At 42.8% G+C, this 72,089-nt stretch overlaps 2 protein-coding genes across 7 annotated transcripts; both read right to left on the bottom strand.

Moving 5' to 3' along the window:
* Positions 1 to 415: 415 nt before the first annotated feature.
* Acsl3 (acyl-CoA synthetase long chain family member 3) lies at positions 416 to 57,235 on the bottom strand. 4 transcript variants are annotated; one of them, XM_028884094.2, is made up of 15 exons: positions 51,123 to 51,280; positions 27,957 to 28,374; positions 19,462 to 19,639; positions 17,099 to 17,208; positions 14,790 to 14,928; positions 14,293 to 14,443; positions 13,129 to 13,252; positions 12,456 to 12,527; positions 11,920 to 12,059; positions 9,692 to 9,864; positions 9,018 to 9,092; positions 7,127 to 7,318; positions 4,564 to 4,678; positions 2,423 to 2,580; positions 416 to 1,163 (listed from the first exon to the last, which is right to left on the bottom strand). In XM_028884094.2, exons 2-15 carry the CDS (start codon positions 28,332 to 28,334, stop codon positions 1,006 to 1,008), a joined length of 2,163 nt encoding a protein of 720 aa, XP_028739927.1. In that variant the 5' UTR covers positions 28,335 to 28,374; positions 51,123 to 51,280; the 3' UTR covers positions 416 to 1,005. The 4 variants fall into 4 exon arrangements, with proteins under 4 accessions (XP_028739927.1, XP_037066136.1, XP_037066135.1 ...); XM_037210241.1 differs by lacking the exon at positions 51,123 to 51,280 and adding an exon at positions 37,667 to 37,691; XM_037210240.1 differs by lacking the exon at positions 51,123 to 51,280 and adding an exon at positions 57,162 to 57,235 and having other exon boundaries at positions 433 to 1,163.
* On the bottom strand, positions 44,590 to 57,250 carry LOC114703304 (U3 small nucleolar RNA-associated protein 14 homolog B-like). 3 transcript variants are annotated; one of them, XM_028884092.2, is made up of 2 exons: positions 57,162 to 57,250; positions 44,590 to 49,182 (listed from the first exon to the last, which is right to left on the bottom strand). In XM_028884092.2, the coding sequence occupies exon 2, from the start codon at positions 49,119 to 49,121 to the stop codon at positions 46,755 to 46,757; it is 2,367 nt and encodes a 788-aa protein (XP_028739925.1). In that variant the 5' UTR covers positions 49,122 to 49,182; positions 57,162 to 57,250; the 3' UTR covers positions 44,590 to 46,754. The 3 variants fall into 3 exon arrangements, with proteins under 3 accessions (XP_028739925.1, XP_028739922.1, XP_028739924.1); XM_028884089.2 differs by lacking the exon at positions 57,162 to 57,250 and adding an exon at positions 51,123 to 51,210; XM_028884091.2 differs by lacking the exon at positions 57,162 to 57,250 and adding an exon at positions 50,184 to 50,269.
* Between the last annotated feature and the right edge of the window lie 14,839 nt (positions 57,251 to 72,089).

A 72,089-nucleotide genomic window follows, 5' to 3' on the forward strand; every position in this document is an offset into this window, starting at 1 on the left:
ACTCACTCTCTTGAACATGTGCACTACTGTAAAACAATTCATTACAAAATGAGAACTATCTAATGTTAGAAAGTTACTGTGGCTGACCTGGAACGTTCTATGGAGATCAGACTGCTCTTATACATATCCGCCTGCATCTGCCTCCAAGTGCTGGTTTAAAGGCGTATGCTGCCAGTGTCAGCACACACAGCTCCGTCCTTTCCTTGTGAGATTGCACTGTCATTCAGACTGTGCCCAGTCTAGTCGTGAGGCTGGGAAGCCACGTGACAAGCACTGACCGTGCTGACGTCAGGCCCTGAAGTATGCCGGCCTTGTCACTGAACTCCGTCGCTCTCCTGCTACTTCATTTCATGCAGCGCCAACCCAACTGTCTTCCCAGTAGACATAAGTAAAAATAAGCGTACAAAACCAATGGTGTCAGGCAGGTATTCACAAGGTCTCAATTTCTTAAAACATAAGTCTGAGTATATTTATTTCTCTCAAATGCATACAAGACAATAATTACACAGCAACAAATCTTTTGTTCAACAGTGACTTGATTCATAAGCATTTAAAATTTACATAATTTCACATTGATACCCTTTTATTTTTAAATACAATAAGTAAAAAAGCCCCCCAAATAACCAATTTTTATATTTCCTATTTATCCTTCTATACATCCAAACTTTAAAAAGTTACAAACTGAACAATTGTACAGAACATATAAATCATGTTTAAAAACTTGAGGTTTTAAAATCACTGCTTCCCCAGTATGATTCCGAAAAATTCTCCTATTGACAAACACAGTCGTGGATGCCGAAGCAAACTGGAGGAGGGGAAGAAACAGACAGACACAGGTTTGCTGTCTTAACATTTTACTAACCCTGTCCGTTAAAAATGGTGATGGAGTGAGAAGTAACAGCTGGGGGAGTATGAGGCCTGGAGTTCGCCTTGGCCAGAGACACACATTTCAAGTATTTTCCTATTTGATCTGAGCTCACTTTAGCAAACTGATGCCGGAACCAATTATTTTCTCCCATACATCCGCTCAATGTCTGCCTGGTAGTGTGTTTTAAGCTCTTTGCGTTTCAACTTGAAGGCATCCGTCACCAGACCAGTTTCAGGAGTCCATGGGTCAGGGCTCAAACGAATTTTCACTGGAATTTCAAACTTTTGCAGACTTGCTGAGATGATGAAAACAAAGGAAAATACAACAATAAGAATGCACACTCATTAGAAACACAGTCAACGCTCTCAGCAAACAGGACAGTTCTTCGAGGCATACCCACCAAAACAAGCAACCCACCAGTATCTGTCTCACTTCTGAGCTTCAAACGTACAAGTTTTTGACACATGAGAACTATAATAGCAAAAACCATTTCACAAATTAATTTATCCACAGGAGAATAAACTAAATAAATGATATAAGAATATGCAAGTGAGAAAGGGAGTGTGAGGAGAGGTGTGTTATTTTGTTATTCTTAGGGTGTGTTATTTTTGTTTATGTTGCATTTGTTTAACTCTGTGAAGCTGTGTTACTTTGCCTGTCTAAAACACCTGACTCTAATAAAGAACTGAATGGTCAATAGCAAGGCAGGAGAGAGGATATGCGGGGCTGGCAGGCAGAGAAAATAGAAGGAGAAATCTGGGAGGAAAAGAAGGAGCAAGATGTTAGGGGCTAGCCACCCAGCCACCATGGAGTAAGAGTGAAAGTAAGATTACAGAAGTAAGAAAATGAAAAATCCCAAAGGTAAAAGGTAGACAGGATAATTAAAGTTGAACTGAACTGTGAGCCAAAACAGACTCTCTTAAGTTGCTTTTTCCTCCTTTTTCCTGGGTATTTTATTACAGCAATAGAAAAGGAAGACACTAAGACACTGATAAATTCCATATTACATATTATAAAAGTGCCGTGCACACATATTAAAAGAAAATTAGAAACTTTTTTAAACTTATTTTTAAAAATAAGTTTAGGACCAGGCAGTGATGGCATACACCTTTAATCCCAGCACTTTTGGGAAGCAGAGGTAGAAAGGTCTTTGTGATTTCAAGGACAGCCTGGACTAGAGTGAGATGCAGGAGAGCCAGGGCTATACAGAGAAACCCTGTCTCAAAAAAACAAAAACAGCCGGGCGTTGGTGGCGCACGCCTTTAATCCCAGCACTCGGGAGGCAGAGGCAGGCGGATCTCTGTGAGTTCAAGGCCAGCCTGGGCTACCAAGTGAGTTCCAGGAAAGGCACAAAAGCTACACAGAGAAACCCTGTCTCGAAAAACAAAAAAAAAAAAACAAACAAAAATCAGTTTAGTAGAAGCAAATACTTCAATGTCCTGCAAAGAGGCCTGAAAAGGCTGCATTTCAGCCCTTATTACATAACAAGTTAAATAAATACATATTTTTTTTTCACATTTCAGTTCTAAGAAATCAGTTTACCAGAACACTCACCTGAAGTAGCAGCTTCAGAAAGCACTTTAAGGACCTCATTTTCCATCTCACTGCTATTACACAGCTCTTCCCAAGTCCCTTCAAATCCTTTCGTTCTAGCTAGCTCCGTGAGTTCCTTTTGATTTGGCACAACAAATCCAATTACGTAGGAATGGTAACTGAAACACAGAAAGGGTAACTTTAGTGCTCACTAATGTAACCCATTACCTTGGCGCTCTGTAGCCAGCGCGTTAATATTGGAAAAAACTACAAACAGACATTAAAAACTATCGTCACACTTCTCATGCAATGCCTCTCACTACTTAGTACATTTGAGGGCTCTGGCAGAGTTCACTACAAGTAAACTTCATAAATTCTAAGTGTGCCTAACTATTATAAGTAATGTAATGTACACATTTTTAAAGGAAAATTAAATCTCTTCCCAATTCTTTGAAATGATCAGTAAATTCTTGGAAACAAGATAAGAAAAGCAAAACCTGTAAATTACGTTTCTAAAAAAATGTAGCAATAAGTCAAAATCTTGTGATGAGCCAGGTATGGTGGCGCATGCCTTTTATCCACTCAGGAGGAAGAAGCAGGCAGCCTGGTCTACAGAGTGAGTTCACGACACCCAAGACTACTCAGAGAAACCCTGCCTTGACAAAGGGAAGGAAGGAATGAGGGGGGAGGGAGGGAGGGAGGGAAGGAAGAAGGAAAGGAAGAAGGGAGTCCTTCAAAGATGCTCATTTTCTTCTGATGAAGAATTTGTATTACCAAAGGAACTTGGTATACACAAAGACAGACATTGTTTTGAAAAACAGACAACAGTATAAAACAGTATGCTTGCTGGGCAGAAAGCCTGTGGACCCTGCCCCAGAGAGGCTAAGACAGAGGACTGCCATGAATTCAAAGCCAGCCTGAACCTGAAAAAATAACAGCATCATGAAGAGAGAAAACATTTGGAGTTTTTTGTTGTGTTTTTGTTTTTTTTTGTTTGTTTGTTTGTTTTTTCAGACAGGGTTTCTTTGTGTAATAGCTCTGGCTGTCCTGGAACTCACTTTGTAAAGCAGGCTGGCCTGGAATTCAGAGATTCACCTGCCTCTGCCTCCCTAGTATTGGGATTAAAGTGTGTGTCACCACTGCCAGGTTTGGAGTTATTCTTAAATAAATAAAACCCAGCTCTGAATGCTGAAGGAACAATGGCTGATTACAGTGCAGAGTCACTGATGAGCCCATGTGCTAACTGGTCAAGTCTAGACAAGTATTTTAAGAATCCACCATCTTGGAATGGGTGTGGTAGTGCATGCCATTAATTCCAACAGCACTTGGGAGGCAGAGGCAGGTAGGTCAAAGGTGGCCTAGACTACACAGTGAGTTCCAAGACAGTCAGGGCTATGTAGAGAGACCCTGTCCAAATCACAAAATCCACATCTCCAAAATCTGAAACATTTCTTGTCCCAGTTATTTATTTCAGAAGACAACTAACTACTCCACCAGAAGCTTAACTACTACTTGGGGTACACCCCGAGGTCTACTTCTAAGTTGATTTTCCTATGACACCCATAACTGTATCAACTGCTACAGACAGGTTTCTAGGCTTACCCACAGGTAAGGAACCATGATCACTGGAGAACTGTCACTTGATTACAATTCTTTGTAACTTTGCAATTGTCACGTCATTACAATTTCTGTAATTTCTGTAGTCAGGTCTACTCTCCATCACACTTCTCAACACAGCTCTGGGCTCCTAAACATAAACTTCCATTCCCTGCTGCCAATGCTACCATGGGCTGTGAGGCTGTGGTTAGCCACGGCCAGACGTCAGGAAGAAGGAAAGGCGGGCCTGCAGGAAGACACTGCTTATTCCCCTTGTCTCTGATTGGGTCTGCGAAGCTTCCCTGTGCAGGGAAGGCAGCAGGAAGAAGAATTTACTTTCCTAAACTCTGTCACTCAGGACACTTACAGAGAGATGGAAAGCAGCGCACAAACACAGAAGAAGAAGAGGAGAGCACCACAGGGAAGGAAGTGCCAGCTCACTAGCTGGGGGTCCATGAATCACAAGAGTTCCCAGAGTGATCTCACAAGCAGTTCATATGGGCTGCAAACTGCTCATGGCACACGCATCAACTCCTATACACTCTGCCCAGACTCCATGTGCTTACCTGTTTGCATACGCACAGATGTTATCTATTAATGGGAGGTTCTTCAAAGCTGCCTCTACTTTCCCAAGAGAAACATACTCTCCTGCCTGTAGTTTCACAAGGTCCTTTTTACGATCTGCACAGAACAAAGGCAGAAACATTGAGAACAATACGGAACACCTTAAGTGTAGATGCAACCAACCGTCTTATTAAATAAGAAACACAGAAACAATGTAAAAGAGAAAGTCGAGAGGTCAGAGCTCAGAGCTAAATCTCACCCTTCCTTCTGCTGTCCCAGCTTCGCGGAAAGAGACCTACTTCCTGTCGGTTTGTTTTTTTATAGTATGTCGTTCTGCCTTCTCATTGGTTGTAAACCCAAACACATGACTGCCTCGTCACTGTCTGAATGTACAGCCCCCTAGGTCTTAAAGGTATATGTCTCCAATGCTGACTGTATCCCTGAACACACAGAGATCTTATGGGATTAAAGGCGTGTGCCACCACCGCCACACTCTTGCTATGGCTCTAATAGCTCTGACCCTGAACACACAGAGATCTGATGGGATTAAAGGCGTGTGCCACCACCGCCACACTCTTGCTATGGCTCTAATAGCTCTGACCCTGAACACACAGAGATCTTATGGGATTAAAGGCGTGTGCCACCACCGCCACACTCTTGCTATGGCTCTAATAGCTCTGACCCCCAGACAACTTTATTAACATACAATCAAAATAATATTTCAGTACAATTAGATTACCACCACACTTAAGCACATAGAAATACTGTCATCGAGTTATTTAAAACTTCTCAACTAAGCATTGATGGTTGCCCTAAAGTTACATTACATTAATAAAATCAGACCCTAATTTTCTACAATTAAATAAATTCTTTAGTGGAAAAAGTTATACTTAAGGGACATCATCCTGAGGACTTCAATATATTCTACTGAGCCAATATGCTCCTGGCACTCGTTAGTACCCAGCAGGTAAAGCAGCCGTGCAAGGCAGTGGGCAAACTCATACTACCCAGAGAGAAAAATAACACAAAAACAGCATTCCACACAGCACAGCCAACCCGTGATTGGAAGGAATTCTTACAAGTGGGGCCTGAGTTTGACTGACAAGAGTAAGAAGTACCCAGGTGGAATAGCACTGGCAAGGGCCATGTCAGCGAATCATCACTAAAGCATAAAAGAGGAGGGAAAGAATTCAAAAGAGGCAGGGAGGCGAATGATGGTTGTGTAAAAACATATCTTGAACTCAACTTCTAGCAGCCATTCAAGGTTTCTGAGAACAATGAGGTTTCCCCACTGCATGGTGGAAGCAAAAGGGTTGGAGAGGTGCACAGAGGCAGAAAGGAAGTCCTCACAAGAGGGTGGCAGAAGGCACAGGCCCGGCCTGTAAGTGTGGAAAGACAGACAGAAAGATTTTGAGGCACATCTCTGTAAGTTGTACATGAACTAGGGATGCAGAGCTGATGGAAAGGAAGCCTCTGATACCCTTCTGGCCTTCAAGTTATGACCAGGTGTTGTGCAGAAATTTCCTACAAGATAAAGCATTCAATGAAACTTTCCATCCTGCAGGGAAGGGCCTCAAGACTCAGACGTTACAAAGGTAGGCTCTAGAACAGTTCTGAACTTGTGGGTTGCGACCACTGGGGGGAGGTCAAACAACCCTTTCACAGGGGTTGCATAAGACCATCAGAAAACAGATATTTACATTCTGATTCATAGCAGTAGCAAAACTGCAGTTATGAAGTAGCAATGGAATAATTTTATGGTTGGGGGTCACAACATGAGGAACTGTATCAAGGGTCACAGCATTAGGAAGGTTGAGAACCACTGCTCTGGGAAGTCCCTGATTTACTAGACTCCTCACTCCTGCTGCTTATTTAAGCAGTAAAGGCTACTAAGAGACACTCTCAGATAAGCCAAGTTGCCCAGAGGAGGCTTAGGCCAACTGAGTTGCCAAGAAGAGACCTCTTCAACTTGTCAATCTGCCAGCAAAGCCATGCAGGAAGCTCCTGAGTCCCAGCTGTTGTGAGCTCTCACTCATGCTAGGGTGGACCTCTGTTGATGCACCTGTTTTTGAGTCATTCCTGCTTTGGTAAGTAATCCATCACCCATTCACCCACACTCCTTCCTCTAAATCCAGTAAAACTCCCTAGTGCACTAACTTGGACTTTAGTGATATCAGTATCTACACAAACCATGTTACAAATCTGTGGCTAAATAGCTTTTACAACCTCATCCAGAATGTGTCAAGCTTTAGGAACACTTGGTCCCTCTTTAAAATGTTGTATTTGGAGGATGATATAAGAGCCCGCCCTATTATTACAGAGATAAGCTCCTTCACTGTTAAAGAGTCTCTCTAAACACGGGCACCTCTTTGTAAAGGCATCTGAGAAATACTCACTTTCAAGAAAGAATTCAGGGCCTGAGGATGGCTCAGCTTTTAAGATCATGTACTGCTCTGACAGAGGACATTCCCAGCACCCACATGGTGGCTCACAAGCATCTGTAAGGGGGGGGGGGTCCCAAAAAAAAAAAAAAAAAAAAAAAAAAAAAGGATGGACTAAACTCACCAATAATCTTCAGACAACCATCAGGGTCGAACTCTCCAATGTCTCCAGTGCAGAGCCACCGCTGTCCATTTTCATCTTCAAAGAAATCAGTATTTGTTTTTGCTTCATTTTTGTAGTACCCCATTGTCACATTTTGGCCACCAATAAGGATTTCACCTCTGGGATGTGGTTTATCAGTATTAAAATAGCCACCTAAATAAAACAGAGGTATTACAAAAAAATTCAAAACTATTAGTTTCAAAGTACACATCTTCTTTTAACCAATTAGAGTCCCAAGAACAATGAAGTAGACACTGTGGCTAAACCTTAACAATAAGCTAGAGACAAGCTCAGTTGTTCAATATTAAGTAACCATGCTCTTAAGCTACTATTCCAAGAAAAAAGTACATTCTAAATTTCAGCACTCTCCACCTACTATATAAAATAATTACAAAGTTTTAGCCAGGCAGTGGTGTCTTAAGCCTTTAATCCCAGCATTTCAGAGACAGACACAGGCAGATCTCTGTGAGTTCAAGGCCAGCCTGAGCTGCAGAGTGAATACCAGGACAAGCAGGGCTGTTACACAAAGAAATCCTGTCTCAAAAAAAAAAAAAAAGGAATGAAGGGGGAAAAAAAAATAATTACAAAGTTTATACTCCATCATGCTAGCAAAATGATAAAAGAATACAACAAATCCCTTCATAAAATCACACTATTATATACTTAGACGTTTGTTCTTTCAAATAATTTCAGAACAATTCTGAGCTTAAACTTCATTGAATATTTTTCTAAATTCTGCAAAAAAAGATGAGGAAATTTTATAAGAACCTTAGAATCTATAGAAAGGTGATGTCCCAATAAATCACAGATAATCTATATGCTTTGATATGACAAACATTTTACAGTGATTTTTATTTTAAATAGAATAAACAACAAACTTAAAAGAATTATAGTGCAATTTTTCCTTAAAAAAAACAAAAAAAAACAAAAAAAACTTTGAAGCCCACAGGGAAAAGGAAAAAGTAACAAAAATCCATATGAAATGTGGTTTTTTTCTTCTACAGAGTAAAATTATGACCACTCTTTTATATTCTTCTCCCTCCCGTCTCCCCTACCCGCCATGTGACTCTGTGTGTGCGCGCGCACGTGTGCATTATGTGTACATACATAAACTGCAGCATGTGTGTAAAGGTGAGAGAACAACTTAGTCAGTGAATTCTACTTTACAACCATGTGGGCTCTAAGGACTGAACTCGGGTCTGGAGCACCAGAGACAAGTGCTTTTTTACCTGATGAGTCATCTTGTTGGCTCTCCTGACTTAGTTACACTATTCACTTAGCACGGCTATCATTTTTACTTTATGTAATTTATGTAATAAAATGATAAGCAAGGACTAGGGAGACTGCTGAGTCAGTAGAGAGCTTACTGTGCAAGTAGAAGACCTGGGGTCAACTGCCTAAAATCCTATTTAAAAAGGCAGGCATGGTGCATAGGCTTGTCATCTCAGGCCTCAGGAGGCAGACAGATTCCTGGGGCTCACTGGCCGGCCAGTCTAGCCTAACCCACAGTCTCGGTTTCAGAAAATAAGGTAGACAAGGCTCCTGAAGAATGACACCCAAGACTGATATCTAGCCTCCACACACATGAACACACACACACACACACACACACACACACACGCACGCACGCACGCACGCACGTAAGCAAAATAATAGAATTTTCTTCAGAATCAGTTCTAAAGCTTGCAAATTAAGTACAACTACTAAGCTCTAGATAAAACACAGGTAATATAATCAACAGAATGAACACTTAGAATTTTACATTCTAAACTATGCAACAAAAGGAAATAGAGTGCATTTCTCATTTCCGTCTTACACAAGTTAATGTACTGTGACTAAAGGAAGCTGTTACCTTCCTCCCAGTTCTTCAATTTGATTTCACAGCAAACTAATGGTGCTCCCACTCGGCCGGTATTGTAGTCCCACACTAAGAAGAAAAAGTATTTGAAGGCTAGTTAATCAAGTCCTTCCTTTTCCTAAGTGATTTAAAATAACGATTTATCCTAAACCTTAGATAGCCGCCCCCATCCCCAAGAGCATGCTGGGTCCACCTGAAGCACTGAGGGTAGTGGAGTCCCCTCCACACTACTTACCACCTCACTGGGGTAAGCTCCAGCAATGTCTAGACCTGCCTCCAGTTTCTCTCTACACATATATAGTCCCATAAACAATTCTAAGTCTGAGCTGTGCTACCCAAATGACTAGAAAACAAAAACAAAACACTAGTCTATATAACTGCTGGGACAAAATAAATGTATACAAAACAATGTTTCTTGGAAAACTTCTTTCCCAGAATATTCAATATCATATGACAATATATAATACGAAAAGCTCTAGTAGATGAATATCTATCAATAATTACAGTACCCAGAGTTAATCACCATTCTATTATTTAAAACTTCGAAAGCTTGATTGTTCGTGCATTTTTACAAAACAATTCAAATCAAATTGGGGGGCGGCGGGAAGCTATGCTGTACTCCAGCCTCGGCTGGGCACACAGGGGACATCTCAGATGACAGCGCCTACCTTCTGTAATCGTTCCGGCCCCAGTTGATTCCGTGAGTCCATACCCTTGGCCAACAGGACAGCAGAAACAGATATTCATGAATCGCTGCGTCTTTGCAGAGAGTGGAGCACCACCACACAATAAAAGACGAATATTTCCACCCAGCAGCTTTCGAACATTCCGGAAAACAAAGCTAAAAATATCAATAGAAAACTCTAAGACGTTTTAAAGCAGAGTGGTAATCTAAATGTAAATGGGCTGCACAAGCTCAGATACTTGAACGTCTGGTTCCTAGGAGGATTAGCACCATTCCCAGGGGGCTCCTCCACCTACTGCCTTCAGATTAGGATGTGAGCTCTCGGCTACTGTCCCAGTGACCAGTGGGTGCCTGCCTGCCTGCTGCTGTGCTCCCTGCTAAGGTGGCCATGGACTACACCCTCTAAAACTGTAAGCAAGGCCCAATTACATGCTTTCTTTTATAAACTGCCTTGGCCATGTGCCTTTACATATACAGAAAAGTAACTAAGCCAACAGAATGAGATTTTCCAAATCTTTAATCTCTCTGTTTTGTTATATGGAGTTTTTGAGATTAAGTAATCAAAATGATACAGTCAATTAAAGATATTATCTTAAGCAATTCTGTCTTAAATATCAATGGTACAAGCAGCAAAGAAAATGTCATTTCCTCTCAGTTATTTTGCATGTACTAATCAAATATAAAACTGGCATATTTAATTGTTTATAGTAATAGATTTTTTAATGATCAGAGAATTTGTTATGATAAATGCATATATCGCATCTTCAAATAATTTATTAAAAGCAAGTTAATTCTCTGCTTGTATTTATTCATTAGAAATTTATGCTTTTTTTGTTTGTTTGTTTCGAGACAGGGTTTCTCTGTGTAGTTTTGGTGCATGTCCTGAATCTTGCTCTGTAGACCAGGCTGGCCTTAAACTCACAGAGATCCTCCTGGCTCTACCTCCCGAGTGCTGGGATTAAAGGTGTGCCCCACCACCATCCAGCTTATGCATATTTTCTATATAGCAATCTCTTTAAAACTCTAATACAAGCTTTGAAATGTTTATTATAGTTTTAAAAATATGACAAATTTTGAAAAGAAAGTATTTCAAATATCTATTTGATATGTTTCTGACACACTCAAGTAAGAGGCGAGGCTGGAGGCTGGGAATGTAGCTTAGTGGTGGTACTCCTTACCGAGAAGCACACCCTAGGATTAGGCTCCAAGGCTATGTTAACAATTTGAAAAGGATGTAGATATGTGGCAATCATTTTATTAGTTGAATTAAGCCAGGATTGGTGGCATACACCTTAAGACTGATGCTCTGCCAAGTGAACTATCCAGTCTCTTAAGCTGAGCACTCAGAAGGGAGATCCTATCTTCAAAAAGAAAAATAATGTATCAGATTTTCCATTTTCAACCTACATATCTTCCTAAAATAGATAATGTAAGGCATCGGAAAACTATCTTTATATTCCCAATCCAAAAAAAAAAAAAAAAAATTAAACATATAGGCAGGTGGTGGTGGCACACGCCTTTATTCCCAGCACTTGGGAGGCAACAGCAGGCAGATCTCCGTGAGTTCAAGGCCAGCCTGATCTACAGAGTAATTTCCACCAGGACAGCCAACCCTGTCTTGGAAAACAAACAAAAAACCTATTTTCACTTTATAATTTTCAAACTATTTAGTACTACTCTATTAACACTATAAAATATAGGTGAAGTGTATGGAAAAAAAATCTTTTAAAAATTATTGTTGATAATTTTCAGCAATATGCACATCCAAATACATTATAAAATAGTTTTGAAACTTATGTCTTTAAAAATATAAGTACAATATTAAACACAGAAAAATGATAACTGAAAAAGATTTTCCAGTTCTTATGCAGGATGGATTGTTACAGTCCCTTTGACTTTCCAAATGAATTTCTTGCCACACAGCCCAAAATGGGTTGCTACGGAGCCCAGGCTAGCCTTGGACTTTTTTTAAGATCGTGTGTGCCCACACATAGAGGCCAGAAGGTGGCGGTGTAGTCCATCCTTTCTGCGGTAATGCTGAATGACATCTGCAGCCCTCAGCCTTGGGCTCTAGATACTCCTCCCTCACTTCCCAAATTTCAGGTCTTGTGCCATCACACCCATGCTAAAGTAAACGTACTACTTATTTATGCCTCACTTCCCTGGGCTGTCTAAGTGAACTGGCGTTAACAGAGAAGTGGCTTTACTCACCGGTCACACAGTGGAGTACTACACCCTTTTGAAATCTGTTCCATCTTGTAATTATAGGCCAAAATAAACAAGTTTCGTTGAAAACTATTCATTTCATTCACTTTATTCATCACATTTTTGTAGATCCGATCCATGATTTCCTAGATGTATAAACAAGTTCATTAATTATATAAGCAATCTTCATATTTTAGGATTAATACTTCTAATTATCATATATATGATATAGGGCAGTTTTTGGGGTCCATGTGCCATGGTGCGTATGTAGAGGGGGTCAGAGGACAACTATACAGAGTTGAGTCTCCTCTTTCACCATTATGTGGGTTCTAGGAACTGAATTCAGGTCCTCAGATTTGTATAACAAGCACTTTACCCACTCAGGCACCTTACTGCCAAGATACTAAGTGATGTTCACGATACGGTCTATCAGAACTAACTAAAAACTCTAAGTAAACAGAGTCACAATTATCACTCCATGACCCGTGGCTGACAGACAGCACTTCTGGACCGCTCAGTACTGAACAACAGGCAGTTCTTACCGGGACAGCGGCCATCAGCGTTGGCTTCAACATGGATGTGTCCCCTTTGCTTCCTTTTTTTATTTTTGTAGACTACAAAACATAAAAAAATCACCTATATAAAGATCTTTCACTTTAGTCAGGCGGTAGTGGTGCAATCATTTAACCCCAGCACAAGAGAGGCAGAGGCAGGCAGATCTCTGTGAGTTTAAGGCCAGCATGATCTACAGAGCAAGTTCTAGGACAGCCAAGGCTACATAAAGAAATCTTGTCTTGAAACCAAAAACAACAACAAAATCTAACTTAAAAACTTGATGGCATTCTTAGCTCAAAAGCTAAGAATAAGATAAACTTATCCTTTCAATGTATTTATATTCTAAAAGGTCTATTTCAAAATAATTAACAAGGCCAGGCGGTGGTGGCGCATGTCTTTAATCCAAGCACTTGGGAGGCAGAGGTAAGTGGATCTGTGAGTTCGAGGCCAGCCTGGTCTACAGAGCAAGTTCCAAAATAGGCTCCCAAAGCTACACAGAGAAACCTTGTCTCGAAAAACCAATAATGATGATGATAATAATAATAATAATAATAATAATAATAATAATAATAATAATAATAAACAATATATTATAAACTGATAGGAAAAGAAATGTTAAAAATATGTTTTAGTATTTCAAACCACAAATACTTAATTTACCTGATCTGCTAAAGTCTGTGGTGAAGAGTAGCCAATTCGGCATCCATGAGAAAGACACACAAGCTCAGCACTTAATTCTAGAACATGGGCCAGGGGCAAATATCCAATGTATACATCTTCCTCTCTGAAAGAAAAGACAGATAAAAGCAACAGTGAAGGAGTTCTCCTGCACACAGCAGGCTTCCAGATACACAGAGGAACCGTTATGCACCCATCGAAGCTCCCTGCTGATAGGGTGCAGATAAGACAGACAAAAAAAAAAAAACTACAGTTCAATCCAAAAACACACAAGTAGGCACTTTCAGAATGTGGTCTCTTGCAGAAGCAGAGTGCTAAGGCAAAAGAAGGGCCTACTTAGTGGGTCTTTTCAACGGCAGGATGTCACCATAGGAGATGGCCTTTTGAGATGGTGGGCACCTTACTGTGACACTCACAGAACAGATGCCTGTTCCAGGAGATGGGTCCTTCGTATGCAAGACAATATGTGCATTCGCCCAGTTTTCAAGAAATGGCCCTGCATCTACAACGTGAAGAGCAACTAAGGAAAGTCCACAGGGAAAGTGCTGCTGCGTCCAGCTCTACTCCTGAACTCAGTCCCACAGCTAAGTGCATGTGTCTGAATGTCTGTCTGTCTGTCTGTGCATAAGGGCAAGAGAAGAGCAGAGCAGTGTCCCAGCTCAGGCATCAGGACAGATTTCATCTCTGAAGTACCGTCTCAACTCCTCTCACCCCGTCTGGTTCCCTCGGTCATTTCTCTGCCCACCCCACTCCCAGAATCCAGTCAGCTGACTATGAATACCTCTCTGCCCACCAGGACTGCACTTAACATATAAAAATGACTATGTACATCAGGAAGCAATCCTACCTGACTGAAACAATTTAAATTTAGGGTATTTAAAAAACTACAAAGTCAGTTGAACTTTGCATCGTTAAAATATCAACCACTGAACTATCATTTAAAATTACTTGATTGTAACTACTTTGAGAGGCTGGAGAGATGGCTCAGCAGTTAACAACTCAGGCTACCTCAGTCTGGTTCTCAGCACCTCTGCTGGGCACTCACAGCTCCAGCTTCATGGGCAGGGATGGGCAGACACATGCACACACGTACACTTTAAAATAAACCTTTTTACAAGTGTGACTTTTTGACCATGACATACATACCCCAGACTCGGAATCCTTCTCGCCATCCCAGTTATAGCAGCAATGATGTTGCTGTGGGAGATCATGACTCCCTTGGGAATCCCTGTGGACCCGCTTGTATACATGATTACTGCAATGTCTGAGGGCACTGGCTTGCTGTGAGCTTTGTTTTCTATATTGAAGAAAAGAAAAACATACGCTTCTGAGGAACTCAGCTACATCACCAATTTTCTTCTCACTCATTTATATAATTCAACCAAAATAAACAACAGTCAACACATAAGGAGGGATAACAATACTGGGACAAACATTTAAAGAACAGTAATGAGGAAATGCTGGCATTTTCCTTCAGTCTTTCTTTAAAGGCTAGATAAAAGTACTTGTAGAAGATCCCGTTTCTACAGTTGACAGTCTAGAAAGCTGATGTGTGATCTAAGTCCAGGATCAAACCTCTGGTTGGTTCTAGAGAACAAGGGGAGCAGAGAATGCACACACGGAATGATGAGCACACAACATACCCACGTTGGCCTTCACTCCGAGAGCCTGCACTGCAGCCATGGTGTGTACGATGACGCCCTTGGGGAACTCAGACCAGGTTGGAGGCTTCCCATCAACAGTGATGATATGCCGCAGACGTGGGACCAAAGAGACTATGTCCTGAAGAAACACCAACAGTCACCATCATGTGTTAACCAAGTTTGAGTGTCTAGTTCAAACGCATGACAGTAGCTACTACATGGAGTGACCAATTGACTTCCTGTCCCAAGAAAGTTAAGTGGCGGGACTGGGGAAGGAAGGGAGGGTGGGAGAGAAGGAAGAAGGGGTGAGTAGGTAGAAAGCATGGAAGGGAGGGTGCACTCACTATCCTGTAGTATTATGTATACTCTGTTCTTTGATAAAAATCCTTGTCAACAATGTTACTGCTCCACAAAATGAACATATAAACACAGAACACCTGAACTACATATAGGGAAGCCCATAGTCCCTCAAGAACATATGGGAGAAGGGAGAAAATCACTTGTATATTTACTAAAAAAGAAAAATGAAAGAATGCCTGAGACGGTAATGTTTTCAAGGGAAATTGCCTAGAAATTACAAGAATCCTTTGCCTATTATTTCATAAAAATGTCTCCCATTTTAGTACTTCAAATCTTCAAGCAAACCATTACCCAGTGACTCATAAATGAATTTAAAATATTCCACGGTATGGAGAGTGTTTTAGAGCACCCACATAGCATCCTGTAACTCTGGTTCCAGGGAATCCAACACCCGCTTCTGACTACCCTGTACACCTCTTCGCACCCCTCCCTCCAATCCTTTCTTCCTCTTTTATCTCTCTCCCTACTTCCCTCCCTCTTGTTTTTCCTTTCATCCTTCTTTCCTTTCTTTCAGGAGATAAAATCTCATGCCCCTTAGGTTGGCCTCAATCTTACTAAGCAGCTGAGGATGACTTTGAACTACTAATCTTCCGACTTCCATCTCCCCATGTTGAGATTTTGTGTGCACCTGTGGAAGCCTATGTACAATTCTGTGCTCTCCAAACCTTCCCCCACAGGGTGCTCTGGCCTGGAACATGACAAATATAAGCCTCGGGGATCCACCTATTCCACTCACACAGTGCTGGGATTGTGAGCAGATACCACCACACTCAGGTCCTCGTGCTTACAAATGCAAGCATTTCACTTGACCTACATGGTACATATACATGCATGTAGGCAAAACACCTATCCACATGAAATACAAAATGTTGAGGGACCAGCAAGATGGCTCAGGAGGTAAGTACACTTCAACAAACCCCACAAGGAATCTCACGGTGAATGGAGGCAGAGTTGACTCCTATAGGTTGTCTGTGGAGGACAAAAAGGCCTGTGCACACAGATAAGCACTGGAGGAGCCAGGAAAGCTCAACACACAGCTCACCTCTTCAATGGAATGAGGTGCGCAGCTGCTCTTCCTGGAACGCCAGGAATGATGCAGTTTTACAACCTGGCGATCCTTTGCTGTCTGAGGAGACAGGCTCTGCCTTATCTCCCAGACTTTATGTTTTTACTTGTCCAAGACCTTTCCCCTAAATCCTGAACATTGCTTTTAGACCATAAACCTACTCTCAGGAATGAGGCCACTTATACTTTACAACAGCCTTAGTGACTCCTATGTTAACTTAGGCCAGGCCAATCCCGACACCCATAAGCATTATGCTGAGTTCAAACAAGCTCCCTAGACCCTAAATCTTGGGCACTATCTCTGAATCAACAGTACCCATTCTTGTGAAAGAAGCCAGATGGACTTTGTAAGGAATCTCAACGTAAACATGTCTTAAATTGTTGTGCACTCGGGGCTGAGTTATCTGAATACATTTGTGCTGTGCTAAAGTAAAATGATCTGGGCCAGACTCTACAAGTCCTGGTCCAGCACTGGATACAATAAAATTGGGTTGAGCTGAATTTCATTCTTGTCTCTTCATGGATTGTTTTTTCCTGGCCTGCTGTAAAGGCTGCAGGGGAATCACCACAGTTGTCCTGACTTTTCACAGGTGTGCCATGACACATATGCATGCACATGAGCCCAGAAACACAAATTCAAAAACGACAGACATTCAAAACTATTACCTTACTTAAATACGCTATAAAACAAGCACAATGAAGTTGCTATCCTTTCGATAGACACTGGCATAGTACACAAATTTTAGCAACTTTCTAATTCTGGTCTAAATCCACTTTTATGTTGAAAAGAAAAGAACAGAATCTCACAAAGGTAACTGAGGACCAGTATGACTGGTCAAGGCAAAAGTCAAAGCGATTACACTAGAGTTAACTGTGGTCCTCACCTTCAGCTTTGTCTGCAAGAGTTCTTTACTAGTAATGATGTTGGTCACCTCTGTCTCGTTGAGTCCATGAACAATGGCCGGCCCTCCCAGGGTAGCATACAGTGTAACAACTGCGAGGAAAAGAACACAGGTCACACATTAAAAAAGGCACACTGCCCACATATCAGCACCTTTGGAAGTGCACGTGAAGCATAAAGGAGTGCCTCACGCACAGCCCATGAGGAGAAACTAGCATGGCTGTGAACATGACTACTGGACTACTCCCTACAGTATCCTACCTACTCCCCTTCCTCCAACCTTCCCAAGGTCTCCAGTACTTTAAGTGAAGAGTTAAGTGACCTATGGCCACTTGAGTCTAATCAGGTGGTTCTCAACCTTCCTAATGCTGTAACCCTTTTTAATACAGTTCCTCGTGTTGTGGTGACCCCCAACTATAACATTATTTTCATTGCTACTTCATAACTAATTTTGCCACTGTTATGAATCATAATGCAAAAATGTGTGTTTTCCAAAGGTCTTATGCAAACCATGAAAGGGCCATTCCATCCCCAACCCTCAAATGGGTCGAGACCCACAGGTTGAGACCCACTAGACAAGCCAGTAAGACAGCACATTGAATGTCAGATTTTAAGTATCACGTGTCAACAAATAACACGAGCCAGGAGTAGTGGTGACACCTAGCACTTGGGAGGAGAGACTGGAGGTCACCCTCCATTACACAGCACAGTGAGTTTGATCCAGCTACATGAAACCCTGGCTCAAAAAAACAAAAACTAAGGAATTCATACATGGTATAGCTTATTCTACAGTTGAAAAATCAAAAAAAAAAAAAAAAAAATTGGTGTTTTTGGTTTTGTTTTTTTTTTTTTTAAACTTTCCGTATGACTGCAAATAGAAGCAAAAGGACAAACAATAAAGAAGTGTAAACTCGAACCTTGGAAACACAAAGGCAGTCCCTAGTTTACAAAGTAGAAGTTGCCTGGGTGTTGCAGTGCACGTCTTTAATCCCAAGCAGGGTTCAAGGGTTCAAAGTCACCTGGTCTCCAGGCCAGCTAGGGGAACACAGTGACACCCTGTCTCAACTAAAGAAGAAAAGGGGGGACTGCGGGACAGGTGGCTCAGAGGTTAACTAAGAGCACTTGCTCTTCTTGCAGAAGACCCACGCTCAATTCCCAGCACCTACATGGTGGCTATCTCCAGTCCCAAGAGAATTCAGTGCTCTCTCTGACCTCCATGAGCAACATGTGCACCCATCACATAAAATAAAATAACTCTTAAGAAAAGCAAAGAAAAACAGAGGAATTCATAACAAGAAGTCTGCTGAAGCGTTGTTTTTGTTTCCTGTTCATTTACCATGACTTTGGCACCAAGACTTCCCAACTGACCTTCCAGGACTGCTTTGCAAGGGCTAGCCACCATGATCACCATGAAAATCTTCAGCAATACTAAGATTCTTCATCGTGTAACCTAGTGCTTGGAAGTCCACCACGTTACAACAAGAATGTATTCTAGAGGTTAACTGTAGCTACTAGCAGAAGTGGATTAACAAAATGGCAGTAGGTTCAAAAAGGTCCCTAAGGGATGGTAGCCAAGAATGGACCCTATAAGTTAGGTCTAGTTTTCCAAATGCAGAAATCCCCCTTAACATCTGACCAGCAGGGTGCTGTGGGATGGTCTGTATGTCAAATGGCTCTGATTGGTCAATAAATAAAACACTGACGGCCAGTGGCCAGGCAGGAAGTATAGGCGGGACTAACAGAGAGGAGAACTGAGAGAACAGGAAGGTGGAGGGAGACAATGCCAGCCGCTGCCATGACAAGCAACATGTGAAGATGCCAGTAAGCCACGTAGCAAGATATAGATTAATTTAAGCTATAAGAACAGTTAGCAAGAAGCCTGTCATGGCCATACAGTTTGTAAGCAATATAAGTCTCTGTGTTTACTTGGTTGGGTCTGAGTGGCTGTGGGACTGGCGGGTGACAGAGATTTGTCCTGACTGTGGGCAAGGCAGGAAAACTCTAGTTACAACAGGGTTTCTTCCCAAACTGATCCTTTTTTTCAAAATAGACAAATGAATGAATGAGTATCTGAGCCCTAACAAACACCCCTCCACTAAGTAGATAAAGGAAAAAAATGGTATCAGAATGTTAACCTCTCTCTTAAATATTATTTTAGGGCCAAGTGTGGTGGCAAAGACCTCTACTCCCAGCACTCAGCAGGCAAAAACAGGTGGATCTCTGAGTTTGAGGTCAGCCTGGTGACCTCACAATGAGTTCCAGAGCAGCCAAGGCTATGTAGAGACTGTCTCAAAAATAAAAGAACAAAAAAGAACCATTCTTTTAAAAAGTGTCATCCATACGTACGCTGGAAGTTATACATGAAACAGGCCTGTGCGGCAATCATCCACTCAGCCCTGGTCTCACAGAAGATGGCGATGTTGGTCTTCGGTTTCTGGCCCAACATCTGCAACCCATTTCCAAAGTCAAGGGCTCGAATGAAGACATCTTCATAGGAAAGCCAATTATAGTGCCCCAGAATAACCTGATAAAACAAAGTATAAAACACAAATATATTTTAATATGGCCAAAATACTATTTTATAGGAAGCAAATTTCAAGCTTTATATAGCCAGAAAGTTTTATGAATATAAAACATATTAGCTTCAAGTAAAGATGTATCTCTAAAATATAGCTTTGTAACATGGTCTACGACAACCCAAATCCCATGTTAGCGTTTAACTATGACAGAAGTGGGAGTTGGCTTTATTTCTGGTTTTCCAAATTATTCAGAATTGAGCTAAATCAGGATCTATATAGCTCAAGACCAGCAGAGTTATACAGTAAGGCACTATTTTATGCAGTGTGGCCTTATTTTAATGAACCAAAAAGACAAGCTAGTGTGGTGGCACATGCCTGAAATCTCGGCATTTCACAAGTGCACGGATCGAGGTCACCATGAGTTGGGGATTATATAAGATGGAGGCAGGGGAGAACCCTGAACATGTTTGAAGGAATCACAAAGGTCAATTCCCTAGGCAAATTTGTTTAGAGAAAAAATTGACTTATTCTCTACATGAGAATTTTTGGATTTCAAAAACAGATGGTATGTGATCGATAGCTAGAATGTTACCCGACTGCCCAAGTTCATAGAAATATTTATGGCCATTTAATTTGAATAATTATCCATCATGATAAAGTACAAAGTCTCTCTACAACTACGTGGAGACTGAGTTATATTATTCACAATCCCTCTGTTTAAGCCTCCAATACTTAACCAGCCCGTAGTATTTTATTTGGATTTGTCAGAAGTGCAGGTTACCCAAGCTTACGTTAATAATAAGCTTCTTTTAAAGCTGGTTAACACATTTCTGTCTTTAAGGATTTTCAACTTAAAGACAATCAGGATTTCCCCATTATATGTAAAAACTGAACAAAAAGCAAACTACAAATCTAAGCATGGCTGTGTTAATCTATGTCTCAAGCATCTTAAAAATCATCTGCACAGGGACTAGAGAGATAGCCCACAGACTGCTTTTCCAGAAGACCCTGGTGTGAGTCCCTGGACCCACATGGTGGCTCACAATCATCTGTAACTCCAGGTCCAGAGGATGCAATCAGCACCCACTTCTGGCCTCCACAGGCCCTGGCACACAGCAGTACATAGTCATACATGCAGGCAAAAACACTCATACACATAAAATTACAATTTAAAATCAAGGGGGCTGGAGAGATGGCTCAGAGGTTAAGAGCACTGACTGCTCTTCCAGGTCCTGAGTTCAATTCCCAGCAACCACATGGTGGCTCACAACCATCTGTAATGAGATCTGGTGCCCTCTTCTGGCCTGCAGACATACATGCAGACAGAACACTGTATACATAATAAATAAATATATCTTTAAAAAAAAAATTTTAAATCAAAACCATCTGAACACATTTATTTCTAAAAATGCAATGTTCCCTAAGAGGCTAGATCGATGAAGGAATAAATGGTGCCCTCTGGTGTTCTAGTCAGTATAGATCTAAGATTACACTTCTTTAACTGGAGCAGTCCCAAACTCTCACCTTGCTCTGCACCCCCAGGAGATGCTCAGCATGGGAGCTCCAATGACTTCAAAAGGAGCTCTGTGTGGGTGAGAAGATAGATGAGAATTTGGCTAAAATGTGTGGGAACCGGATTATAGTTACTAAGAACTATAAACTCCAAGATAAGAATGGGGCATCTGCCTAGATTCTAAACCTAAATGACCAGCTTTACCATTGTCTAAGAACACGGGAAAAAAAAATCACTTAATATACAACCCAAATATATAAACTCATGTGATGATGCCACCATCTCACAAAGAAATGAAATTCTAAAATTTAATCCAAGTGCCCATGTCTATAATCCCAGTACTCAGCTGGCTGAAAGGATTGCCTTGAATCTTAGGCCAGCCCAGGCTACATAATGAAAATTCAGGCCACAAAAGGGGGGGGGGAGGAAAAGGAAAAAAAAAAGAACTAGCCGGGCCTAGCTGGCACACACTTTTAATCCTAGCACCCAGGAGGCAGATGCAAGCAGATCTCTCTAAAGTCAAGACCAGCCTGGTCTACACTGTGTTCCGGAACAGTCAAGGCTACATAGCGAGACCCTGTCTCCAAGGAAGGAAGGAAGAAAGTAAAAAAGAAAATACAGCCAGGCACTGGTGGCACACGCCTATAATCCCAGCACTCGGGAGGCAGAAGCAGGTGGATCTCTGTGAGTTCGAGGCCAGAGAGAGTTCCAGGACAGGCTCCGAAGCTACAGAGAAACCCTGTCTCAAAAAAAAACAAAAAGAAAAAGAAAAAAGAAAATATAAGGGAAACCTGGGTTTCATTATTTAAAGCACTGAGTGTCCTAATTATCTTTCTCACAAATTTGTGGACACTGTCTACCCATCCATATCTGGCTCATCCTGCAGTTTCTAATCCTAACTGTCTCTATGGCTAACCCAAAACTAAACTCATTATTTTAACCCTCTGCCTACACCATTAAACACTGCTGCAGAAGAACATGAACCTCACTAAATGCAGGACCACAGATTTCATCAGCCCACAGTATAAAACACTTGCTCAGTTACTCATTTTCCCATCCTCTAATAACTGTAAGGTTTGTAAGGTTTTCCTCTCTTTAAATACCCTCCAACTGGAGAGAATCATCATCGCCCACTTCACTAAACCATCAGGAATTAAACAGACACTCTCAAACCTCCTACCACCAAACTGAATAACCCACATACACCGGTACTCACATTCTGCAGTCCACATGGTTGGATGTCCCTGAGAAAAGCCAGACTCCCAAGGACTGCTTCAAACAGCTCCTCAAATTCCCACCTCCACTACAGCCACCTGTTCGTACTTGTTCAACAAGGTATCTAACAGAGAGACCAAACTCGGCAAGTCCCAAACCAAAAGTTCTCTTACTGGCCCTCTTTCCACTACTCATCTCTCCATCATTTTTATGTGAGCAGAGGAAGCACACCATCCACCAACTGCTCCACACAGTAAGTTATTAGCCTTTACGTTCATCTTCAGTCTCATTTCTAAATCTATTCAGAGTCTATCAACCTATCTATAAAATACAGAGTCAACCAATACAGCCTGAAACCACACATTTCTTTCACGGCCATTATTGTCAGGCCAGGCCATCTTCTCCATAATTCACACCACCTTTTTTTTTTAATTAAGGAATTTATTCATTTTACATACCAACCACAGGTCCCCCTTTCTTGCCTCCTCCCGCCCTTCAGCCTTCCTCCCACAATTCACACCACTCTTATCCCCTACAAAACACAAACAAGGTCCCTTACTTCAGACTGCAGGCTTCTTCCTTTCTAGTAGCACTGAGGCCCAGAAGGACCGGAAAATCTTTAAGCCTCGGTGACCCTTGCAAACCCCCTTTCCAAACTCACATCCTAAAACCCAACCCCATCCTTTCTGTTCTTCAGAAATATCAGAATAGGGAAAGAGGCTACTCTCTGTAGGATCCTTAAATGATCCCCAAGCTCCTCACTCAATTGAGCTCACTCTTATCTGGGCCCCACTACTCTGTCTTCCTGCCCAGAAGGTTCTTTATCCAAGTTTGCTAGATCTTGTTCAGGTCTCATCTTAACTGCAACCTATTCTGGCAGGCATTCCTTAAATCACCCGTCTGCTTTTCTTTTCACACTATTGATGAGCTAAGACCCATGCCACCACGATTAACCAGTGTGTCTTCTCAGTGCTAAGACACTCACTCAGTGATAATTCTCTCAGTGTGTGGAATAGCTGGAGCCATAACCATGTTTGCTCTCATCCCCATTCAGTCCTGTTGCCATACATCTGCTACACAACGCAAACAGGCTCAGGACACCTGACAGTACAGTTCTCAGAGCCACTTTCTCGTGGTAACCTCATGTGAGCATTCTATCCTGGAGCTATAGATCCCCAGTCCTCATGGTAACCTTGGGGATCACTTTGTTCTTGCCCACTTGGCATTTTTAATCCTGTCAAAGAAGTGACACACAATATCACTGTGTATGTCATAATATCAACTGTCACTCAGAGAATACTACCTAAAAAAGTATAACTTCCTGGAATATAGAACCTTAGTGTTTTAAAGCTTTTCCAGGAACATAAAAAATACAATGCTTTTTGATAACTGTCTTATACCTCAAAAGAAAAATAATAAATGGTGACAGCATACAGAAGTTATTAAAATCAAAGCACACCAATATTTAACCATTCAGACCTCTGGCTAATGTGACAGTCTAATAGAAATCAAGATTTCAGATAGCTGATTCAAACCTCTTTTAAGAACGAGGTTGTTGGTTTTTCTCCTCATTTACTATCTAGAATAGAACTATTACAGAATTACACACTTCCTGTCTTCTTTAACAAAGTATACCTGGCTTTCTTTAACCTTCTCTTTCGTGTTTTGAGCTTGTGTGATTTGGGACACACAGTTAACAAACAGGAAGTAGGGACAGCAACCATGGAAGGGAGATCCACAGGAGAGTGAAGAAAGAACATAGACTAAGATCTCAGGCCAAGAAAGCTACTACTTTTCATATGAATTATGATGTAAATGTCCCCACAACTCAGAAAGTGCAGGAGGGTAGTGTGGATTATACTCATTGTTAATAATAAAGCTAATTGGTTGATGGCTAGGAAGGAAGAGATTGGAGAGCCAGACTAGAATTCTGGGAAGAGGAAGGGAGGAGTTGGGGCAGACACCAGGCAGCATCTGAGGAAGCAAGGAAGGTAAAAAAAAATGAGGTAACAAGCCACGAACCACGTGGCAAAGCACAGATAAGAAATACAAGTTAATTTAAATTAAGAACTAGCAAATAATAAGCCTTTGCCATCGGCCAAGCATGTGATAATTTTGGAAGTGAGTGTAGTGTGGGACAGAGAAAAGTGTCCGTTTACACGAGGGGGCCATGTTTACACAGGGTTCTACTACTATGTAGCCCTGGCTGGCCTGGGACCTGTGTCCATCCTCCTGCCTCTGTCTCCTTCCTGAGTGTTGTTGAATCATAGGCTTATCAGTAGTGTGAACCCAGCCGAAAGGGGAAAGCCGTTCTCCAATAATTTGGTTTAGATTTATTTGGGGTTGGGGAACCACCTGAGGATTGAACCTAGAGTCTTGAGTATAATAGGCAACTGTTCTACTACTAAGCTGTAACTTCAGCATTTTTTTTTTCTTTTTTGGTGCTTTGAGACAGGATATTGATATGTAGCCCAGGATGGTCTTGAATTCATAATCATCCTACCCTAGCCTTCAACTGCTAGGATTGCAAGCACATGGAAAGCCCGACTTTCCAAAAGTATAATAAACAAACATGATAAAAATGTGACTCTGAAGAAAAAAGACCACACAAAAGCCAGCACTGAGAAAAAACAAGAGGAAGCTATATCAACTAACAAAGTATGCCTACTTTCATGTTAACTGTCTGAAATCTTCTATGACCAGTATTAACTACATTCTCTCTAATGTGTTTAGAATATGTATAAAACATCAAAAGTGTCTCATACTTAACAAAATAACTAGTGAAACAGTTTGTGTCTGATGTTTTAGTTCTTCAAGATTTCAGGCACACTTGCGCCAGAAGGCGGCTCTGAAATCTAGCCATTCCCTGTTCTGTCTACAGGGCACTGGGCAATCCATTTGCTGCTGGGAAAGCTGCAACCAGATTCCACGTAGTTTCTGTGCTACAGTTTTGTAAAGCCCCATTGGACAACTAAGACAACAAATCAGTATTTCTGAAAAGGCTCGTCAGGCCTCAGAAACATGGCAGCTTCTACTCCATGTTCGTGCTCCCCGTTTCCCATCTTGATGAAGATGGTGGTCACTCTTTGTGGGGAGCATAAGACCCTAGGTTCCATCTCGGATGGGTGGAAGGACACATACATACATACACATACATACACACACACACAGAGCCAGTGGACTAATCTGAAATAAGGCTTGCATAACTTTACTTTAATCACATTATAGTCTATGCTGCCACTTCTCAAAGTAAGGACATTTTTAGATATTAATACACATAAGCTCCTCAGATTGAAGGTTATCTTTAAACGTGGTAACTATTCTAATGAAAACAAGTCACCAAAAATAGGTCTTCTGTCTGCTGTGGTAGCCAGAGCAATGCAATCAGTCCCAGCGCCCTACAAGTCCCAGGGAGGCAGGAGGATCAAAAGTTTGATACCAGCCTGGGCTGCATGAGACTCTAAAAATAAATAAAAGCCTTCTGCCTGCCCTCTGCTGTCTGTTCAGTAAGACTAACTAAGCTATGTCATCCAATACCCACCCTGCCGTGACAGATGCGGGTCCTGACACAACACAATGGGTGTGACAACCACCCGGAGCACGTGGGTGGGTGCAGGGTGAGCTTGTTTAAGTCCATCTCTAACTTGCAGCCCATCATCCCCACAGCTGCTGCACATCAAGAGAAACACCAATCTTGGCTAACTGACAACAAAGCACACTCTAATACAGACAACAGACGCTATGTTTCATTTATTATATATACAAAACCTAAAACTTAATTGTAGGTCCCCCAAACAGCTGATTCTAGACAAGAAAAATATAATGTCTTTGTCCGTCTATATATAGCCTTAGAAAAGACGGATAAACCACAAATGCAAATTTAACAGCAAGTACTAATAATAGGCATATCTTCTCACAAAGAATTAAAGGCACAGACAGGCCTTTAATCCCAGCACTCTGTGGAGGTAGGAGGTAGGCAGATCTCTGAGTTTGAGAGCAGCCTGGTCTGCACAGAGTTCCAAGACCTAGTTTATAAATAATAAATAAATAGGAAAATGACATAAGTAACTGTCTGGCTTTTTCCCCTTCTCTCACAATCTGTAGTTAGAGAGTATGCATTTGGGAGGCAAAAGCCTGAGTTCAAATCTCAGCTTTACACTCAGTAGCTTTAGGGTCCTTGGTTAGTTGGTTAGTAACTCATCCATGCTTCAATGTTCTGATCTTCCAAGTAGAGATAGCATCATGTAACCCATAAGGTTACTTCCAATTTTAAAAGAACTTGATACTAATTAAAACACCTTGGCTCATAAACACTAATTCCAGTCATTAAATAACTTTTATTTTTCTTTTTTTTTTTTGTTTTTTTTTTGTTTTTTTGTTTTGTTTTGTTTTTCGAGACAGGGTTTCTCTGTGTAGCTTTGTGCCTTTCCTGGAACTCACTTGGTAGCCCAGGCTGGCCTCGAACTCACAGAGATCTGCCTGCCTCTGCCTCCCGGGTGCTGGGATTAAAGGCATGCGCCACCACTGCCCGGCTAAATAACTTTTCTAATGCCACAAGACTAGTAAGTGGCAAAACCAAAATTCAAACTTGCAGTCTGGATCCAAAGCCCAGGCTCTTAACCACACTATTTCTATCTATAAAGACAGCTTGTTTCTAGTTCAAGCCAATGGCAGGCAAGATTCTCTGCAGTGGTTAAGAAAAATGTAAGCCATACAATTGCTATAACCAAAGTACCAAGATATTAACACCCACTGTAATTTCCATGAAAAATCAAAACAAGCCAGGCAGTGGTGGCACATGCCTTTAATCCCAGCACTCCGGAGGCAGAGCCAGGTGGATCTCTATGAGTTCGAGGCCAGCCTGGTCTACAGAGTGAGTTCCAGGAAAGGCGCAAAGCGATATATATATATATATCAAAACAAGTCATATGGTACCAAGCACCCTAGAATAGGGTTCCCCACCCCAAACTACCTAGCAGGTTTTGTTTTTGTTTGGTTGGTTTTTGGTTTTTCTTTTTAAAAAAAATAATTTATTTAAATTTATTTTATGTACACTGGTGTGAAAGTGTCAGATCCCCTGGAAGTGGAGTTACAGACAGTTGTGAGCTGCCATGTGGGTGCTGGGAACTGAACCCGGGTCCTCTGAAGGAACAGCCAGTGCTCTTAACTGCTAAGCCATCTCTCCAGCCCCGTTTTTTGGTTTCTGGAGACAGAGTTTCTCTGTGTAGCTTTGGAGCCTTTGCTAGAGCTCACTCTGCAGCCCTGCCTCTGCCTCCAGAGTGCTTGGATTAAAGGTGTGTGCCACCACCGCCCAGCTACTACCTACAAGTTTTATCCTAACCCGAGGAGATGTCAGGTTCAGGAGCCCCACACCAGGGCACATTCTCCATATTTGACCATTTTGAAAAATATGGTCAAATCAGTAAACGTGAAGACAGAGGACTGAAAGCAGTCTATGACCCTGGAGGGAGACTTTCTCCTACAACACCAGCAGGTTCCACCTGCAGGAGACTACACTTCCCACTAAGTGCACAAGGAGAGAAAGCTTGTGGGTACAGTATGGAGGGGATACAAGGCAGCAGAGATCATCTTACCTTTTTAAAAATTTTTCCATTTGGTTGAATTTCATCTTCCTCACTCAAAATTTCACGTGTTCCCAATAGCCTTTTGTCCTTAAACTTATCTTTTGCATATATAAAGACTTTATCAAGTGTATTGCAGCCAGGATACAATACTGAAGCCAAACTGTCCAAGCTGTTAGTAGATCTGTATGCAGAATCCGGTTTTGAATTGACAGGCTTTGCTTTAATTTTGTTTGATTTTTCTTGTCTTGACTCACACAAAAAGTAAAATGGAATGTATGTTAAAATAGTATAGAGTGATATTATAAAATGTATGAAATATAAAAGTATGGGATTGATGGTTTGTTTTAGCTTCATGGTAGATGGTTTTGAAGATGCGTGGTTATTCATAAGTGTTCAAAAAATAGAATTAACAGATTTCAACAAGAATCTGGAAGGAAGAAAAAGAAATAGGTTAGTTCAAAATCACTTTAGAAGAAAAACTCTTCAATATTAGCTAGGCAACTAGAGTTGTCTTTGGATCAGACTGAGTTAGTATACTGGCCCTCTGTTAATATCCTAAATTTAAGAAACTTTAGTCTATTAACATTTTTGACATACTGGGAAAAGTAGCCTTTCCAACCTAACCTTAAGTATCCACAAATACTTCAAGTAGTGAGGACAATGGGGAAGAGAAAACGAAACCACAAATTTGCCCACCTCATGTTCTTATGTTTCACTAGCATCAGCCACTGTAAATACGAACTGCATTTTCCCAGTGGGCCCTATCAGTACTCCATGTAGTAGCAAGGAACTGGACTGGCAGACATGTACTGAACTTTATTTTCCATGGTAGTTCTACATGTTGGTCAATTTTTGCAGATCAAATTATGAAGCGAGATGGTAAAGTATGTATGACCACTGTGTCTTTAGCACTCACCAATTTCCTGATCAACACTGGTGCAGCCATTATGGAAATCAGTATGGAGAATTCTCAAAAAGCTGAAAGATCTACCATATTACCCCAAAGGATTCAACATCCTACTCCACAGATACTTGCTCAGTATATCCACTGATGCTCTATTCACCATAATTAGAAAAAGAAAACAACCTAACTTCAACTGATGGGTAATATGTGATACATATTCACAAGGGAATTTTAAATTCAGCTGTAAAGAAAAATAAAATCATAAAATTTCAGGTAAATGGATGGAACTAGAAAATATACTGAGCAGATAAGCTAGATCCAGAAAGAAAAACATCACATGTTCTCTCTTAATTATGGATTTATAGATCTCTGAATCTTTAGACAGGAGTATATAACCTGGAGTAACCATAGAAACCAGAAATTAAAGAGACCAAAGAGGGGCATTTCTATGGCAGAGGGAAATAGTAGGACCCAAGGGCTATAAAGGGAGAAATGGGAAAAACTGGGATGGGACGGGATTACCTAGAAATGCAAAGGGAGGGAGAAAGGACAGACAAATCACACTAAGGATGCTTGAAAGCCATAGGGAAACATTTTAGGTTTACTTATAAATATACTTATAATATATGTAATATAGTATGTGTATACAAATATACACACACACACACACACACACATACTTTGAATGAAGTTATGCCACTTGAGGTGATAATGTCTTCCTCAAGAGCCGTATACTACCTAACAACAACCCCAGTGCCAGGCAGGGGAAACTTTCAAGTTGGTCAGGAGAGCTGGAAAGACTCCCAACAAGAAAGGCTAGTATGGTTGCCTTTGGTAATCTCCCATAACTTAGAGGCAAGACACTATTGCTACCACCACCACATACTTCAGACACAGGACTTAGATGAATCAAGCTGGAACTGACCTGGAAACCCCCTCACTGAGGACTAGCTCTCACAGCATCTAAGGGAGCTATGCAAGCTGCCAAGGAGAAAAGGAATCCGCAGTTCTACACAGCTGAGATGGCCTATGAACCCCAGGACCAGCATGGCAACCTTCTCAAGGGTAAAGGAGTGACACAAACTTGGGGATAACCACAGCTGTCTAACTGAACTTGAAGGAATTTGGGCCTAGCTGTAACCCTAGCCAACTACCTGTGGTTCGGGTTATGGACCCTGAAGGAGAACATACATACTACTGCCACTTTCCTAACCAGTATAATTTCTAACTGTATCCTAAATACTTAATTCTTGTACCCACAGATAAGTGTAGCTCTCTCTCTTCATCAAAGAAATTTCTTTTTGCTGCAAATGGACTTCATTACAGAAATCCACAACTGGTTAAAATGCTGAGAACTGACTATGCAGTACCCAACCCCAACTGATACAACTATAATACAAGCCCCGCACCTAAGGCTCAGGGAACATCATGGAAGAGTAGACAGAAAGACTGTAGGAGCCTCTGGACACCATCTGTGAGATGCCTTCTAGACATGACAGGAAAGCTGTCTTCAAAATATGGCAGCTTAAACAGGACCTGTACAATTTCAACAGCAACTGACACACCAGTGTAAACTATGAAAATCTCACAAGACCCTACCCCTGGATGAAGAACTGCAGAAAAAGTAATGGCTGCTGAGAATCAGTCTTCTCCAGGGATGAGGTCCTTGATAGATTATGCAATCCCAAATGCCCAGTTCTAAACAAGTATATATGTGAGAAACACTAAATGGTCTCAGCGGGCACTCTCCTTCCTCTCCCCCGCCCGCCCACCCCTCCCTCCCTCCCTCCCTCCCTCTCTCTCTCTCTAATTGAAGAGAACATGGATTTGAGTGGGGGAACACGGTAGGCATTTTAAGAAGAGGAAAGATGGAAATGATGTAAACATAATACTTGCATATAAATTCTCAAAACATTTATACTAAGATGGGAGGGAGGGAGTCAGCCAGCCTAACTTACAGAATAAGAAAGATATCTAAGCTAGGGCGGTGTGGTACACGCCTTTAATCCCAGCACTTGGGAGGCAGAGTCAGGCGGATCTCTGTGAGTTCCAGGCCAGCTTGGGCTGCAAAGTGAGTTCCAGGAAAGGCGCAAAGCTACACAGAGAGACCCTGTCTCAAAAAACAAAAAAACAAAAAAACAAAAAAAAAAGGAAGGAAGCTCTCCAAACCTGCAAACCTGCTATATACCACTAGTGGGCAGCCAGAACTCTCCATTGAGCCTGGACTAGTCGCCATTCCAGGCTAATTTGTTTTGTTGTTGACAATCATTACACAGTATTATGAAGACCGTCCAGAGAATATGGATTTTTGTCCTAAGGGGGGCAGAGACTGTATGGCACTAATAGCTTATATAGAGGTAAGCGGTAGCTGAAAACAAATGGTCTTGGTGTTTCCAGAACATCAGAGTCTGAAAGAACAAAAATACCCTACTAACTCCAAAAAAAACGGTATTATCTAATGTTGTGGTTTGAGTAGGAATGCCCCCAAGGGTTCATGTATTTGAATTCCTAGTCAGCAGGGACTAGAACTGTTTGAAAAGCTCAGAAAGACTACAAAGTGTGGCTTTGTAGTGGAGGTAGTATATCACTGAAGTCCAGTCTTAGTCTCTCTCTCTCCCTCTCCGCTTCTCTGTGGATCAGGATGTAGCCCTCAGCTACTACTGCCCTAGTTCCAGGAGTGCTGCCATGCTACTCACCATGATGAAAATGGATTAAACCACTGAAACTAGAAGCAAGGCCACAAGTAAGTAGCCTTGGTCATAGTGTCTCTCTTTCACAGCAATAGAACACTAAGACATCCAGCTACTCTCTTTTAAACTGAATTTTACATGTTTTTAGTTCATTAAGAAGCTGGGTCCTGCTAGGCGTGGTAGCGCTCGCCTTTAAACCCAGCACTGGAGAGGCAGAGGCAAACAAATCTTTGTGAGTTCAAGGCTAGCCTGGTCTACTAAGTGAGTTCCAGGACAGGCACCAAAACTACACAGAAAAACTCTGTCTTAAAAAAAAAAAAAAAAAAAAGCCAGGCGGTGGTGGCGCACACCTTTAATCCCAGCACTTGGGAGGCAGAAACAGGCGGATCTTTGTGAGCTCAAGGCCAGCCTGGTCTACAGAGCAAGATCCAGGAAAGGCGCAAAGCTACACAGAGAAACTCTGTCTCAAAAAACAAACAAAAAAAGGTGGGCACTTCACTACCTCTGAGGTTTTCCTCAGTCATTTGCATTCGACAAAACATATAGAGGAAAAAAAGCATATAGGAACGTACTTATTTAGATGTCACATGACCTGCTGAGTACTATTACTGGCAGTATTATTTTGATAACAGATTTAAAAAAAACTTAAGACTTGTTCCTTTGAGAACAATGGTTAACAAGGACTTGGTTTATAAATAAATGCTGGCTCCCATTTACTCATCATGGAAATATGGTATGTCACTACATCCTAAAGCTGTGAGGCTAAACAGACAATACCAAGTACCCCCCACAACTCCTCCTAGGAGCAAACAAGAAAAACAAGGGACAATCCCTACATCCACTGCAAACTGCAATGCATCTGCTGCAAGGACTTGATTTCCACCCATCAATCGACCATTCCAATAGTCTTACTTGACTGTAAGTACTTCTCACACCTTGCTCAGTCTGAAAACACTCAAGCCTATTCACCTTCACTCTTAAGCACTTCAACTATGAAGCCAAATACCAGGATTGACTCTCAACTCACTGTCACCTAAACTGTGTTTCTATCTCTCATTTACAGAAAGTGGAGAATTCTCATATCATGACGTCACTATGAGGATTAAGTCATTAACATACTTCAAGTCTGTTGCACGTTTCTCACGAGGTCATTTCAGCCAGGTTTTCATCACCACCAATTTGTTTGCCACCCTTAAGCTTTTAGGTTCGTACAGGAGAATGAAGTCATGTGTCTACCCATGATGTGCCTTATGACATGAAATAAATAGTAATGACAACAAGTCACTCACTCAAGTGAGAGCCAGCAACAGCCTCTGCAGCAGCAGCAGCACATCCTGAACAGCTGAGGCAAGGGTCCCAGCCAGCCCCACATGCCCGGAAAGCAGATGGCCCAGAGCCTTGATGCCCAAAGGTGCCTTTCGCCAGCCCATTCTCAGCGGCAAATCTGGTTTGCTTTTGAAAAAATATAATTCCTAAGTATCTTCAATAGAAATTAGTACTATTCTGCTTTGAGCTCTCTCCATGAGCTTCAGTAAGTGGGTCACTCTAACTCAAGGCAGTCCTCCTGCCTCAGCCTGCTGAGTGCTTGGATTACAGATCTGTACATTCATCAGTTTCTAGAGAATGCAAGTGACCATGCCTGGTTACAAAATTGAATATATACTCACACACTAGTAATCTTTCCCTGTCTAGCACTCCATGCTAAGTTAAACATCACTAGAGTTTCTAGCACACAACTATGAAAACAAGCACTGAGCGCCACTTTCTAACCTCACCACAGTGCCACACGTAGAAAATGCATTTGGATAAATTTCAACACCAACTCTGACCAGTTCTACTTACACAACCTCAACAATGTTCCTATAAGAAGCTTCCTTAAACCAAAAAAAAAAAAAAAAAAAAAGGACTTAAAGCCGGGCACTCGGGAGGCAGAGGCAGGCGGATCTCTGTGAGTTCGAGGCCAGCCTGGTCTCTAAAGCGAGTTCCAGGAAAGGCGCAAAGCTACACAGAGAAACCCTGTCTCTGAAACCCCCCGCCTCCCCAAAAAAAGCTTCCTTAGGGCCCAGAGGAAGATACAGAAGTGTAACATGAACTGCTAACCGGTCTTATTAATAGAAAACCCAGAGCCAGATGTTGGGGTGAAAGCTGAAAGATCAGAGAAGCAGAGCAAGCCAGCCACTCGTTCTTACCTCTATGAAATCCTCAGTCCAAAGAGGGTGAGTTCCTGTTTCCTCACGCCTTATATACCTTTCTGTGTCCTGCCATTCTGATTCCTGGGATTAAAGGCGTGTGTCACCACTGCCTGGCTCTGTTTCTCTCCTGTAGCCCAGTGTGGCCCTGAACTCACTACATCCACATGACCTCTGCCTCCGAGGAATAGGATTAAAGGTGTGTGCCACCACTGCCTGAGCTCTGTGTCTAATTTAGAGGCTGGTTCTAGCCTCTTATCCCCGGTAAGCTTTATTGGGGTATACATACAGTAGAACCCCTAAAGTGCTGTGGTCCACTCTGCTGTCTTAGCTTCTTCACTGAGTGCTACACACACACACAATTGATAAACAAAATAGTACTTATATTCTGTACTGGATTCTGAATTGCCTTGTTTCAACTGCTTACCCCAGGAAAATCTATTCCTACTCTTCTTTCTAATTCACTTTTCTAAACCATAATCCACACTTCATATTATATCCAAAGGAAGTGGTCTGAAGTTGTCTTAATTCAAAGATGCAATTTTATATGGGGATTTGTTTATATGAGGATTTGTTGGATTAAAGGAAGGGAATGGTATGTCCAACCATCTCTGTCAAGTGTAAAAGCAGAGTGACTGGAGCTGGGTACTCATATCTCACTGACAGCAATTGTGTTGATCAGTAATGTGCCAACCAGCCAATAACTGAATGCCCTGTGAATTCAGACAATAATGACTAGAATTATGTACGCTTTGTATACTATTTTGTATACAAAATCCTCAGTCTAAAGAAAGCGAGTTCCTATTTCCTCACCTGTCCTACCATATTACTTCCTGGGGTTAAAGACGTGTGCCCCCAGGCAGTAGTGGTGGCACACGCCTTTAATCCCAGCGCTCAGGAGGCAGAGGCAGGCAGATCTCTGAGTTCAAGGCCAGAGTGGTCTACAGAGCGAGATCCAGGACAGACACCAAAACTACACAGAGAAACCCTGTCTCGAAAAACCAAAAAATAAAAAAATAAAATAAAAAAAAATTAAAAAGGCATGTGTCACCACTGCCTGGTTCTGTTTCTCTCATGTAACCCAGTGAAGCCTTGAACTCACAGAGATCCACATGGATCTCTGCCTCCTGGGTGATAGGATAAATGACTGTACTCAATCATTTTCTGCAAGTGAGAGCCAGATACATAACATATATACACATACATGCATATAATACATACAACCCCGAACATTAGCTGCTAGATTACATGACATCCAACTGCTTGTGTCTTAACAATTCTCAATCCAGAGAATACATTCAGTATTCCATGAACCCATAGCCATTAAAGTGTCAATTTTTTTGATGAAGGCTGTTTTAAGTAGATAAATAACAATTTCTGAACTTTAATTTTCTTTCCTAAAGAAATAAATAAAAAACCTGGAGCATGCCTTTTATCCCAGCACTCAGGAGGCACAGAGGCAGAAAGATCTGAGTTCAAGGCCAGCCTGGACTACAGAATAAATTCCAGAATGGCCAGGGCTACACAGAGACCCTGTCTCAAAAGAAGAAAGGAAGGGAGGGAGGGGGATAAAGGAAGGAGACAGGGAAAAAAAAAAAAAAAAAAAAAAAAAAAAAAGATGCATTAAAAAAAATCCAAAGATCAGAGACAAAAAAAATACAAACACTCCAAAGTACAAAATGCTCTCGAAATACATGAATAAGTAAGGTCAGCCTGTCCTACAGAAGACAGCTCGTTGGGTATGTTCAGTTTTTAAATATATAAGAGGAAAGCCGGGCAGGGGCAGCACACGCCTTTAATCCCAGCACTCAGGAGGCTGAGCCAGGAGGATCTCTGAGTTCAAGGCCAGCCTGGTCTACAGAGTGAGATCCAGGACAGGCACCAAAACTACACAGAGAAACCCTGTGTCAGAGAAAAAAAAAAAAAAAAAAAGGAATAAAGCATCTAACTGCTATTCTTGATATGATTTTAAATGCTTGTTTGTTGTGAGTAAAAGCTGCAATAGCTCAAATTTTGGGGGGATTGTTGTCTTTATGTGAAGGTTTTTGAGACAGGGTCTCATATATTCCCAAACTAGACTCAGAGGTCCAAGAGGTCCAAGGTCATCCTTGTTTACAAGCCAGGCTGTGCTTACACTCATCCATACAGAGAAACACAGGCACTTACACCACAGAGAAACAAACACACACACACACACACACACACACACACACACACACACCACACGCACACGCACACGCACGCACGCACGCTGGCGGTGGTGGCACACGCCTTTAATCCCAGCACTGGGAGGCAGACAGGCTGGATCTCTGTGAGTTCAAGGCCAGCCTGGTCCACAAAGTGAGTTCCAGGACAGACTTGAAAACTACAGAGAAACCCTGTCTTGAAAAACCAAAAAACAGGGGGTTGGGGATTTAGCTCAGTGGTAGAGCGCTTGCCTAACAAGTGCAAGGCCCTGGGTTGGGGGGGGGGGTAATACACACACTAAAAAATAAAAAATAAAAATTAAAGATCTCTTCAGGTCCAGTATTGTGGCACATGCCCATAATCCCAGCACTCAGGAAGCCACAGGAGAGCCAGGTGCACATTCCAGCCGCAGCCTACACTACAGAGCAAACTCTTGTCTCAAAAAGGAAGCAGCAGCAACAGCTGGGTCACTGTGTAAATTGTAATGGTCATAAAACTAGAATGACGTGGAACCAGGTTTGCAGATTGAACCCCGCTGTGGCCTCAGATTTCAAGCTCATCTGTATCCATCGACCACTCTAATCTCCTTCTACTTACACTTGGACTACTCTGGTCTACATCCCAGACCTTATCTCAGCCCCAGCAGTCACTCCCTCCCCCATATCTCCCATCCCAGCATATTGGTTTTGTTTCCATGCCTAGAAAATAATATACAAACTCAACAGCTTTACTGTGTAAGTGTCTAAAAGCCTCAGGCTTCAATGCTCATGTCATGGTTACTTTGAATGAATGATGAATACAAATTCTACAACAGTCTCCCAATATACAATGTTATATGATATAGTTAAAAAAAAAAAAGACTTAGGGAAATACTAACGGTGACCACATAAAAAATAAATATTCCACGTATTATTGTCACTATCAGTAAGACAATTTCATCTGTTTACATTAAAATTACCTACACTTCAGACTCTGGTTATAGTAGCTCAGTGACTGAGTTCTTACTCAAATGCACGAGACTATTTCAGAATGACAAAAGAAAAAAGAAAAGAAAAAAGAAATCAACCAGGCGGTGATGGCACATGCCTTTAATCCCAGCACTCGGAGACAGAGCCAGGCGGATCTCTGTGAGTTCAAGGCCAGCCTGGGCTACAGAGTAAGCTCCAGGAAAGGCGCAAAGCTACGCAGAGAAACCCTGTCTCGAAAAACCAAAAAAAAAAAGAAAGAAAGAAAGAAAGAAAGAAAGAAAGAAAGAAAGAAAGAAAGAAAGAAAAGAAAGAAAGAAAGAAAGAAAGAAGAAAGAAAGAAGAAAGAAAGAAAGAAAGAAAGAAAGAAAGAAAGAAAGAAAGAAAGAAAGAAAGAAAGAAAGAAAGAAAGAAAGAAAGAAAGAAAGAAAGAAAAAAGACATCAAAAACACCTCTAGGAACCAGGTATGATGACTGTGGCAAGAGGGACCAACCTGGGTTACATGGTGAGATCCTGTTTTGATGTGCGTGTACATGTAATGCTAGATTAATTCACCCTGGATCGTTCTGGTTTTCTGTTAAACTAAAACTTCCTGCTTCATTTTAGAAGAAACTTGGCCACACTCTCCTGCCTCAAACAATGGAAACCCAGCCCAGCGATCAAGTCCACAGGAACAAGAGGACTTTCTAGTCTTATGTTTAGTTTTATGGTAACAAAGCCAGCATTGTGGTAATACAGTCTGAATAAAAGCAAACTGTGTAAAATAAAAAATAAATAATAAACCTTGTGCTTGAAAGGAAGATTTCAAGCCAGGAAGTGGTGGCACACAGATCTCCAAGTTCCAGGCCAGCCTAGTCGACGGAGTTCCAGGACAGCCAGAACTGCTATGACAGAGAAACCCTGTCTCAGAGAAAAAAGGAAAAGAAAAAAGGAAATTTCATAATTTAGCCAAAAAATAAACATCCTTCGAAACATTAATACAGATAATTAAAATTTGCTGTATGCAAAGCTAGGGTGCGAACTGGGGAGAGAAAGAGGAAGAAAGGAAGCTGGCCCACATGTCCTATGCCTATAAAATCATTTTAGAACCAAGATAATTTTTAAAGGACAATAGGTAGCTGTGTAGTGAATACTCATAATTAAAACAACAAATGTCAATACAAACATTTCTCACTAAAAAAAAAAAAAAACACCTTAGGAAAATAGCAAGTATGTTTTTCTTTTTAACTCGATACTTGAAAGATCAGATCTACATAATAAGCCCAGAGCATTAGACAGGCCTGCCCATCTGGGCTGTCACCTGTTTAACCTTTCAAATTCTAAGAAAAACTACAAACCTGACCTTCAGGAAAAGAAAACTCTACACAGGCCTGACATGTACACTGATACCTGTTTAGGCTGTTAAGCACTTTCCTTAGACGTGAGAAATGTTTAGGCCAAGCTGGGGGTTGGAAAAGTGGGGGAGTGGTGCAGGCCTTTAATCCCAGCAGGCAGAGGAAGATGGATCTCCGTGAGTTCGAGGCCAGTCTGGTCTACAAAGTGAGTTCCAGGACAGCCAGAGCTACACAGAGGAAACCTGTCTCAAAAAACAAAACCAAATAAATAAATTTTATATATGTGTGTGTGTGTGTGTGTGTGTGTGTGTGTGTGTGTGTGTGTATAAAATACACATACACACCAGAGATGGCTTAGTGGGTAAAAGTACTTGCTACTAAGTACCTGTCAACTCAAGCTCTAACTCGGGACTTGCAGGGCAGAGGGAAGAACCAACCCTGATAAACTGCCCTGTGACTTCCACAAGAGGGCGATGGCATACACGACCTCACGAGTATGCACACGCACACACGCACACACACACACAAGACTTTAATGTTTGTTATTTTTTTAATTATTTAGTAAGAGAATTGCTTAAACACAAATTTTCAAAACCGTATTTTACTCGTAAGCAGCCCAATTCTAGCAGTCTACTCCATCATTCCCTGATGTCATCAGTTCCTGCATTTCCTTTGACCTCTCCAGGTCCTCTCCAGTATCTCAGGCCTTCCTGGCCTGACTCAGTTCATCTCTGTAGCCCAAGTGCTCCCTTCTCAAATTCCCAACTCCCTACGTGTGATCGTTCCACCGACATGGTACCGCTGGTGCCTCTCTAGTCTGTACTCGTCCCTCTTCTGCATCCTTCAGTGGATTCCTCCCTAACCCTTTCCTGGGTCTCTTCCACCCACTTCTACTGCCAGAACATCCTGGAGGGTAGACCTCATAACTTAACATCAGCACTTTAACACCACTGGGTCATTTTTATTCACTCCATTCCCTTCAAAGAGCTATCTTCTCTACTCGTTTAGTTCCAATTTGAAACAAAAAGAAAATATTTTAGCCATAAAGTAATCATTAGCTAATGTTGACACATCTGCTGAGGACTAGACATGCTACTCTGTGGTGAGTGCACACCTGAGCCCTTGTGAGGTCCAGCACTGGAGAGGGCTGCTGAAGGCTCCCTCTCACACACAAATGGACAGGGTACAGTCATTGATACTGAGAATTTACAAATCCTACTTTTCTCCTCTCCGACACATGAATCCCAGTGCTGCTGTGGACATCGCTCTGTATGCTGTAAATGTGTTGCTCTGATTGATTAAGTGCTGATTAGTCAGTAGCCAGGCAGAAAGTATAGGAGGGACAAGCAGAGAATTCTGGGAACAGGAAGGCTGAGTCAGGAGACGCTGCCAGCAGCTGCCATAAGAAGCAAGATGTAAAGGTACTGATAAGCCACAAGCCCCGTGACAAGGTATAGATTTATAGAAATGGGTTAATTTAAGATGTAAGATCTAGCTAGTGCAAGGCGTTTACCCACCAACACCACTGTTCCCCAGAGTTTTCTTGAGTGCGAGCAACAGAAGTATTAGATAGAAGGATTTAGATTATGGAGATAAACAGAAAATAAAGGATAGCCTCGAGAGAGCCCTGTCTCTGCCCCAGGGTATTTATAGAGATGCCAAGGGGTGGAGCAAAAGACCTCCCCAAGCACAGCCAAGTGAGCATCTCAGATACCTGCACTCAGGCCCCATGGTCATCATCCTCTCTATGCGGACCTGCTGGGTAAAGGCACGAGGAACCTGAAAACGGGCTCCCACAAGCTAGCAAGAAGCCTGAGCCATTAGGCCATACAGTTCATAATTAATATAAGCCTCTGTATGTTTATTTGGGTCTGAGCAGCTGTGAGCCCAGGCAGGAAGAAGATTTTAAAACAGAGCTAAAAACAGCTTCCTAGTTCTCTAAGTTAGCAGCAGCCTGCAGGCTTGAGCTACTCTATGGCGTGTTCATGGTATGCAGGCTTGACCTACAGCATGGCGGGAATGTGTGGTGGAATTAGGCTTGGCTAGTACAGACCCCCCCCCCAAAAAAAAAAAAAGGTTTCTGGGCTACACACTGCTTTGATAGAAACAGAGACCCACTGCTCCTGAGAGTTGATGGTATACATGGCTCCCAGACCCAGAGCTGGTGGTAAACATAGTTCCGCCATGTTGACAAGCTGAGGTGGGCAGAGAATGCTGCAGTTCAAAGCAATAGATTCACAATAAGACAGATTCAGATGGGATAAACCTCTAAACGGTTTACAGTGTGTGTAAAAATGTACATAGGCTTGGAAGAGAGAAAAAAAGTAATATATGCAGTTATATAAACAAATAGTTTAAAAAAATAAAGTCTTTAAAGAGAATGTAAAATATTTAAAAGCCACATAAAAATGGATATCAAACAGAGAATCTGGATTGTGTTGTCTTTGGGAGTTTTAACTGCAGAAAGACATTTGATTTGTAAAGGCTGTTCAGTTAAACCAGTATATATATGGTATTTTAACTTCAAAATTCAGATCTAAGGATATGTTGCTTTGGAAAGGAGGCTCTGCTTTTGTTTCCACAGATTTGTTCCAGATTAAGATACAACAGGTTTGACCAGCCAAGACTGCCTGAAAGGTCTCTGATGACACCATGGCCCAGATGATCCAACATCCAGAACCGTTTCAAGGCAACTGGCTCAGACAATAGAGCCTCACCGACTACTCCATAATCCAAAAATTTTCTGTGTCCCCATAAGAATATAGTGCCCTCATCCAGCAGGAAGTAGTATGAGAAGCCACACCCAAATTCCCAAATATACCAAGCTGGCTTTGGAGATAGAATTGGCTCACTCCTTCTCTAAATCCAAGCATATTGGTAAAACAAAAGGTTGAGATATTCTTCTGTCCCATATCAAGAGCCCTCTGGTGTGGGACAGAGGAAAACCATTATTTTTATTTAAAACAGGTTGATTATAAATACGATCTTTCTAAAGAAAAAAAGGAGATAGCATAGATATGACAGGATAAAAGGGTAGGTTAATGAACCTTTTAAAGAGCAACTTGTTTAGAAATGTTTTACATTGCTATGGATTTTAGTTTATTGATACAAGTTTAAACTTAATTTTGTTATACTATATATATATGTATTTCTACTCTCGTTTGAGGTATGTTTATGTAACTCATTTAGATTATAATGGATAATTAAAAATACAGATACTTATAGTCAATTTTTCTAGGTATACATAGATATAATCCAACTAGGTAGGTAATCTTCAAACACTTCAAAGACCTACAGAATATGACATTTAAAAATTTAGACTTTCTGGACAGTGAGACATGTCTGCTCCTGGCAGCACCGATTTACTTCAGAGAAGATGGACCTCAAAGACACTCTATATGGAGTCTATCTTCTTCTTGGCAAAAATAAACATTTGGGCAAAAAACTGTTCTTGCCTGGACTGCTTGACAAATGATGTATTGCCTGGACATGCAGGACCCATAGGAAGCTGACCACTGAACTTTGCTTGGCAAAATGGTCCTTCAGAGGCTCCTGCTTTGCAGAGGAAACTACAGGACACAGAGAGAAGTGACAGACTCTAGGCCTGTGGGCTGAAGACAGATGCCCAACTTTACAAAGGAACTTTTGATGACTGTCCAGGCTTCCAGCTGTCTCTGTTTTTAGTTTTACTTTTTTGTTTTTGTCACTTTATGAACTTATTTCCAAAAGAGTAAAAACAAGAAACATCAAAGAAAACACAGTAAGGAATCTTATGTCTTTGCTTCCGAAAAATAGGTTAGAAATTTCAAAGAAAGCAAGGGGATAAAAAAATCTGGTTACCTGGATTCTCTATCAACTCACTAAACAACCAGTAAATAGTTAAAGGGTTTATGTTGTCACCTGAGTAGTACTGTTCTTCAAATCTTTCAGTAGACTACAGATAATGGTTAAGTATGGTGACTATTTAAATCAGGACATCTAGTTTAACCAAATACTCAAGAGGCCAAGTTGTTTGTGGAGGGTTACATAATAGAGACCCTGTCTCAAAAAAAAAAGTCTTTCTTCTGGCTTTGGGTACTCAAATGCAAGCACCAATAAAACTAAGTCACCCTCATGATGAGGTCACAAGAATGAAGCACCACCACTTGGAAGCAAGTTTGCGATTTTTATTAAGAGCACTCAAGTTTTTCATATCCTTTACCCAGTATTTTCACTTCTAGAAATCTTTAAGAAAACATTTCAAGCTTTCCATTAGTCATTTGTAACAGGCATTCAAAAAGAAATAAGCAAACACACAATAACTGGGAATGTCAAACACACTATGACATGTACATTCACTAGATTATTATATAGCCACTAAAAATATTTCAAACATCTATTAACATGGTAATTGCTTGTGACATAATGACAAGGAAAAGTAGGCTGAATACTAAATATACACAATATAGTATCACTTGTTAAAAAACACCAAAATATCAGCAGTGGCTATATTTGAGATGCAAAATTAGTACTGACTGTTAGTTAACATTTCATCTTTATGCTTTTACATATTTTGTTTTTAATATAGAACATATATTGTTATAACCAAGGAAAATCCTAAAGAAATACATACATAATGATTTCTACACATTCACACAGGAACAAATTTTATATACTAAAAATCACAACATTAAGCCAATTTACGACTTTTTTTAAACAAACTAAATAGAACCTGGAAAATCTAACACTAACTTGAAATATTTCTGTTCTAAACATACAACTTGAAATGTGGCTCATAATGATCCCAGCATTTAAGAGGCAGAGGCAAGAGGATCTCTGTGAGCTCTAGGGCAGTCTGGTCGATATAGCAAGTTCCAGGACAGTCAGGGTTACATAGAGAAACCCTGAAATAAGGAAGGAAAAAGGGAGGGAGAGACTGAAGCAGAAGAATAGCTATTAAGTTCAAATCCAGCCTGGTCTTCATAACGAGTTTTAGTCCAACCAGGGCTACATAGTGGGACCTTACTCAAAACAAACAACTCCAGCCAGGAATGGTAGGCACAAGCAGGCAGATTTTGAGACTGAGTTTGAAGACAGGTTGAATACATTTAAAAATTAAAAAAAAAAAAAAAAAAGAGCAAAGCATACATAAAAATTCTATAGAATTTTTAATTTTATGTAGTCTGGCTGAAAGTTTCCCAATGGCCTCAATAAGTGAGTAATCACAAAACTAACACAATAAATTATAATTAGGCATAATAGTTAAGCTTTTATAGATACTTTGACTTTAAAAAAAAAAAGACTGGTAAATTCTAACATTTCTAATCATATAATATGAACCACAGGAAGAAAAATGTTAGCTCCTTCCATGTCTTTTTTTTTCCCCCAGAGCTGAGGACCAAACCCAGGGCCTTACGCTTGCTAGGCAAGCACTCTACCACTGAGCTAAATCCCCAACCCCTCCTTCCATGTCTTGTAGTAACCTTTTTGTAGTGAGATCAAAGGAGTAAACTGACTTGAGACAGACATTGCTGGTCAGTTGGCGCAGAACAATCTCCACGTTCCCTAACTTTCCCAGCCTACTCTCAGTTCATAGCCTTTGAGACTATTTTTACTTTTTTCTCTTATCTGATGCCTTATACTTCAGGCCCAGTTTTATCTTAGAGAGTCTCCACAAAATACTCACCCTCTGGGGGCCTTGGGTACTATTCCCAGTGCCAAGTCTCCACCTCATTCCAAGTGCTTCAAGTCTCTGGCCTAGTATACTGCCCACTCTGCCCTACCTCCCCACTACTATCCCTCCCTTTCCTACTAGATTTGGGCAACACCACTTCATCCAAGTTTTCCACTCTCACCACCTTCTACATTTTGCCTTAGCAGTACCTATTATGCTATATAATTAAATGATTGCTTATAAAACTGTTTAATGTCCATCTTCTCTATGCATGAAGGAACAATGTCTCTTACTCATTATTCCATCCCTAGTGGCCACCATTACAGAACCTGGTAAAACACAAATCACATGGATGAGTGGGTGGGTGGATGAACGAATGGATAGATAGGCAGGCAGGCATGGAAAAACAAACACATGGGTGGATTAGAGATGTTGAATAATGAGTTACTGGGCACAGTGATACATGCCTATAAGCCTGGCTACTCAGGAAGCTTAGGCTGTAAGATTCTAAATTCAAGGACTACCTGAACTATATAATGAGCTCAATCCTGGCCTGGGTAACTTAATGAGACCCTGTCTTAAAAATAAAGGAGCCGGGCAGTAGTGAACCATAAACTTTAATCCCAGCACTTGGGAGGCAGAGGCAGGCGGATCTCTGCGAGTTTGAGGCCAGCCTGGTTTACAGAGTGAGTTCCAGGACAGTCACTACTGTTACACAGAGAAACCTTGTCTCGAAAAACCAAAAACAGAAAAAAGGGGGAGGGGGGCTCCCTGGGGGGGGTGGAATATAGTTCTAAATGTAGGGAGGCAGCTGCAGATATAGCTCATCAACAGAGCTCATAAATAGCACACATAAGGCCATGAGTTCAATCCCAGTATCATAGAAAAAGATGATTAATCCCGGAGGTTTCCTGGGGAGGCAGGAGAGCTCAAGGCCAGCCTGCCAGCCTGGGTTACACATCAATGTCAAAGCCAGTCTAAGATGCAGATTAAGACCCTCTCCAAAAAAGAAAAAGAAAACTGAGGATGTAGCTCAGTGGTAGAGCACTTGCCTAGACTGGCTGAGGCCAAGGTTTGAGGCCCAATTAGTGAGAGAAGAAAAAACAAAATTTAGTAATTTAGATGACAACTTTTCCTATAATCCTTTTATTTTTATATATATATAATTATAAAACATAATAAATATATATAATATATAAAATAAATATATAAATACCCTACAGAGCACTGCCTTATTGAAGTGACTCAAATTAAAGAAGTAAAAAGCAGGGACCCAAAAGAGTTTGATTTGTGGATCCCAAGAACAAGATCCCCATCAACAGAAAACTAATTCAGTATTTTAAAAATGAATAGTTACAATGGGCTGAGTACCTCAAAGCCCTTCATCCATTGATCTGCTCTCCACGACCCCCACTCTGAACACTATCCCTTTCTAGCCTCACCTGTCCCATGGATCTGGTCCCAAAGACTCACAGATGGATTCTTTGCAGCCATGTTCTTGACGGAAAAAGCCTTGAGCACCAAGTACCAAAACATGACCACCCCCTCAAGAGTCTCTATTCCTATCCTCAAGGAGACAGCTGTAGTTAACCCTGGTCAATGTCACACATTTTGGGACCTAATTTAGCTGAAGCCTCTCCAGACAATGAATGCCTAGTGGAGGCTAACTAGAGGAAGTTATTTCATGTGTCTTACTGAGTGGTTCTTGCCAGTCTATAAAGCTCTAAACCCAGCTTTGCCACTCCCTCACTGCCCACTCTAGCCATCACTTACTAAAAGATCCCTCTCTAACGATGAGATCCTTACCTGGAACTATGTAGACCCTCCCGGCCTTGAACTTGCAGCTATCCATTTCTGCTTCTGCCTGCTCCCAAGTGCTGGGATTGAAAGGACTATCCCATTATGCTCAGCTTCACTTCACACTTATCACTCCACCTTTCATCTTTCCAAAAATAAATAAATGGAAAGCTAAATCCTCCCAGGTCCAAAACCCTCTCAAAACTTCAAAGCATGTAGTAAAATTCCCTTTGCCCTTTATTCTCCAGATCTCTTGCCAAGTGATTGTTCTACTTCCTATCATCCACCCTCCTGCCCATGCTCACTCTAACTTCTACAGCTGAGGTCTTTAACTCTCATCCCCATGCACACTGCCAGCTTGGCACCCACATTCCTTTAACATAAAGGTCACCACATCTATCCCCTATACAAATCCTACTTGCTCTGCATTGCCTAAGAGAAAAGAAATAAAATGTAATCCCAAATTCCTCTGCAAAACATTTAAGGCCCTCCACAACTGACTTTTCAATCCTCCCAATTCTGTTACACTTTATTCTTAAATAAACTCTAGTCACCTCTATCTATTCTCATTGTGTTCTCCAAATCTCTAAATGTGTTAATTTTTGTCTATTAACTTCCTAAAATACTTTTGGGGTTGTTTTGTTTTGTAAGCCAAGTTCTCACTCAAGTAAATAATTCTTCTGCCTCAGCCTCTCAGAATGCTGGATTACATGTATAAGCCACATTAGAAGCTATTAACTTAATATCTAAACTAACTGAGCACTCTTTGCTGCTCATACTTCCTCTCCCTTATCCCAGCCTGAATTTCTCTGTCCACTCATTGATCCCTCTTTAATCCTAGGATAGGTACTAGACATAGGTACTCTAACTTATGGTAGTCATTTTCCTATGAATGAATTTCTGTCTTTATCATATCTCAGAATGGGATGGAAGCTCTTTACTAGACAAAATGTCTTATTTCTACAATGTGGTTTAACTACAAAGTGTTCTGTCGATTTAGGAAATACCCCTGAAGCACTATGAAGCAACCAAGAGAAACACTCAAGGTCCCTAGTCCCAGGGACAAAGATGCTAGTCCCCCAGCAGCTCAATCTGAAGAGCTTTTCTTCAGCTGTTTTTGCTGCCTTTTGGAGAGCTGCTTCCGATTGCTCTGTAGGACAGAAAGGTCGGACCTTGAGGAAGAGCAGTAGCCCACATTTTCTGCTTTTAGGGGCTTGATAATATGGCCTAGTTTGGTGCTAACCTTGGGAACTGTCAGCTTTTGAAAGGCCCTCTGGGTGTTCCATGTGCACCCAATAGGGTTCTGGATGGTCCTTTCAAATTGCTGGTGATGGGTGAATGGGTGCGGAACAGCCCGCACCTGATGAGCTGCTGCATGGATGTTGCGCTTCTCATTGATAATCACATTTGGTAAATTCTTGTCTTTTCTTGGAGCACTTTCAGGAGCTTTAATGAGAAAACGGCGTCTTTTCTTGGCACTGGGCTTCAGACCTATACCAACCCACTCACCCCATCCAGGCAATGTCAGGTCCACATCCTTTGGTTTACTTGCCTCTACAGCTTCCCTTTTCTCTTTTAAGAATTCTCTGATGACATCATCCCCAGCAAAAGCTTCCTTTATTATCTGCTTGTGGTCTGTCTCCACTTCATCTTCCAACTCCTCTATTGTGGGCACTGCCAAAGACTTCACAGAAGGTCTAGTAGTTAGGAGATTCTGTAGATCAATCATTGGTTCCTTTTTTCTCTTCTTTCTGGAGGCATCAGGTATACTGGGTGGGTTCCTCTCCTTCCCCTCTCCTTTTACCATAGGTCTGGGAAGCCCCTTTTTTGGATAATGTCCCTCTTTGCTCAACTCTCCTTGTTCTTCCAGAACAGGTGCTCTCTCTAGCCTTTGAAGCATCGGGCTCTCCTCCGGAGCAAGTTCCTCTCTCTGGGTCTGGAGAACAGTTCCCACTGAACTCCCTTTTTGCTGCTCAGATTGATGGTTTTCCTTGTGGAGTTTCTGAAGCAATACCCTCGATTCAGATAATACCTCCTGGCCATCAGAGTCTTCCGTCTCCTGGCCACCCACTGGCTTAGCACTATTGGGCTCAACTCTTTCTTGAAAGACTTTTTCCTTCACCAGAAGCTCTTTGGCCACTGGTTTCTCATCTCTCTCACTTTCAGAAGACCCATCAGCCACCAGTTCGGGCAGCTGTCCAGGGTCGGTCTTGATCTCACCCCTTGTTGCATGGCTGTTGCAACTCCTGAGCATCCAGGGATTTCGACCAGCTGCATCCATCTGTAGGTCGTTCATTCCATCAGAGGCAGGGATTACTCCCTCTTCGGTGCATTCCTCCTCCTCCTCCTCCTCCCTCTCCGAAACTACCTGGAGTTTCTGTGTCAGTTCTCTGTTCTTCGCCAATTGTTCCTGCATAGCTTTGCGAGCCTCCAGGTCATATCTGGCCCTAATTGCCTTTGACCTGGCCCATTTCCCACCGCCCTGGTGCTTAAGGCTCATGCGCTCCATCATTCTGGCCTCTTCCATTTTTCCCAGTTCTTGCAATGCAGCACTTGGGCAGTCCTTCCATAGCTGCTCAAACTCTTTTAAGGCTTTCTTGGTCTTGCCTTTCTTTATAAATTTGTGATACTTCTTACTTTTGATTTTCTTCTCTCTTCGAGCTCGGGCCTCATAGTAGGACTGCAGAGCCCGCGTCCTCTGGAGCTCTGCTCGGTGTATTTTCGCTTCTTCCAGGCTCATGGCTTTAAGGGAGGCTTTTTCCATGGGAGTCAACAAAGGGTCTGTCACTGGCTGCTTGTTCTTGTGAAGGAGGTTGAAAACTTCTTGCTCCAGGGGAGTTCTTGTTTTCCAGTCAGTGAATACATGTTCAATGGGAGCAACAGCTGGCGGCTCCTTCTCCATAGGAAAAACCAGCTGTTCTGCTTGCCGGTTCTTCAGAACAACGGGATCCCACTTGGAGAGCATCTGTGAGGTTTTGCTGAATGCTGCTTCCCTGAGGATCTGGTCAGCCTCTTTTTTGTCAAGGGGTACCGCAAGAGTCTTTGACCTGGCCCTGAGCAGTTGCTTTTTCACAGCAGCCAACGAAGATAATGCTGTAGCAGACTCCAGCAAATCTGAAAGAACCAGCTTTTCACCTGACCCTTCAGAAGTGACATTGAACTCGGACACCTTCAGACTAGCCTCCGATCTCTCTGCCAATTTCCAACTCTTCTTTCCGCCAAGGGAACTGACTGCTTCCAGAAGCTTTTGACATTTTCTCTCTCCATCACTGCCCCCCTCATCTTCACTTGTACTCGATGGGTAGTGGTCTGGCAACTCCACTAGTTCGTCCTGGTGGCTCAAAGTCAGAAGCTCTGCCACCTTCTTGGTCACGTTCATGGTAGCAGCCTGCTTTCTCTTAGCAGGCTGTGAGCTCTTGAAGAAGCGTCCGGTCTGACTCCTCTTTGGCTCCATCTATTTACTGCCCACTGTCTCTGATACAGATGTGTTCTGAGAATCTTAGTTACTGAGATGTCTAAAGAAGAAAAGACCCATATAAATACCCCAGCAATTTCCATGTAGTCAACATAAAATTTACAGGCCAGCCAGGATGGTGACATACAAGGACAGCCTAGGCTACATACGACTCAGTCTCTCCAGGCGGCGGCAGCGCAGCAGCAGCAGCGCATGCCTTTGATCCCAGCACTCGGGAGTTCGAGGCCAGCCTGGTCTACAAAATGAGTTCCAGGACAGCCAGGACTGTTATATAGAGAAACCTTGTCTCTATATAACCAAACTTTGTCTCAAGAAAAGAAAAAAAAAAAAAGACTCAGTCTCTGTGTCTGTCTCTCTCATGAGTGTGTGTGTGTGTGTGTGTGTGTGTGTGTGTGTATATACATGGACACCTAAAAATTATGGCATAGATAAGAAAAATCTCAAGCCAAGGAAAAGGAAAGGGGAAGTGAAGATTAAGAGCCATGATGGAAAAAGACTTTATGGCAAGAGAAGATCAGATGGAAAACGACGTCCAATGGGAAGGCCAAAGGTTGTGGACAAAGCTCCACCTCCAGTCCTAGTGGCACCATGGCAACCAACTCAAGACGAGCTTCTCAAGACACTTCCTGAACAGAACAAGTGAAAAGACCACCCCGCCTTCTTCACTTGCTATACCCAGAATTCATCCAACTTTAGTTCATCTGACAATTACTCTGAGTGGATTCACTGAATGAAATGCATGCAGGATCTTAACTGGATCTGTCTCTCAAACCTCTGCTCCACGCCTCCCCCAAAGGATGTACTCTCCTCTCCTTAGTCCTCAACAGCTGACCCTCAATGTTGGCTGACAATGCGCTCTTCCAAACCCCACTGCCCCTCAACATCTACTATGAGCACCTTCCTTAAACTTCTGTCTACTTCCAACCCACCTCAAGGCTCACTTCATTTCCTTAGCTGACCCTTCCCTGGCTACTCTGACCAAACAGGAAGAGCTCCCTGTCCACATTCTTCTCACTCGGCCTTTACCATGCCTTATATTACCTTCATGGAGCTTGCAAAAACTTAAGGAACACTTCCAATCAATCCCCTTTAAAATGTAGACTTTGGGCTGGAGAGATGGCTCAGTGGTTAAGGGCACTGGCTGCTCTTCCAAAGGTCCTGCGTTCAATTCCCAGCAACCACATGGTGGCTCACAGCCATCTGTAATGAGATCCGGTGCCCTCTTCTGGCCTGCAGGCATACATGCAGACAGAACACTGTATACATAATAAATAAATAAATCTTAAAAAAAAAAAAATGTAGACTTTATATAAGTTTGTTAACCTGCCAGATTCAGAATGCTTGTTACTATGTAATTAAAAAAAAAAAAAAAAAAAAAAAAAAAAAAGGAGACAGGAGAAGAAGAAAGGAAAAAGCAAATTACAAACAGGAGAAAGGCAGAGGTAAAGGAAGCAGCAAGCACTCAGCTGTGTCTCCTCAACTACTGTTTTCTTCCCCGACCCGCATAACCCTGTGAAGTAAGAATTTAAACTGTCATATTACAAAAACTGAAAGGGGGCTGGAGAGATGGCTCAGAGGTTAAGAGCACTGGCTGCTCTTCCAGAGGTCCTGAGGTCAATTCCCAGCAACCACATGGTGGCTCACAACCGTCCATAATGAGATCTGGTGCCTTCTTCTGGCCTGCAGGCAAACATGCAGAATACTATATATAATAAATGAATGAATCTTTAAAAAAAAAAACTGAAATGGAAAGCTAAGAGACACGGTATTACATGTCTGTAATCCTAGCACCTGGGAGACTGAGACAGATTTTAAGGTCAAGGCTGATAGTATGGGGTTTCATTTAGAAGAAAATAAAAGCAAGCAAACAAACAAACAAAAAACCCTGCCCCCACCCTACCAAAAACAAAACAAAACAAACACTTCTTTAGAAAGAAAACAAAAGTCTGAGAAAGAAGTGACTAGTTCCAATTTACATACCAAGTTTTATATACAGGGATGGCAATGGTGCCTTCTCCACTCAGCAACTCAAAGTTGATGATATGGCATTCAGAAGCTGAGGCAGAAGGATCTCACATTCAAGGCCAACCTGAGCCTCACAGCAAGTTCAAGGTCACCTTGGAGTTACCAGTGAGACCCTGTTTCAAAATAAAAAGAGAGAAATGCCACCTGAATTATTATCAGTCATATGACATAAGCCTTATAATTAATCAAAGTAGATGCCTGTTACCTGAGGAAATGAGAACGTCACAATGTCAGCCTGCTTGCAATGTGTTACACACAGAAATTTAATTTTCCCAAGAAAATTAAAGCACAAGTCCAAAATAACTAATGCTAAATAAAAGAGAACAAAATCATGGGGTCAGTGAGACAGCTCAGCCAATAAGGCTTGCCTGCCACCTAAGCCTGGGGAACTGAGTTCGCTGTCTAGAACCCACACAAAGGCAGGAGAGAATCAACGCCAAAGCTGTCCTCTGACCTTCACGTGTGTATTGTGGCATGCACACAGGCACGCATAATCATGTATACACACGCCGTTTGTTTTCTGGTCTTTTAGGGGAGCTTGCCACCCACCTCCCAAGTAAATCACACATGGAGGCTTGTTCTTAATTATGAATGTCTGGCCTTAGTTTGGCTTAGTTTCTAGCCAACTTTTCTTAACTTTAAATTATCCCATCTACGTTTTGCTCTGGGCTTTTCCTGTTCGCTTCTGTAAATCTTACTCTTACTCCATGGCTTGCTGTGTAGCTGGGTGGCTGGCCCCTGGAGTCCTCCTTCTTCTCTTGCTCCTCCATCTCCTTCTCCCAGATTTCTCCCTCTACTTATTCATTCTCTCTCTCTCTCTCTCTCTCTCTCTCTCTCTCTCTCTCCTCTCTCTCTCTCTCTCTCTCTGCCTGCAGCCTATTTATTTCTCTCTCCTGCCTCACCATTGGCCATTCAGCTCTTTATTAGACCATCAGGTGTTTTAGACAGGCACAGTAACACAGCTTCACAGGGTTAAACAAATGCAACAAAAACAAAAGTAACACATCTTAAAATAATATTCTACAACATACACATGTTATTAACTTTTTAAATAATAGAACAACTAGTCAATATTCCTCAACTTATGCTTTTCTGCTTACATACAATATCTCAAACTCCACTAAAATAAGACACTTCCTTATGGTGTGACTGTGATACAAAAGCTAATGCTACTTCAAGAGAGAAGGCAAAGCTAGGTGGCGTTGGCACACACCTTTAATCCCAGCACTGGGGAGGCAGAGGCAGGTGGATCTCTGTTCAAGGCCAGCCTGGTCTACAGAGCGAGATCCATGACAGCCAAGACTACACAGAGAAACTATCTCAAAACACCAAAAAGGCGACAGAGCTGAGCAGTAAACTGAATTCTCTAAAAACAAATAAAATTGGTTCATATTTATTGTCAACAATACCGCAGACACACTTAAATTCTCATTCTCACAATAGTCAACAATAGGTTCGATTATCATCACCATTCAGTAAAGAAACCAAGACCCAGAAAAGTTAACTAAGCTGTCAGGACAGTCATCCAGTAAGTGAAAGGATTCAAACCCAAGCATCCACAATTCCAGACTCATGCTTCTGTCCACCAAACCACCACTGGGGAAGAAAGGAGTACTACGCTTTACAGGGAAATTCTTTCGAGAAGCAAGTACTAATGCCAAGAATTGGCAGAATGACTAGTACTTATAAAGAAGAAACATTCAAGGGAAACGGTTTCTCTTGTTTGTTTGTTTGGTTTGTTTGTTGGTTTTTCCAAACAGGGTTTCTCTATAGCTTTGGAGTGTGTCCTGGAACGCACCCTGTAGACCAGGCTGGCCTGGAAATCTCAGAGATCCCCCTGCCTCTGCCTCCTGAGTGCTAGGATTAAAGGTGTGTGCACAACTACCGCCAGCAGAAACAGGTTGTTTCTTTGTGAATTTTTCCTACAGTCTTTTGTGAAATAATTAAGATATGCACAAATGGAAAAATACTAAGAACATTTTGAAAACTAGAAACAAAGAAAGTAAAGCTAGACTGATTAAAATAAAAATTACCAAAAAGAGAGCCTTAAAGGAAAAGTATTTACTAGAGTTTTTGTACTCTTGATTATACGGACAAAGGTACCAATTCTTCCCATGCCCCGGCAACTTACTCAAATAAGGTAACCATCTATAATCCAACAGCACCCTCTCCACCAAGCCTCCCTTTAAAGTATAAGATCAAAACCTCTATTAACAGGCCAAGCAGTGGTGGTGCATTCCTTTAATACACGTAGGAGACAGAGGCAGGAAGATCTCCAAGTTTGGGGCTAGCCTGGGTCTACATAGTGAGCTCCAGAAAAGCCAGGGCTACACAGAAAAACCCTGTCTCAAGGGTTAAAATAAAACTGTTAGTAGTGGGGCATGGTGGTGCATGCTTTTAATCCCAGCTCTTCAGAGGCAGAGGCAGGAGGATCTCTGTGCACTGGAGCAAGACCAGCCTGGAAGACAGCCAGGACTACATAGAGAGACGCTGTCCAACAAACCACCTGTCTCAAAACAGAAGGGGAAAAAAAAAAAAAAACCTCTGGGAAACACTTACTATCTACTTGTCTGGTTTCCTCACCTATGGCTTGACCCATCCTGCCACAGTGGCAAGGGTCACCAAGAACTTCTCATAGGAGAGAAGACTCCTCAGTACTGACTGCCTCCCTGCAGTGGTAAATTACTTCTGGCAATGTTCTCACAGCACGGAGATGGTTAATCTGGATTAATAAATACCTAGATGATTAGTAAAGCATTCCTCTGGTTAGGGAGAGGGTCTAGAAGGCATTTCCAGAGATAATCAAATCACAGAGCTCTAGCCTAACTGACCCACTAACTCTTGATGGATTCATAGCACATGACTAGGAGGTGTCTTTGAAGGACATGCATCATTGGGGGGACACCCTTGGGGGTTTATCTTCCCCTAGAACCTTCCTCTATCCCCCTTTCTCTATTCCCTGGCCACCTTGATATGAAATGCTCTTTCAACAAGCCCTCTCCTCCCACTAAAACACCATGACATCTTGGAAACTATGAGCCAAAAGCAATCTTTCCTGCCTTCTTTGAGCAGATATTTTTTTGTCACAGTAACACACAGTACCGCCACTCTTGCTAGCTCTTTTGCAAACTGCCTCTTCTGGTCAGTACTAACACAAGCCTCTTTCTGCTCTTCTGGAGCTCCACAGGCAGCCCGACATGCACATGGCTTCAGAAACTATCACCTCTCCAACGGAAGGTCCCCAAATGGCTTAAATCCATTCTACTTCTGAATACTAACCCAGCACCCTAAAGAAAAGGCAACTCCAACGGAACAATTCTATACCTAGAAACATGTTCTCTCACATCCCAAACCTAGTTCTTTCCCAATAAGCCTCAGCTCAGAGAAGAAGAGCGCAGGCACTGCCCTCCAGCTGCCTGAGTCTGAACCAGTGCTTTCTCCTCACAGTTCATATATTTATTACCATTCCATGACAACTTTACATCTAACATCTCCCTCCGCGTTCTTGAAATTTCCGCTCATCAAAATAACCTCTTTAAAGGCTCAACTAATCTAACACATGACAGTTTTAAATGCTTGACTGAAATATTTATAGAGTTAACAGTTTATATTTCCCACTTCATGCCTGGTTTTTCTTGCTTCCTAAGAATTGAAATGTGTTTGGTTGGTTGGTTTTTGGAGACAGGGTTTCACTATGTGGATGGACTACGTAAAACCAGGTTAGCACTGAACTCAGATCTACATGCCTCTGCCTCCCAAGTGCTGGGATAAAAGGTGTGTGGCACCACATCTAGCTAGGAGTTGAATTTATGTTAAATTACCCAGAATATAAACTACAGTAAATACTTTTGAAAGTTATGATGCTGCTTATTGAAAATTAGAAAAGCCTGTCACTTTGGGCCTAGCATGGGCATTGGGAGAATTGTCTAAATCATACCTTCAGATCCAAAGCTCATAAAGAAGATTCTTGCTTCTGAACTATTGGTCAGGAGAAAAATCGAAGTACGACAGAAATGTTTAAACTTTAAGCACCCTAAAGGCAGGCAGAATAAATGCCTGGAAACATTCCCTATCTCACTCAGGTATCTTGCAACGTGAGCTGAAATGACAATCCGTTGGAAACAGATATTGAAAGAAAAAGAATTATAGTTGCTCAAAAGAGTGTTCAAGCTATTGTGCTATGTACATTTAATTACAGCCTCAGAACACAAGGCTGAAATCTAGGAAAATCTCACACTATCAGTTTTAAAAAGGCAGCTCCCCAGACTTCTATCTAAATCGAAATCCTCGTTATAATCTCCACTCACTCAATACCTCACACCTTTATTGCATGTAACTTTGCAATCACCAAATCTACAAGATCATTGGCTTGGAGTCTAATTCCTGCCTAAGGGCACAGGATCACAGCAATTCTGTCCCTGTTGTATTTCCCTGCACCTGACAAGGTGTCTGACTTAACAGAAACGGGAAGGCTCCAGGTGAGCAATTAACTGAATCAGGAATGAGCCAGTGGTGTTCCCCTCATGTCCTTCACTTTGCCCTTCTTTCTTTGAGGACGACATCTTGTGCTTTAAGTCACACCGTACAAATGTCCTACAAATCCAGTAACTAGGCTCCAAAGACACCTGGTGACTCTCTCCTATGGCTAACGTCACTGCAATCAAGGCAGATGAATCAGAGAACAACTTAAAATACAACCAGCCTTCACCTCTACATACGAGGACTGCACAGAAAGATAACCAGAAAGCACAAAGTCTGTGCAACGGACTCCAGCGTCCCAACACTTCCTCTCTGAAATATGCTTCTCCTGTTGTGCTTTTAGAGGCAGGCAACTCAGCAGCACTTTTTCTTCAACAACTCCCAGAACCAACGTGGACATACAAAACTGGCTACCACCACCAAGAAAAACAACGCCGAACTCTGCAGAGCCCAGCAGAACCCCACCCCACCCCCCAGACCCAAAGCCACGGTGGAAACTGTTCATTCGTGCTGCCCACAGCTGCAAGCTACTGAAGCCATCAGAGTAAGTGCTCTGGATTCTGACGGGCCCTCCTGAGGCTCCAGTTTCTCCTGCTAGCTCAGATCTGGGGGGGTAAGTCAATGTGTCCACACGGTGCGACAGAACTCGCTGTAAAATGGGAAGTGGCATCCGTCCTGGTGGACTAACCATGTAAACATACCTGTGCATCAAGCACTCGGTGTGGGGCATTTAGCAAAGGCTCAATAATCTCAGCTCTGTCATTCTGATCAGTTATCACCACTTCCACAAAGCCGGCCCCCTCTCTAGCTTCTAGATAATTCCCAAGAATTATCCTGCCCTTCCTATCTCGGAGGAGATCTACGGAGAAGAGATCAGAGTGCCTGCCTGCCTGTTCTAGAACCAGACGGGGCACTGCCGCGGGATCTTCATCTGTGAAACCCCTTCACCCGATCACACCTGACCCTGCTGCTGGGGGGGGGGGAGTGCTGCTGGTGTGTGCATCGCATGACTGACTCGTGGGAGACTAAAACCCACTTCAGAGGGTAAACCAGAGGGGGGGGGTCCCCACGCCAGTCCCACCGCCCCGCACCCGCAGTTTCTGCTTCCCCCCCCCACCTCCCCGCCCGCAGCAAGCCCCGGCCTGGATGTCGGGAGACCGCTGGGCGCGGGTTCCTCCCACGGACGCCGCGCGGCCGCGTGGAGCGAGGCGACCCCACCCCCGCGCCCGCGCCGGCGCCCGCAGCGGAGGCCGCGGTGCATCCTTCCTCCCGCGCCCCCCGACCCGGGGGGCTCCACGCCGGCGGTTTCCCCGACCGACCCCGCGCGGGCGCCCCACGACTACTCCTCACCTTCCTCCACCCACCCCGATCCCGACCCCGACCCCGCCGCGGCCCGGCCGTTCCCCCCCTCCCCTCCTCAGGCACCGGCAGGCCGCGTGCATGCCGAGGGGGGGAGGCCTCGCCGCCATCCCGCCGCCCCTCCGTCTCCTCACAACGGGCGCTGCGCACACTCACCGTGGGCTCCGACCCACGCACGCACGCAGGCAGGCAGGCAGGCAGGCCTGGCTTGGGGTCCCCGGAGCGGTTCCCGCCCCAGCCTCAGGACCCTGGCGGAGCGACCGGGGCCGCCCTGCGAGGTTCGGGAGGACGACCGGCCGCCGCCGCCTGCTCCGCCTCCCGCTGCTCCGCCGCCGCGGCGCCGCCGCCGCCGCCGCCTCTCCGTCCCAGCCCGCAGCAGCCCCGGCCACAACCGCAGCGACGCTCCCCGGGCGCCGGCTGAACAGCGTCTGTTGAGCCGCAGTCCAGGACGCGCAGCCCCGACCGGCGCTCGTTGCATATGCAAAGAGGCCGCCGCCCATTGGCCCGCGGGCGGTGGCGCGTGCGGGGCTGGGCCTATCAAATGCCGGGCCGGGGGTGGGGGGAGGAGCCGCGGCGCTGGCGGCCGGGGCGGGGCGAGGTTACTATAGGTCATTCTGCCCAGCCGCCCGCCGCCGGCTGGACGGGGCTGGGGCTGGGGCTGGGGTGGGCGGGGGGCGGAGGGGGCGGGGGATGGAACCCTCCGGGAGGGGAGCGGCGGGACCGACCGGCTGCTCGGGTTGCTGCTGCTGCTGCAGAGGAGGAGGAGGAGAGCGGGACCCGGGAGGGGGGCGGTACGAAGGAAGAGGAGAGGCGGCGACGAGGGTTCCCCCCACCCCACCCCCGCAGAGAACCGCAAAACCCGCTTTCACTGCCTGGATGCAGAAAAATGTCAATGTAGAGCGAGCGAGCAAAAAAGCATGCTTGCGTTGTTTTTTTTTTTTTTTTTTTTTTTTTTTCATTCTTCTCTGGAATGCATTCCTTAGCCTATTTCTAGCAAAATCTTGCAAGGAGTGGGGGGGAAAAGATGACGTCTGGAAATGCCTGTGGAGGGAAAAGGCGCTAAAGCTCAAAGCACGCCCAGTAGTGTTATTTCTCTTGCATGGGCTTCATTTAACGCAGTGTGTAACCACCATATCTCCCCACCCCACAAATCTTCGCATACCCCAGGTTTCATGTTTGTTTTCAAAGGGCGAAAGTTTACTCCAAATTATTGTTTATGAACGGGAAATGTGTGTGTGTGTGTGTTTAAGCTAGCCATTGTATATCGTTTTGGACACCGCACCAGGGAAAGGCATTTATTAAGGCTGCCCCCCTCCCCCCCCCCCCCCCCGCCCCCCCGTCCCCCATTCAAAACAAACACACACAGAGCGCAGCACAAATGACTGAAAACAGCCACTCCAGTGTAATGTTAGAAGATTGTTCATGGTAGGATTTTTTTTTTCTTCCTTAACCCAGCGTATTACTTAGTTGGTCTGTGAACTTTTCTTGAAGTAGGTGAAAGGTTGAGTTGCTGAGGTAGCCTCAAGCAAAGGCAGAGGCTCACTTCCCAGGACAAGCTTTTAAAAAAAAAAAAAAAAAGGCAGGAAGCTGCCAGAACCTGAGCTAGGTGGAGCCACGATGCACTCCACAAAGACAGCTCACGCACCTTGGGCCCATGGCCAGTCTAAGAACAGACAGGGCTTGACTCAAGCAACCTGTTCCGACTAGGAAATCGACATATCTGTCGCTTTTCATCTTGTCCAAGGAAACCCTGCCAACAAATGGAATGCAGAATTTCTGCTCTATAGACGTGGTAATCCTAGAACCACAAGAAAACTCTAGAAAAACTAAGCGACTTCGAGACAGGAAAAAACGAAGATTGAGCCTTCCTCCCACATTTAATAAACACAAAACACATGTGTAGGATTCCAGGGGTGTCTTTTCTTCCTTATCTCTATATATGTTAGACAATGTTTTATGGACTTGTATTTACGTTTAACAGAAAATACTCTTGAAATTCAAATACTGTTCGCTGTGTAAGGCTAAACAGAAATTATTGTATTTCTATTGGCTAGGCCTCTTTTTGTTACTTGTGGGAGAATGAAAGCCAAGATCTCCTTGGGTAGCTCAGACAGGCCTGGATTTTTACTATATAGACCAGGATGGCCTAGAATTCCTGGTGATCCTAAGTGGTTCTAGAATTACAGGTGTGATCCACCATGTTAGGCTTTGTTTATGTTGGGTATCGGGACTTACACTGAGTGAGAAGCCTGGCCTATTGCCTCGCCTAGGTTTATTTATTTGTTATTGTTATTGTTGCTTTAAAAACAGCAGGGGGCCATGTCTTTAATCGCAGCATTCCGGAGGCAGAGGCAGGTGAATCTCTGTGAGTTCGAGGCCAGCCTGGTCTCCAGAAAGAGTTCCAGGACAGCCAGAGAAACCTTGTCTTGAGGGCGGCCGGGGTGGGGGTGGGGAGACAGCAGGGTATGATGACATACACCTTTAATCTCAGTACTCAGCAGAGGCAGGTAGATCTCTGAATTTGAGGCCTGTCTGGTCTTAGCAAGTTCCAGGCCAGCTAGAAGACTTTTTTTTTTTTTTAAATCCTGTCTCAAAAAAAAAATAAAAATAAAAAATAAAGGCTGGCAAGGTGGTTCATAGGGTAAAGGTGCCTGTTGCCAATTTGTGGCCTGAATTCAATCCGTGAACCATATTTTGGAAGAAGAGAATTGGCTCTCAAAAGTGGTCCCTTGACCTCCCCTGAAGCACCACGGGATGCATGTACGCAAATACAAAAAAAAAAAAAAAATGACAAAGAAAAGGGGAAAACAAAAACACGCTGGGTGTAGTGACTTCACATCTGCAGTCCCAGCGCTGGGGACGCGGAGGCAGGAGGAGGGCTGCCATGACAGGGACCCCAGCTGGGGCTGAAGAGAACTGCAGGAGCAGTTCCTGAGTGAACGAACCTCCAGAGTGAACCTTGTCTCAGAACAGCACACACACACACACACACACACACACACACACACACACACGCTTTTCTCTTACAAAGGTTTTCAGTGTGCGCGCATTCAGAGCTTTTCAGGGTATTGAATTTTGATTACATTTTTTCTTCCTTTTGTAAAATTTCGAGTCAGAAACTGTTAATGGCCAACCAAATGAAATCATGAATAGGAACAAGGCAGTCCCTTTTGCCATTTTGATATATTTCCAACTTAAAGGGACATTGAGGGGACTTGTCTACGATTGGCATAAACATGTAAGGGTCTGTTTCCTGCGAAGACTCATAGAAAGACTCTGTGATTATATCACAAAAACTACATTTTCCATTCTGACCCAGCAGCAGGACCAGCTGATAGTCACTGTTTCACCAGGAATGGTTTTGTTGTTTCGCGTCCAGCAAATGGGTGGGTGTGAATACAGCACACGATACTGTTTGCATGAAGCCGGCTTATTCCAAGGAGCAGAATAATCAACAAGAGCAACTTTAAAATGTCGGAGTACAGCCTGGCAGGGTGGCACAAGCCTTTAATCCCAACTTGGGAGATAGAGGCAGGTGAATCTCTCTGAGTTCAAGGCCAGCCAGGGCTATGTGTAGAGAAACCCTGTCTCAATAAATAAATAAATAAATAAATAAATAAATAAATAAATAAATAAAAATCACTTACTGTTTCACATAAAGAGACCTCAAAAGGCAGGGCAAGTATAGCCGAATGGCACACTTCGGATGCAGAGGAAGGAGGATCTGCTGTAAGTTCAAGTCAGTTTGCTCTACATACAAGGCTATCCCGGGTGGCTTAAACTGTCTGTTTGACACAACCTAACGTCACCTGAGAAGCGAATCTCAATTGAGAAACTGCCTCCACTTGTGGACGTAGCTATGGGGGATTGCTTCCATCGTTAACCAATATAGCGAGACTCAACCCACTGTGGGCAGCACCAAACCTAGGCTCGCGGTCCCGGCCTGTACAAGAAAGCCAGCGGAGCATGAACCAGCATGTGAGGCAGCTAGCAAACAACATTCTCCACGATTCCTGCTGTGCTTCTTGGCTGTGAAGTGAGTTCCTTGGTTGAAGGTAATGCTGTGTACAACAGTAAGCAGCCCGGCCTTGACTATCAAGTTCCTGCCTTGACTCTCCCCAGTAATGGACTGCAACTTGGAGTTGTCAGAGATCCTGTGAGTCCCGAAGAACCTGGATGTTTCCTATCTTCTCTGGAACTTCTTACACTGTTTCATGCATGCAAGGAACCCAGTATTCAGGCTGTTACAGTAAACTCTACAAAATAGTTGATTTCCTTATTAAAGATTTTCTGAGATGGGCATGGCAGTGCACATCTGTAATTCTAGCACTTGGGAGGTGGAAGGAGGAAGATTACAAGTTCAAGGTCAGCCTCAACCACATCGTAAGAAGTTAAAGGACAGCCTGGTCCACAAGAGACCCTATCTCAAAAAAAAAAAAAAATCTTCCCTGGGGTGCATTTGATATATTTGATTAAAGAAGAGAAGACATAAGTATGGCCAATTAAATCTGACCGCATGTAACTAAGTTTAGAAATACTAGTGGCTTAAAAAAAAAAAAAAAAGCAGGGAGTGGGGGCTTCCACATAAAAGGAGTCCCAGATTCATAACTCATGACCCGTTATTCATAACTCATGACTTGACAAAATCATCAGAGACCCAAGATATGGGGCTGGAGAGATGGCTCAGCAGTTAAGAGCACTGAATGCTCTTCCAGAGGACCCAGGTTCAATTCCCAGCACCCATATGGCAGCTGACAACTGTCTGTAACTCCAATTTCAGGGGATCTGATGCCTTCATACCAATGCACATAAAATAAAGTTAAATGAATTTTTTTTAAAAAAAAAAGAAACCCAAGATGCATTTCCTTCCTATTTTTTTTTTCATTCCCAGTGTACAACTATCATACTCAAAGTTATAATACAAGTGCTGGAGTGCCAGCCAATATATCTGCATCAGAAAAAAAAATAGAAAGATAGAAAAGGGATTTGATATCTAGTAGAAACTCGGATTTTTCTCCACAGGCTTTACCTTAGGTCTCATTGACTAGAATGCCATCACATCTAAGGAAACTGGGAAGTACAAACACACAATGCCAACTCAAACAAAAGTCAAGGTCTGCTCCTAGCCACGGAGGAGGAAGTATCCACTGGGCAAGGAACCAACAGTCTCTGCTGACTTCTGAAATGCTGAGTGTGGCAATAGTCAAGTTCTTCATTCAGAACACTATCTTTTTCTCCTTGTGATTTAGACATTGTGACACTAGCTGACAACTTTTCCTTATTTTTCTAATAAAAAACTCTTACATAATTATCTTAGTTGCTTTACTAACTGCTGTAACAAAAATCCCTGACAAGAAGCAACTTCAGACTTACAATTCCAGGGAATGGAGTCCATCATGGCATGGATTCATGGACAGCACAGTGGCAAGAACTGGTCCTGATGCATACAAAGCCAGGAAATACAGAGAAACAGATCTGGTTGGTTCTGCTTGGTCTCTCTGTTTTATTCAGTCCAGATGACAGCCCAAGGAATGGTGTTGCCCACATCTAGGGCCTGTCTTTCTCAACTCATTCAACCTAATCTAGAAACTCCCTCCCAGATCAGCCCAAAGATTTGTCTTCTAGATGATTCTAGATCCTATCGAGCTGAGGATCAACCAAAACCATGACGATCAACCAAAACCATCACACTGGCCTGGGCAGTGGTGGCACACAACTTTGATCCCAGCGCTTGAGAAGCAGAGGCAGTCTGATCTCTGTGAGTTCGAGCCCAACCTGGTCTACAGAACAAATTCCAGGACATGAGGACAGCCAGAGTTACACAGAGAAATCCTGTCTTGAAAAACAAAAGAGGGTAAAAGTAAATAAAGGCTGAGGTGGTAACTCAGTAGACTGCTTGCCATCCTTGTATGCACAAAATTCTAGGTCCAATCCCCAGCAAAGCATAAACCTGGTGTGATGGTATCATACCTGAAATCCCAGCATTCAGGAAATGCAGGAAAAAAAGATCAAAACCAAGGATGTCCAGTGAGTTTGAGACCAGCCTGGGATACAGGAGATCTTATTACAAAATATAGGAAAATAGTAAACAATAAATAATCTGGATGTGGTGGCACACACCTATAATCTCAGCATGTCAGAGGCTGTGAGGCCACAGATCGCCCGAAGGCTCAACTAGATTACTGTGTGAGACCCTGTCACAAAATAAGACCATTAAAGATAATGACAGTGGCCACTGAAATGTGAATCAGGTAACTGGGAAGAGGGCATAGAGTCAGTTTAGATGGACAGGTCAGAAAAGACAGTTCTAAGAGATAATGATAATTGACACCTAACGAGAACCTGACCGGTATTTACGGCATAAAAAACAGCAACAACAAAATACCCCAATGTTCCTGCACATTAGAGAGCCTTGCCAAAACTACAATCACTTCTTGTCACCCGTGGACACAGGTATTTTGGGGAATCCTGACCAATTTGCAAAATTCATACAAGCAACAAGAAACACGTGCCTTTTAATCCCACAATTCTGGAAGCCAAGACCCACGAATCTCTGTGAGTTCCAGCCCAGTCTGCATGGTGAGTCCAAGGCCAGCCAAGGATACAGAGTGAGACCCTGTTTCAAAACAAACAAACAAAAAAAAAAAAAAAAAACAAAAAAAAAAAAAAACACAGTTCTGTGATCTAAATTTCAGCTTTTAAGGCAATGAACTTGAACATGCCAAGAGAAACCTTCAGGTGTAGTAGAATATTTTAAAGTGTGTTACTTTTGTTTATGTTGCATTTGTTTAATTCTGTGAAGCTATTACTGTGCCTGTCTGATAGTCTAATAAAGAACTGGCCAATAGCAAAGCAGGAGAAAGGATAGGCAGGGCTGGCAAGCAGAGAGTATATATAGAAGGAGAAAACTGGAGGAGGGATCTAAGGCTAGGGGCCAGAGAGGGAAGAGCACTCCAGGGGCCAGCCACCCAGCTACACAACCAGCAAGTCACAGAGTAAGAGTAAGATTTATGGAAGTAAGAGACCAGGAAAAGGCAAGAGGCAAAAGGCAGACGGGATAATTTAAAATAAGGAAAGCTGGCTAAAAACTAAGCCAATCTAAGGCCACCCATTCATATGTAAGAATAAGCCTCCGTGTGTGATTTATTTGGGAGCTGGGTGTTGGGCCCCCCAAAAGACAAAAGACCAAAAACCGCTAAGGACATAATCTTTATTAGACCATCAGGTGTTTTAGACAGGCACAGTAACACAGCTTAACAGAGTTAAACAAAGGCAACATAAACAAAATAACACACCTTAAAATAATATTCTACTACATTCATGCAAAATAACAATTCTCCATGCTGTTGTTCCTGTTGTTGATTTATGGGTTAGGCCTCTTTAGGCTAAAGGGAAGAGAAATGCAAATTACACTTGCTACGGCAAATGGAATGTATTAGCTTCTAAAATTAAAGGCCCCAGGAGTATATCCACCCTCAGAGTCATCTTGATAAAGATATCAAAAAGCCAGGTGTGGCGGCACATATGATTCCAGCACTATGAAGGCGGAGGCAGGAGACTCAGGAGTTCTTCTGCTGTATAATGAGTTCCAGGACCCTTGATACAGCGCATGAAAAACAAAGTAACGAACAAACAAAAGAGACATCCAGGTGATTGATGTCATCACTGCACAGGTCAGCTTCCTTCCTGCTGGTTTTTTGCTCCACTCTCAGGTTCCCATGACGGTGAGATGGCAAGAGGCCCCTCCTGTCTCTCATCCCACTGGAAATTCAAGTCTCTTCCCAGAAATCTGACTTGTTTTTATAGGGTCGTGTGTCTCTGTACCCAATCTTTCTGTCCGTCCAGGGCTGAGTCACACACTCCAGTTTGGCTCCTAGGGTGAGGTTCTGCAGTAAAGAATCCTAAAATACTGAAGGAATGTGTTTGGGGAGGTGATAAAATTTGCTACAAGAAACTCAGAGTACACTATTCGCAAAAAGATGAGAGAGAGAACAAATTACCAGATACGCTCCCATGAGCTTCATACAGTTTACCTTGTAGTATGCTCAGTTATAGTTCTCCGTGACACTACAATTAGCTTTTTGAGAGCCAGGGTCACATTGCCTTCATTTCCTAATCCCCAGGGTCTGCTAAGGTGCTATAGGTACAATGTCAACATCCAGTCATCTCAGCACAGATCTACTGAGTTCAACTATGGATACTGAAAATACATGCATGTACTTGGATAACTCACATTTAAACATATTTTGGATTAAAGTGTTTATCCAGTGTTTCATGGGAAAACAGTCCTTGTATGGCCTAGCTTCGGTTATTTCTTCTGTGATGTTTATCATCTTTTGCATAAGAAGTTCACTCTCATTTTTATTTTTGTTTTGTCTTTTGAGACAGGGTTTCTCTGTGTAGCTTTGGAGCCTGTCCTGAAACTCGCTCTGTAGACCAAGCTGGCCTCAAATTCACAGAGATCCTCCTGGCTCTGCTTCCCGAGTGCTGGGATTAAAGGCATGTGCCACCACCCAGCTCTCATGCACATTTTTAATGAGCTTTGGATCATAGCCCATATCGATTGGTTACCTCCGAAGTCCTCCAGTCCCTAGTACTCACGGTGTGTTCTGTACACAGCCACATCAACCCAGCCTGGGAGTAAGAAAAGCAGAATCTTGGGCCCTCCAGACCTACTCAAATGAGATCTGCAAAATGTTCTTGTGATAGATTGATCAATCCATAGATAACCACTTATCTAGATCAACACCCTTCACTAGAGATTCAAGAGAGGCCAAATACGTAGTCTCAGATTTTCTGATACACTAAAACACAAAAAGAAAAAAATCAAATTAATTTCAAGCAATTTATTTTGTACAACCTAATAAATCCAAAATATTCTAACATTTTGAAAACAATTTAAAAACCTATTAAACAGATCTACCCCTAGTGACTTACTTCAGCTAGGCAGGCTCCTAAAGTTGCCACAGCTTCCCCAAGCATCACTACTTGCCAAGGGGAAAAAAACACCAAAACGCAAGTTTGGGAGGACATTTCAGATTCAAATGACTAATGTTTTGTTGTTGTTTTGGCTTGTTTTTTTTTTTCCTGTTCATTTGTTTATTTATTTGTTTGTTTGCTTATTGTATGTGTGTTCCCTTTTGTAGAAGAGCCCCACCTCATTCTGACTTTCTGAAAGAATTTTTAAGTCATCAATCTTGTTGACCACACTGATGATAGACATAAAAACAGACTCCAAATGACAATCAACTCATTCCTTACCAACTTTTGCCAGGAGTATCATTTCAAAGGGTGTCTCCTCCATCCAGGGAGGACCACCCAGAGTCCATCCCCAATGTGGTCTTCTGTATCTTGACAAGGACACAGGCTTGAAAGCGTAAGGGCCTGAAGTCCATAGCAGAGTTTCTCAGAAGTCAACCATCGGGCCAACACACACAGATGAGAGCCTAGGAAAGAGGTGAGAGTGGGGATCCCTACCTAAAGTATTGGGGTCAACACCTGCCCCTAGTTTCACATAAAATAAGTCACTATAGTAAAGTATGCACACTTGCTTAAGCTACTTTTGACTCCTTCCCAACTCAAGCTTCCTCACACACAAACAGAAAGATGGAAAAAGGATTTCAAATTGAAATTCACTGCCGCTTAAGAAGATGGCTTGTTGCTATGGTGAAACAGAGACTCGGCTTACTAAACAAACATTTAGCCAGGCCCTCTGCTGGTTCCTGAATGGGCTGTATTCTATCATCCCATCTCCGCAAGCAGGAATCATATTTCAAGGGTTTCTTGCTTCCTTCTCTAGGCCACACAAGATCAGGTTTCTAAGCAAATGCGGCAGAGCAGAAGGAAGCGGGAAGCAGACAGATCTTCTCTCTAAGTCCAGCTTGCTGGATCCTGGTTGACTGGGAGGAGTTATACAATTTCCATCAATCATTCTCAAAAATCAAAGGGGTAAAATGGGGAAAATGGCATTCATTATTAAATCAATGTCACATGAATGCCACTCTATATGTTTTTTTAATTTAATCATCTTCATGAAGCATTTCCCTGAACGTTTGCTGGGTTACTATTTTTCTTTCCCCAGAAGGGGTCTCCTGCAGATTCAGACTGGCCTTGAATTTGCACATATGGGAGAGCAACCTTAACCTTCTGATCCTCCCGCCTCTGCCCCAAAGAGTTGAAATCACAGGCGTGCTCCACTTCACCCAGTTTTCTATGATGCTGGGGACCCAACCGAGGGCTCTGTGCAGGGTGGGCAAGCAGTCTAGCAACTAAGTGACATCCCCAGCTTACCCAGTACCATCTTGAGATCCTGAAGGTAGTGGGGACTCGAACCTAGACATGCCTCCAGGCCTCTCTGACTCCCTGAAGCAGGTCCCTGTTTTCTGGGTTCTGTGTGTCCAGAGGACAGGTTGGTACTGTCTGCGATCCTAGTACCTCCCTCACCACCGCAAAGCCGACGTGCTCCAATTCTACAGCACGGATTCATCTTTGCTTAAGTCAAGTATCATACCAATAAGCAATCGGATTGAGCTGGAATTAAATGAGAATCCAAAAACGGAGAGAAAATGCACTTCCTGTCTTCCCCTTCCCCAAAACTTGACTGGGGGGAGCAGTGGGGGGGGGGGACAAAAACCAATGAGAAAAGATAAACAGAAGAAAAGCAGAGGAGAGGGAAAAGAAGAAACATCTGCCAGGTAAAAGGAACTCAAAACAAGAACCATTCTTCAAAGACTGTGCATCTCAAATCATGACTAAGAGGGCCCCAGCAAGATGGCTCAGCAGGTAAAGACACGCTAGCTACTCAATGATGCAAACCTGATGGTGGGAATTTGATACCCAGAACCCACGTAACAGAGGAAGGAGAGAATCAAATTATGAATGAGAAAGGGAAACTATATATAGTTTAAATTTATTTGAGGAAAAAAAAACACTGTGATAAAAAAAAATGTTAAATTTAAATAGAAATTAGGAATAAAATACAAGCATCTCATTATTACCACTTATACAATATCCTACTAGACTTGGGGTTTGAAAAACAGAGCTAACACAATTGGAAGCTCAGGGAGGTTTGCATTTGACAATGCTTCAGGGCACCATACCCATGCAGACTCAACACTCCACCCAGCACAACCTTATGGACAAAACTTTCCTGGCCCTTCTCCACCCTTCAAAACTTGCCCATCCTGTATCTTGTGACCTAAAGGCAGATCCTCTGCACTTTATAACGCCATCTCATTCGTTTGTTTCGAGACAAGGTCTTACTATGTGGCTCAGTCAGTCTTCTGACAGCTGTGATTGCAGGTGTGCACCACCAGACTTGACTCTTAACCTCTTAGTCATGTAATACCAACATGGAAAAAGTCATTAAAGTAGATCGCTGCAATGTCTGTAAAAAGGCATGGCAAAAGAACTGGACCAATCCACCATATAATAAGAAGAAGCAGGAAAGGCAAAGTGAGACTCTGAAAGAAAGGCAGGTTTCCCACTTTGTTCCGTGCATTTCTGTGTTTTTTAAATCTGTTGTTACATTAAGCGCATGTTCATATTGCTTATGAAATTTCTAAATGAACAAGGAAAATGAAAGAAATGTGTTTGCTAGCCCTCTCTTCCCTGGGTTGGGGGGGGGAGGGAAGCAGGAATTTAGAGAAGGTTTTTAAATATCCAGGAAGGATTTAAAAGTCAGGTCAGGGGCCGGGCGGTGTGGCACGCTTTAATCCAGCATCGGAGCAGAGGCAGGCGATCTTTGGAGTTCGAGCCAGCCTGGCTACCAAGTGAGTTCCAGAAAGCGCAAAGCTACACAGAGAAACCCTGTCTCGAAAAACCAAAAAAAAAAAAAAGTCAGGTCAGACTGGCCTTCAAGGCATCAAGTTTGAGCCCAGCCAGAGCTAACAGTTGTAGCTGGAGTTTTCTCTAGTCCCACTCAGACCCAGCCAAGTAAACACATAGAGACTTATATTACTTATAAACTGTATGGCCATGGCAGGCTTCTTGCTAGCTAGATCTTAATCTTAAATTAACCCATTTCTATTAATCTGTAAGTTGCTATATGGCTCGTGGCTTACAAGTACTTTACACCTTGCTTCTCATGGCGGCAGCTGGCAGCATCTCCTCACTCAACCTTCCACTTCCCAGCATTCTCCTCTCTGCTTATCCCACCTATACTATACTTCCTGGCTGGCTACCGGCCAATCAGCATTTTATGTATCAATCAATCATAGCAACACATTTTCACAGCATACAGAAAGACATCCACAGCAAACAGTCATGTGCTGCCATGCTTGGTGGCTGGGACTTCTTTCAGTGTGGATATGGGCAGAACCTACACAATCTCAGTAAATGTTCCTCAAAGGGCCACTGTTTAAACACCTTCTATATTCTTATGTGTGCATGTAGTAAAATTTAATGGCTGTAAGGATGCTTATTGAATACAGGATGGACCTCAGGAAGGAACAGTTGAAAGGAAATTGTGTGTGTGTGTGTGTGTGTGTGTGTTGTGGAATATTCCTTTTAAACTGCGTGAAGATATATCACTGGGATTGGTTTAATAAAAAGGTAAATGGCCAATAGCTAGGCAGGATTTTTGGGGCAGAGAGAACGCTGGGAAGAAGAAGGCACAGTTGTCAGCCAGGTGAAGAGGAAGCGGCATGAGTAGGTACACAGTAAAGGTAACTGAGCCACATTAAAAACATAGATTAAAAGATATGGGCTAATTTAAGTTATAAGAACTAGTTAGGAACAAGCCCAATCTATCTGCCAAGATTTCATAATTAATAATAAGTCTCCGTGTCATTATTTGTGAGCTGATGGCCCAAAGAAAAGTCTGCCTATAAATGGTACCCACATGAAGGATTCATTTCCACATAAGACCTGAGAAAGCTTTAGAAAAGGCTTCAAACACACACACACACACACACACACAAAAGAAAAAGAAAAAAAAAATGGAGCCAGATGTGGGTTCCTAGTTCTGCAATCTCTTATACTGGCTGCAGTACAAAGACACGTCTCCCAGCCACTGCTTGTGGGCTTGAACCACCATCATATCATGAGGTTAGATGCACAGTGATTTAAGATTTTGCTGTGCAGTCAGAAAAGGTTACAGATATGCAGTATAACAGGATTAGATGGGAAAAACCTCTAAACGGTTACAATGTGTTTAAAAATGTGTGTGGGCTTATGTTATTGTGTTGTCTGTAGTGGGTAGCTGTGTGAGCAGTGCCCTGAAGCACCACCCCTAGTGAGGCAGCTGTAGCTGTTACACCTGCCTATGACCTTGAGATACCTGCCCCTTGGGGGGGGGGACTGGGACCCTTAAGACAGGGGATGCACGTCCACCCTCTCTCTTGGCTATCTCATGGTTTTGGATGCTGAGATCTTGGACCAAGCTGTTCAGTGTGGGACATAGCTCAGCTTTCCAGGCCCCTATGATAAATCTCCTGTGGTTGTGAGTTTACCCCCCAAATAAGTTCCTTTGACTGGGGCTGGAGGGATGGCTCAGAGGTTAAGAGCACTGGCTGCTCTTCAGGGGTCCTGAGTTCAATTCGCAGCAACCACATGGTTGCTCACAACCATCTGTAATGAGACCTGGTGCCATCTCTGGCATTCAGGAAGAATACTGTATACATAATACATAAATCTTTAAAAAAATTAAATTCCTTTGATCATTAAATAGACTCCATAGATTAATCCCATTATCTGGCACCCAACATGGGGCTCAAACCCACAACCCTGAGGTTAAGAGTCTCATGCTCAGGCCGGGCGGTGGTGGCGCACACCATTAATCCCAGCACTCGGGAGGCAGAGACAGGTGGATCTCTGTGAGTTTGAGGCCAGCCTGGTCTCCAAAGCGAGTTCCAGGAAAGGCGCAAAACTACACAGAGAAACGCTGTCTCGAAAAAAAAAAAAAAAAAAAAAAAAAAGAGTCTTGTGCTCTACTGACTGAGCTAGCTGGGTGTTTCACTGATAGAAATGTGCAATCTACTTTTGTTGAATATACAATATCCCTATGCCATACATCCCCTTAAAATGCTTGGAAAAAACTTCCAGAACCAGGGAAACCAAGTGAGCTATAAACAAAATTTTTCCAAGGGCCACAAGAATCATTTACTGATTTCTTACAAAGGCTGACCATGGCTATCAGACCCACAATGAAGACAAGTATTAACTCAATCCTTGGCTTTTGATAATGCTAATACAGAATGCAAAAACATTTACACCTTTGAAGGGCAGGTCAGCATCTTTGGAGGAATAGATTCAATATACAAATGGTGTTGAGTCTCTCAACCATGGTAAGGAAGCTTGGATAGGAGAGGCAATTCCCAGAGGTGGAAGGAGGCCTCGAGGTACCAAATGTTTTAACTGTGTTACACCAGGTCATATGAGAAGAAATTGTACACAGGGTGCTCCTAGAAGCAATACTTCTTCTAGAAATAACACAAAGGGAGACCCAACCTTCTAGACTATGCAGAAGATGTGGCAAAAGCCGATATTGGACCAATGAATGTAGATCAACAATAGATAAACAAGGTAACCCTTTACCAGCAAGAAATGCCTCAGGGGGCCTCTTGCAGGCTCCCAACCCAAACATGGTCCAAACATTTCTTGCAACTGTGGAGAAAATTCCTCTCCAGAACAATTAAATAACCCGGTGTCTCATGTAAAAAAAAAAAAAAAAAAATGAGACTGCACTGGATGATAGAACAGCTCTAAAAGATGGATCAAAAATTCTAAAACACACCATAAAACAAATATTTTGGCAGACTTCCATAAATGAACAAAGACCAAAGCTTAGGGTAAGACTTAATGGCATTGTTCTGGAGTTTCTGGTAGACACAGGTGCAGCTGTGACTATGATTACACCAAAACCATGGCATCTGAATTGGCCTCTTCAAGAGGCAGATGTCCAATTTCTAGGCATTGGAACCCTATCTCAGGTAAAACAAAGTTCAAGATTGGTTGAATGCACAGGGCCAGAAGGACAGGGAGGAAGGTTGAATCCATATGTGGCAAATGTAGTGATTAATCTTTGGGGCTGAGATCTGTTGCAGTGAGGGAGCCCAGCTGGGCGTCCAAATCCCACATTTTACC

This window comes from Peromyscus leucopus, chromosome 13 (genome assembly GCF_004664715.2).
Source record: "Peromyscus leucopus breed LL Stock chromosome 13, UCI_PerLeu_2.1, whole genome shotgun sequence".
Classification (NCBI taxonomy): domain Eukaryota; kingdom Metazoa; phylum Chordata; class Mammalia; order Rodentia; family Cricetidae; genus Peromyscus; species Peromyscus leucopus.

Coding starts and splice junctions, on each gene's coding strand:
- Acsl3 (XM_028884094.2), bottom strand. CDS start 28,334: ATGAATAACCACGCATCTTCAAAACCATCTACCATGAAGCTAAAACAA. Junction 14,929..17,098: donor TCTTGCAGACAAAGCTGAAG/GTGAGGACCACA, acceptor GTGTTTCTTCAG/GACATAGTCTCTTTGGTCCC. Junction 7,319..9,017: donor ATTGAAGAACTGGGAGGAAG/GTAACAGCTTCC, acceptor TGTTTTATTTAG/GTGGCTATTTTAATACTGAT.
- LOC114703304 (XM_028884092.2), bottom strand. CDS start 49,121: ATGGAGCCAAAGAGGAGTCAGACCGGACGCTTCTTCAAGAGCTCACAG.